Raw genomic sequence first — 66,012 nt, forward strand, 5'->3', positions numbered from 1 at the left:
GCAAGCCATGGGTTCCCTAAGCCTAAGGGCTGGGGTGCCCCTGGCCATGGGCTCCCTAAGGCTAAGGGCTGTGGCGCCCAGGACCTGGGGCTACCTAAGCCTAAGGGCTGTGGCGCATCAGGCCTGGGGCTCCCAAACCTAAGGGCTGGAGCGCCCCAGGCCTGGGGCACCCTAAGCCTAAGGGCTGGGGCGCCCCAGGCTTGGGGCTCCCAAAGCATAAGGGCTGAGGTGCCAAAGTCCTGGGGCTTCCTAAGCCTAAGGGCTGGAGCGCCCCAGGACTGGGACTCCCAAAGCCTAAGGACTGGGGCGCCACAGTCCTTGGGCTCCCAAAGCCTAAGGGCTGGGGCGTAACATGCCTGGGGCTCCCAAAGCCGTAGGGCTGAGTACCCCAGGCCTGGGGCTCCCTAAGTCTAAAGGTTGGGGCGCCCCAGCCCTGGAGCTACCAAAGCCTAAGGGCTGGGCGCCCCAGGCCTGCGGCTCCCAAATCCTAAGGGCTGGGGCGCCCTAGGCCTGGAGCTCCCTAAGCCGAAGTGCTTGGGCGTCCCAGGCCATGGCTGCCTAAGCCTAATTCTGGTGCGCCCCAGGCCTGGGGCTCCCTAAGCCTAAGGGCTGGAGCGCCTCAGGCCTTGGGCTCCCAAAGCCTAAGGGCTGGGGCACTCCAGGCCTGGGGCTCCCAAAGCCTAAGGGCTGGGGCGCCCTGGCCTGGGGCTCCCAAAACCTAAGGCTGGGACGCCCCAGGCCAAGGGCTCTCTAAGCCGAAGGGCTGGGGCTCCCCAGGTCAGAGGCTCCCAAAGCCTAAGGGCTGGGGCGCCCCAGGCCTGGGGTTCCCAAAGCCTAAGGGCTGGGGCGCCCCAGGCTTGGGACTCCCAAAGTCAAACGGCTGGGGCGCCCCAGATCTGGGGCCCCAAAAGCATAAGGGCTGGGGTGCCCCAGGCCTGGAGTTCCCAAAGCCTAAGGGCTGGGGCGCCACAGGGCTGGGGCGCCACAGGGCTGGGGCTCCTTAAGCCTAAGGGCGGGGGCGCCCCATGCCTGGGGCTACCTAAGCCGAAGTGCAGGGTCCTCCCAGGCCTGGGGCTCCATAAGCCTAAGGGCTGGGGCACCCCAGGCCTGGGGCTACCAAAGCCTAAGGGCTGGGGCGCCCCATGCCTGGGGCTCCCAAAGCCTAAGGGCTGGGGCGCCCCAGACCTGGGGCACCCTAAGCCTAAGGGCTGCGCGCCCCAGGCCTGGGGATCCCAAAGCCTAAGGGCTAGGGCGCAATAGGCCTGGCGCACCCTAAGCCGAAGTGCTGGGCCTGCCAGGCCATGGGTTCCCTAAGCCGAAGGGCTGGGTCCCCCAGGCCTGGGGCTCCCAAAGACTAAGGCTGGGACGCCCCAGGTCAGGGGCTCCCAAAGCCGAAGGGCTGGGGCGCCCCAGGCCTGGGGCTCCCAAAGCCTAAGGGCTGGGGTGTACCATGCCTGGGGCTCCCAAAGCCTAAGGGCTGGGGCGCCCCAGGCCTGGGGCTCCCCAAACCTAAGGGCTGAGGTGCCCCAAGGCTGAAGCTCCAAAAGCCTAAAGGCTGGGTCGACCCAGGCCTGGGGCTCCCTAAGCCTAAGGGCTGGGGGGCCACAGGCCTGCGGCTCCCTAAGCCTAAAGGCTGGGGCGACCCAGGCCTGGAGCTCCCAAACCTAAGGGGTGGGGCGCCCAAGGCCTGGGGCTCCCTAAGCCTAAGGGATGTGGCGCCCCAAGCCTGGGGATCCCAAAACCTAAGGGCTGGGGCTCCCAAGGCCTGGGGCTCCCAAAGCCTAAGGGCTTTGGCGCCCTAGCATGGCGGGCCCTATGCTGACGGGCGGAGGCGTCCCAGACCTGGGGCTCCCTAAGCCTAAGGGCTGGAGCGCCCCAGGCCTGGGGCTCCCAAAGCCGAAGGGCTGGGTCCCCCCAGGCCTGGGGATCCCTAAGTCTAAGGGGTGGGGCGCCCCAAGCCTGGGGCTACCAAAGCCTGGGCAGGGCGTCCCAGCCCTGCGGCTTCCAAAGCCTAAGGGCTGAGGCACCCTAGGACTGGAGCTCCCTAAGTCGAAGGGCTGGCGCGTCCCAGGACATGGGCTCCCTAAGCCTAAGGGCTGGGGCGCCCCAGGCCTGTGGCTCCCAAGACTAAGGGCTGGGGCGCCCCAGTCCTGGGGCTCCCGAAACCTAAGGGCTGGAGCGCCCAAGGCCTGGTGCTCCCAAAGCCTAAGGGCTGGGGCACCCCAGGCCAGGGGCTCCCTAAGCCTAAGGGCTGGGGCGTACCAAGCCTGGGGCTCCCAAAGCCGAAGGGCTGGGTACCCCCAGGCCTGGGGCTCCCTAAGTCTAAGGGCTGGGGCGCCCCAGGCCTGGGGCTATCAAAGCCTAAGGGCTGGGCGACCTAGGCCTGGGGCTCCCAAAGCCTAAGGGCTGGGGCGCCCTAGGCCTGGCGCGCCCTATGCCGAAGGGGTGGGGCGTCCCAGGCCAAGGGCTCCCGAAACCTAAGGGCTGGTGCGTCCCAGGCCTGGGGCTTCCTAAGCCTAAGGCTGGACAGCACCAGGACTGGGGCTCCCAAAGCCTAAGTTCTGGGGCGCCCGAAGCCTTGGGCTCCCAAAGCCTAAGGGCTGGGGCACCCTAGGCCTGGGTCTCCCAAAGCCTAAGGGCTGGGGCTCCCCGTCCTGGGCCTCCCAAAACCTAAGGCTGGGACGGCCCAGCGCAGGGGCTCCCTAAGCCGAAGGGCTGGTGAGCCCCAGGCCAGGGGCTCCCAAAACCTAAAGGCTGTGGCACCCCACGCCTGGGGCTCTCAAAGCCTAAGGGCTGGGGCGCCCCAGGCCAGCGGCTCCCTAAGCCTAAGGGCTGGGGCGTACCATGCCTGGGGCTCCCAAAGCCTAAGGGCTGGGGCGCCCCAGGCCTGAGGATCCCAAAGCCTAAGGGCTGGTGTGCCTCAGGGCTGGAGCTCAAAAAGCCTAAAGGCTGGGGCGCCTCAGGCCTGGGGCTCCCTAAGCCTATGGGCTGGAGCGCCCCAGGCCTGGGGCTCCCTAATCCTAAGGGCTGGGGCGTACCATGCCTGGGGCTCCCAAATCCGAAGGGCTGAGTCCCCCCAGGCCTGGGGCTCCTAAGTCTTAGGGCTGGGGCGTCCCAGGCCTTGGGCTCCCTAAGCCTAAGGGCTGGTGCGCCCCTCTCTGGGGCTCCCTAAGCCTAAGGGCTGGGGCGTGCCAGGCCATGCGCTCCCTAAGCCTAAGGGCTGGTGCGCCCCTCCCTGGGGCTCCCTAAGCCTAAGGGCTGGGGCGCCCCAGGCCTGCGGCTCCCAAATCCTAAGGACTGGGGTGCCCCAGGGCTGGAGCTCCCAAAGCCTAAGGGCTGGGGAGACCCAGGCCAGGGGCTCCCTAAGCCTAAGGGCTGGGGCGTACCATGCCTGGGGCTCCCTAAGTCGAAGGGCTGGGGCGTCCTAGGCCATGGGCTCCCTAAGCCTAAGGTCTGCGCGCCCCAGGCCTGGGGATCCCAAAACCTAAGGGCTAGGGCGCCATAGGCCTGGCGCGCCCTAAGCCGAAGTGCTGGGGCATCCCAGGCCATGGGTTCCCTAATCCTAAGGGCTGGGGCGCCCCAGGCCTGGGGCTCCCTCAGCCTAAGGGCAGGGACGTTCCAGGCCTGGGGTTCCCTAAGCTAAGGGCTGGGTCCCCCCAGGCCTGGGGCTCCCTAAGCCTAAAGGCTGGGGCGCCCCAAGCTTGGGGCTCCCAAAATCTAAGGCTGGGACGCCCCAGGTCAGGGGCTCCCTAAGCCGAAGTACGGGAGCGTCACAGGCCATGGGTTCCAAAAGCCTAAGGGCTGGGGCACCCCAGGCCTACTCCTAAAGCCTAAGTGATGGGCCTCCCCAGGCCTGGGGTTCCAAAGCCTAAGGCTGGGACGCCCAAGGTAAGGGGCTCCTTAAGCCGAAGGGCTGGGGCTCCCCAGGCCAGGGGCTCCCAAAGCAGAAGGGCTGGGGCGCCACAGGCCTGGGGCTCCCAAAGCCTAAGGGCTGGGGTGCACCATGCCTGGGGCTCCCAAAGCCTAAGGGCTGGGGCGCCCCAGGCCTGGGGCTCACAAAGCCTAAGGGCTGGGGTGCCCCAGGGCTGGAGCTCCAAAAGCCTAAAGGCTGGGGCGAGCCAGGTCTGGAGCTCCCTAAGCCTAAAGGCTGGGGCACCCCAGGCCTGGAGCTCCCAAAGCCTAAGGGGTGGGGCGCCCCAGATCTGGGGCTCCCTAAGCCTAAGGGCTGTGGCGCCCCAGGCCTGCGGCTCCCAAAGCCTAAGGGCTGGGGTGCCCAAGGCCTGGGGCTACCAAAGTCTAAGAGCTTGGGCGCCCAAGAATGGCGCGCCCATATCCGACGGGCGGGGGCGTCCCAGGCCTGGGGCACCCTAAGCCAAAGGGCTGGGGCGCCCCAGGCCTGGGGCTCCGTAAGCCTAAGGACTGGAGCGCCCCAGGCCTGGGGCTCCCAAAGCCTAAGGGCTGGGGCGCCCCATTCCTTGGGTTCCCAAAGCCTAAGGTCTGGGGCGCCCCAGGGCTTGGGCTCCCAAAGCCTAAGGGCTGGGTCCCCCCACGCCTCGGGCTCCCAAATTCTAAGGACTGGGGCGCCCCGGCCTGGGGCACGCAAAGCCTAAGGGCTGGGGCCCCCCAGGCCCGGGATCCCAAAGCCTAAGGGCTGGGGCGCCCCGGCCTGGGGCTCCCATAGCGTAAGGCTGGGGCGCCCCAGGGCAGGGGCTCCCTAAGCCTAAGGGCTGGGGCGCCCCAGGCCTTGGACTCCCAAAGCCTAAGAGCTGGGGCTCCCCAGGCCAGGGGCACCCTAAGCCTAAGGGCTGGGCGCCCTAGGCCTGAGGCTCCCAAAGCCTAAGGGCTGGGGCGCCCTAGGCCTGGCGCTCCCTAAGCCGAAGGGCTGGGGCGCCCCAGACCTGGGGCTCTCAAAGCCTAAGGGCTGGGGCGCCCCTGGCTTCGGACTCCCAAAGTCAAACGGCTGGGGCTCCCCAGATCTGGGGCCCCAAAAGCATAAGGGCTGGGGCGCCTCAGGCCTGGAGTTCCCAAAGCCTAAGTGCTGGGGCTCCACAGGGCTGGGGCTCCTTAAACCTAAGGGCTGGGGCGCCCCATGCCTGGGGCTACCTAAGCCTAAGGCAGGGACGCCCCAGGCCAAGGGCTCCCTAAGCCGAAGGACTGGAGCGCCCCAGACCTGGGGTTCCCAAAGCCTAAGGGCTGGGGCGCCCCAGGCTTGGGACTCCCAAAGTCAAACGGCTGGGGCGCCCCAGATCTGGGGCCCCAAAAGCATAAGGGCTGGGGCGCCCCAGGCCTGGAGTTCCCAAAGCCTAAGGGCTTGGGCGCCACAGGGCTGGGGTTCCTTAAACCTAAGGGCTGGGGTACCCCATTCCTGGGGCTACCTAAGCCTAAGGACTCGGGCTTCCCAAGCCTGGGGCTTCCTAAGCCTAAGGGCTGGGGCGCCCCGGCCTGGGGCACACGAAATCTAAGGGCTGGGACGCCCCAGGCCTGGGCCTCCCAAAGCCTAAGGGCTGGGGCACACCAGGCCTGGGGCTCCCTAAGCCTAAGGGCTGGAGCGCCCAAGGCCTGGTGCTCCCAAAACCTAAGGGCTGGGGAGCCCCAGGCCTTGGGCACCCAAAGCCTCAGGGCTCTGGCGCCCTAGGCCTGGCGGGCCCTAAGCCGAAGGGCTGGGGCGTCCCAGGCCATGGGCTCCCTAAGCCTAAGGGCTGGTGCACCCCAGGCCTGGGGCTCCCTAAGCCGAAGTGCTGGGTCCCCCCAGGCCTGGGGCTCCATAAGCCTAAGGGCTGGGGCACCCCAAGCTTGGGGCTACCAAAGCCTAAGGGCTGGGGCGCCCCAGTCCTGGGGCTCCCTAAACCTAAGGGCTGGGACACCCCAGGCATGGGTTCGCTAAGCCTAAGGGCTGTGGCGCATCAGGCCTGGGGCTCCCAAAGCCTAAGGGCAGGGGCGTCACAGCCCTTGGGCTCCCTAAGCCTAAGGCCTGGAGCGCCCCAGGCATGGGGCTCCCAAAGCCTAAGAGCTGGGGCTCCCAAGGCCTGGGGCACCATAAGCCTAAGGGCTGGGCGCCCTAGGCCTGAGGCTCCCAAAGCCTAAGGGCTTGGGCCCCCTATGCCTGGGACTCCCTAAGACGAAGGTCTGGGGCGCCCCAGGCCTGGGGCTCCCTAACCTAAGGGCTGGGGCGTACCATACCATGGGCTCCCAAATCCGAAGGGCTGGGGCATCCCAAGCCATGGGTTCCCTAAGCCTAAGGGCTGGGGCGCCCCAGTCCTGGGGCTCCCTAAACCTAAGGGCTGGAGCGCCCAAGGCCTGGTGCTCCCAAAGCCTAAGGGCTGGGGCTCCCCAGGCCTTGGGCACCCAAAGCCTAAGGGCTGGGGCGCACTAGGCCTGGCGGGCCCTAAGCCGAAGGGCTGGGGCGTCCCAGGCCATGGGCTCCCTAAGCCTAAGGGCTGGTGCGCCCCAGGCCTGGGGCTCCCTAAGCCGAAGGGCTGGGTCCCCCCAGGCCTGGGGCTCCATAAGCCTAAGGGCTGGGGCACCCCAGGACTGGGGCTACCAAAGCCTAAGGGATGGGGCGCCCCAGGCCTGGGGCTCCCTAAACCTAAGGGCTGGGACACCCCAGGCATGGGCTCTCTAAGCCTAAGGGTTGTGGCGCATCAGGCCTGGGGCTCCCAAAGCCTAAGGGCAGGGGAGTCACAGCCCTTGGGCTCCCTAAGCCTAAGGGCTGGAGCGCCCCAGGCCTGGGGCTCCCAAAGCCTAAGAGCTGAGGCTCCCAAGGCCTGGGGCACCCTAAGCCTAAGTGCTGGGCGCCCTAGGCCTGAGGCTCCCAAAGCCTAAGGGCTGGTGCGCCCCAGGCTTGGGACTCCCAAAGTAAAACGGCTTGGGCGCCCCAGATCTGGGGCCCCAAAAGCATAAGGGCTGGGGCGCCCTAGGCCTGGAGTTCCCAAAGCCTAAGGGCTTGTGCGCCACAGGGCTGGGGCTCCTTAAACCTAAGGGCTGGGGCACCCCATTCCTGGGGCTACCTAAGCCTAAGGACTCGGGTTTCCCAAGCCCGGGGCTTCCTAAGCCTAAGGGCTGGGGCGCCCCGGCCTGGGGCTCCTGAAATCTAAGGGATGGGGAGCCCCAGGCCTTGGGCACCCAAAGCCTAAGGGCTGGGGCGCCCTAGGCCTGGCGGGCCCTAAGCCGAAGGGCTGGGGCGTCCCAGGCCATGGGCTCCCTAAGCCTAAGGGCTGGTGCGCCCCAGGCCTGGGGCTCCCTAAGCCGAAGTGCTGGGTCCCCCCAGGCCAGGGGTTCCATAAGCCTAAGGGCTGGGGCACCCCAGGCTTGGGGCTACCAAAGCCTAAGGGCTGGGGCGCCCCAGGCCTGGGGCTCCCTAAACCTAAGGGCTGGGACACCCCAGGCATGGTCTCCCTAAGCCTAGGGGTTGTGGTGCATCAGGCCTGGGGCCCCCAAAGCCTAAGGGCAGGGGGGTCACAGCCCTTGGGCTACCTAAGCCTAAGGGCTGGAGCGCCCCAGGCATGGGGCTCCCAAAGCCTAAGAGCGGGGTCTCCCAAGGCCTGGGGCACCTTAAGCCTAAGGGCTTGGGCGCCCTATGCCTGACACTCCCTAAGCCGAAGGGCTAGGGCGCCCCAGGCTTGGGCTCCCAAAACCTAAGGGCTGGTGCGCCCCAGGCCTGAGGCTCCCAAAGCCTAAGGCTGGGACGCCCCATGTCAGGGGCTCCCTAAGCCGAATGGCTGGGGCGCCACAGGCCAGGGGCTCCCAAAGCCTAAGTGCTGGGGCGCCCCAGGCCTGGGGCTCCCAAAGCCTAAGGGATGGGGTGCCCCAGGCCAGGGGCTCCCTAAGCCTAAGGGCTGGGGCGTACCATGCCTGTGGCTCCCAAAGCCTAAGGACTGGGGCGCCCCAGGCCTGGGGCTCCCAAAGCCTAAAGGCTAGGGTGCCCCAGGGCTGGAGCTCCAAAAATCTAAGGGCTGGGGCGCCCCAGGCCTGGGGCTCCCTAACCTAAGGGCTGGGGTGTACCATGCCATGGGCTCCCAAACCCGAAGGGCTGGGGCATCCCAAGCCATGGGTTCCCTAAGCCTAAGGGCTGGGGCGCCCCAGTCCTGGGGCTCCCTAAACCTAAGGGCTGGAGCGCCCAAGGCCTGGTGCTCCCAAAGCCTAAGGGCTGGGGCTCCCCATGCCTTGGTCACCCAAAGCCTAAGGGCTGGGGCGCCCTATGCCTGGCGGGCCCTAAGCCGAAGGGCTGGGGCGTCCCAGGCCATGGGCTCCCTAAGCCTAAGGGCTGGTGCGCCCAAGGCCTGGGGCTCCCTAAGCCGAAGTGCTGGGTCCCCCCAGGCCTGGGCTCCATAAGCCTAAGGGCTGGGGCACCCCAGGCCTGGGGCTAACAAAACCTAAGGGCTGGGTCGCCCCAGGCCTGGGGCTCCCTAAACCTAAGGGCTGGGACACCCCAGGCATGGGCTCTCTAAGCCTAAGGGCTGTGGCGCATCAGGCCTGGGGCTCCCAAAGCCTAAGGGCAGGGGCGTGCCAGCCCTTGGGCTCCCTAAGCCTAAGGGCTGGAGTGCCCCAGGCCTGGGGCTCCCAAAGCCTAAGAGCTGGGGCTCCCAAGGCCTGGGGCACCCTAAGCCTAAGTGCTGGGCGCCCTAGGCCTGAGGCTCCCAAAACCTAAGGGCTGGTGCGCCCCAGGCCTGGGGCTCCCAAAGCCTAAGGCTGGGACGCCATATGTCAGGGGCTCCCTAAGCCGAAGGGCTGGGGGGCCCCAGGCCAGGGGCTCCCAAAGCCTAAGTGCTGCGGCGCCCCAGGCCTGGGGCTCCTAAAGCCTAAGGGCTGGGGCGCCCCAGGCCAGGGGCTCCCTAAGCCTAAGGGCTGGGGCGTACCATGCCTGGGGCTCCCAAAGCCTAAGGGCTGGGGCGCGCCACGCCTGGGGCTCCCAAAGCCTAAGGTCTAGGGTGCCCCAGGGCTGGGGCTCCAAAAACCTAAGAGCTGGGGCGCTCCAGGCCTGGGGCTCCCTAACCTAAGGGCTGGGGCGTACCATGCCTTGGGCTCCCAAATCCGAAGGGCTGGGGCGTCCCAAGCCATGGGTTCCCTAAGCCTAAGGGCTGGGGCGCCCCAGGCCATGGGCTACCTAAGCCTAAGGGCTGGGGCGTCGCAGCCCTTGGGCTCCCTAACCCTAAGGGCTGGTGCGCCCCAGGCCTGGGGTTCCCAAAGCCTAAGGGCTGGGGCGCCCCAACCTGGGGCCCCCAAAGTCTAAGGGCTGGAGCGCCCCAGGCCTGGGGCACCCTAAGACTAAGGGCTGGGGCGCCCCAGGCTTGAGGCTCCAAAGCCTAAGGGCTGGGGCGTCCTTGGCCTGGCGCGCCCTAAGCCGAAGGGCTGTGGTGTCCCAGGCCATGGGCTCCCTAATCCTAAGGGCTGGGGCACCCCAGGCCTGGGGCTACCAAAGCCTAAGGGCTGGGGCGTCCCAGGCCATGGGCTCCCTGAGCCTAAGGGCTGGGGCACCCCAGGACTGGGGCTCCCTAAGCCTAATGGCTGGAGCGCCCCAGGCCTGGGGCTCCCAAAGCCTAAAGGCTGGGGCGCCCCAGACCTGGGGCACCCTAAGCCTAAGGGCTGCGCGCCCCAGGACTGTGGATCCCAAAGCCTAAGGGCTAGGGCGCAATAGGCCTGGCGCGCCCTAAGCCGAAGTGCTTGGCCTGCCAGGCCATGGGTTCCCTAAGCCGAAGGGCTGGGTCCCCCAGGCCTGGGGCTCCCAAGGACTAAGGCTGGGACGCCCCAGGTCAGGGGCTCCCAAAGCCGAAGGGCTGGGGCGCCCCAGGCCTAGGGCTCCCAAAGCTTAAGGGCTGGGGTGTACCATGCCTGGGGCTCCCAAAGCCTAAGGGCTGGGGCGTCCCAGGCCTGGGGCTCCCAAAGCCTAAGGGCTAGGGTGCCCCAGGGCTGGAGCTCCAAAAACCTAAGGGCTGGGGCGCCCCAGGCCTGGGTCTCCCTAACCTAAGGGCTGGGGCGTACCATGCCTTGGGCTCCCAAATCCGAAGGGCTGCGGAGTCCCAAGCCATGGGTTCCCTAAGCCTAAGGGCTGGGGCGCCCCAGGCCATGGGATACCTAACCCTAAGGGCTGGTGCGCCCCAGGCGTGGCGCTCCCAAAGCCTAAGGGCTGGGGCGCCCCAGGCCTGGGGCTCCCAAAGCCTAAGGGCTGGAGCGCCCCAGGCCTGGGGCACCCTAAGACTAAGGGCTGGGGTGCCCCAGGCTTGGGGCTCCAAAGCCTAAGGGCTGGGGCGTCCTAGGCCTGGCGCGCCCTAAGCTGAAAGGCTGGGGCGTCCCAGGCCATGGGCTCCCTAAGCCTAAAGCTTGGAGCACCCCAGGTCTGGGGCTACCAAAGCCTAAGGGCTGGGGCGTCCCAGGACATGGGCTCCCTGAGCCTAAGGGCTGGGGCACCCCAGGCCTGGGGCTCCCAAAGCCTAAGGGTGGGGCACCCCAGGCCTGGGGCTCCCTAAGCCTAATGGCTGGAGCGCCCCAAGCCTGGGGCTCCCAAAACCTAAAGGCTGGGGCGCCCCAGACCTGGGGCACCCTAAGCCTAAGGGCTGCGCGCCCCAGGCCTGGGGATCCCAAAGCCTAAGGGCTAGGGCGCAATAGGCCTGGCGCACCCTAAGCCGAAGTGCTGGGCCTGCCAGGCCATGGGTTCCCTAAGCCGAAGGGCTGGGTCCCCCAGGCCTGGGGCTCCCAAAGACTAAGGCTGGGACGCCCCAGGTCAGGGGCTCCCAAAGCCGAAGGGCTGGGGCGCCCCAGGCCTGGGGCTCCCAAAGCCTAAGGGCTGGGGTGTACCATGCCTGGGGCTCCCAAAGCCTAAGGGCTGGGGCGCCCCAGGCCTGGAGCTCCCCAAACCTAAGGGCTGAGGTGCCCCAAGGCTGAAGCTCCAAAAGCCTAAAGGCTGGGTCGACCCAGGCCTGGGGCTCCCTAAGCCTAAGGGCTGGGGGGCCACAGGCCTGCAGCTCCCTAAGCCTAAAGGCTGGGGCGACCCAGGCCTGTCGCTCCCAAACCTAAGGGCAGGGGCGCCCCAGGCTTGGGATTCCCAAAGTCAAACGGCTGGGGTGCCCCAGATCTGGGGCCCCAAAAGCATAAGGGCTGGGTCGCCCCAAGCCTGGAGTTCCCAAAGCCTAAGGGCTTGGGCGCCACAGGGCTATGGCTCCTTAAACCTAAGGGCTGGGGCACCCCATTCCTGGGGCTACCTAAGCCTAAGGACTCGGGCTTCCCAAGCCTGGGGCTTCCTAAGCCTAAGGGCTGGGGCGCCCCGGCCTGGGGCTCCCGAAATCTAAGGGCTGGGACGCCCCAGGCCTGGGCCTCCCAAAGCCTAAGGGCTGGGGCACACCAGGCCTGGGGCTCCCTAAGCCTAAGGGCTGGAGCGCCCAAGGCCTGGTGCTCCCACAGACTAAGGGCTGGGGAGCACCAGGCCTTGGGCACCCATAGCCTAATGGCTGGGGCGCCCTAGACCTGGCGGGCCCTAAGCCGAAGGGCTGGGGCGTCCCAGGCCATGGGCTCCCCAAGCCTAAGGGCTGGTGCGCCCCAGGCCTGGGGCTCCCTAAGCCCAAGTGCTGGGTCCCCCCAGGCCTGGGGCTCCATAAGCCTAAGGGTTGGGGCACCCCAGGATTGGGGCTAACAAAGCCTAAGGGCTGGGGCGCCCCAGGCCTGGGGCTCCCTAAACCTAAGGGCTGGGACACCCCAGGCATGGGCTCGCTAAGCCTAAGGGCTGTGGCGCATCAGGCCTGGGGCTCCCAAAGCCTAAGGGCAGGGGCGTCACAGCCCTTGGGCTCCCTAAGCCTAAGGGCTGGAGCGCCCCAGGCATGGGGCTCCCAAAGCCTAAGAGCTGGGGATCCCAAAGCCTGGGGCACCCTAAGCCTAAGGGCTGGGCGCCCTAGGCCTGAGGCTCCCAAAGCCTAAGGCCTGGGCGCCGTATGCCTGGCACTCCCTAAGCCGAAGGGCTGTGGCGCCCCAGGCTTGGGCTACCAAAACCTAAGGGCTGGTGCGCCCCAGGTCTGGGGCTCCCAAAGCATAAGGCTGGGACGCCCCATGTCAGGGGCTCCCTAAGCCGAATGGCTGGGGCGCCCCAGGCTAGGGGCTCCCAAAGCCTAAGTGCTGGGGCGCCCCAGGCCTGGGGCTCCCAAAGCCTAAGGGCTGGGGTGCCCCAGGCCAGGGGCTCCCTAAGCCTAAGGGCTGGGGTGTTACATGCCTGGGGCTCCCAAAGCCTAAGGACTGGGGCGCCCCAGGCCTGGGGCTCCCAAAGCCTAAGGGCTAGGGTGCCCCAGGGCTGGAGCTCCAAAAATCTAAGGGCTGGGGCGCCCCAGGCCTGGGGCTCCCTAACCTAAGGGCTGGGGCGTACCATGCCATGGGCTCCCAAATCCGAAGGGCTGGGGCATCCCAAGCCATGGGTTCCCTAAGCCTAAGGGCTGGGGCGCCCCAGTCCTGGGGCTCCCTAAACCTAAGGGCTGGAGCGCCCAAGGCCTGGTGCTCCCAAAGCCTAAGGGCTGGGGCTCCCCAGGCCTTGGGCACCGAAAGCCTAAGGGCTGGGGCGCCCTAGGCCTGGCGGGCCCTAAGCCGAAGGGCTGGGGCGTCCCAGGCCATGGGCTCCCTAAGCCTAAGGGCTGGTGCGCCCCAGGCCTGGGGCTCCCTAAGCCGAAGTGCTGGGTCCCCCCAGGCCTGGGGCACCATAAGCCTAAGGGCTGGGGCACCCCAGGCCTGGGGCTACCAAAGCCTAAGGGCTGGGTCGCCCCAGGCCTGGGGCTCCCTAAACCTAAGGGCTGGGACACCCCAGGCATGGGCTCTCTAAGCCTAAGGGCTGTGGCGCATCAGGCCTGGGGCTCCCAAAGCCTAAGGGCAGGGGAGTCACAGCCCTTGGGCTCCCTAAGCCTAAGGGCTGGAATGCCCCAGGCCTGGGGCTCCCAAAGCCTAAGACTGGGGCTCCCAAGGCCTGGGGCACCCTAAGCCTAAGTGCTGGGCGCCCTAGGCCTGAGGCTCCCAAAACCTAAGGGCTAGTGCGCCCCAGGCCTGGGGCTCCCAAAGCCTAAGGCTGGGACGCCCCATGTCAGGGGCTCCCTAAGCCGAAGGGCTGGGGCACCCCAGGCCAGGGGCTCCCAAAGCCTAAGTGCTGCGGCTCCCCAGGCCTGGGCTCCTAAAGCCTAAGGGCTGGGGCGCCCCAGGCCAGGGGCTCCCTAAGCCTAAGGGCTGGGGCGTACCATGCCTGGGGCTCCCAAAGCCTAAGGGTTGGGGCGCCCCACGCCTGGGGCTCCCAAAGCCTAAGGTCTAGGATGCCCCAGGGCTGGAGCTCCAAAAACCTAAGAGCTGGTGCGCCCCAGGCCTGGGGCTCCCTAACCTAAGGGCTGGGGCGTACCATGCCTTGGGCTCCCAAATCCGAAGGGCTGGGGCGTCCCAAGCCATGGGTTCCCTAAGCCTAAGGGCTGGGGCGCCCCAGGCCATGGGCTACCTAAGCCTAAGGGCTGGGGCGCATAAGGCCTGGGGCTCCCAAAGCCTAAGTGCAGGGGCGTCGCAGCCCTTGGGCTCCCTAATCCTAAGGGCTGGTGCGCCCCAGGCCTGTTGTTCCCAAAGCCTAAGGGCTGGGGCGCCCCAACCTGGGGCCCCCAAAGCCTAAGGGCTGGAGCGCCCCAGGCCTGGGGCACCATAAGACTAAGGGCTGGGGCTCACCAGGCTTGGGGCTCCAAAGCCTAAGGGCTGGGGCGTCCAAGGCCTGGCGCGCCCTAAGCCGAAGGGCTGGGGCGTCCCAGGTCATGGGATCCCTAAGCCTAAGGGCTGGGGCACCCCAGGCCTGGGGCTACCAAAGCCTAAGGGCTGGGGCGTCCCAGGCCATGGGCTCCCTGAGCCTAAGGGCTGGGGCACCCCAGGCCTGGGGCTCCCAAAGCCTAATGGCTGGAGCGCCCCAGGCCTGGGGCTCCCAAAGCCTAAAGGCTGGGGCGCCCCAGACCTGGGGCACCCTAAGCCTAAGGGCTGCGCGCCCCAGGCCTGGGGATCCCAAAGCCTACGGGCTAGGGCGCAATAGGCCTGGCGCGCCCTAAGCCGAAGTGCTGGGCCTGCCAGGCCATGGGTTCCCTAATTCGAAGGGCTGGGTCCCCCAGGCCTGGGGCTCCCAAAGACTAAGGCTGGGACGCCCCAGGTCCGGGGCTCCCAAAGCCGAAGGGCTGGGGCGCCCCAGGCCTGTGGCTCCCAAAGCCTAAGGGCTGGGGTGTACCATGCCTGGGGCTCCCAAATCCTAAGGGCTGGGGCGCCCTAGGCCTGGGGCTCCCCAAACCTAAGGGCTGAGGTGCCCCAAGGCTGGAGCTCCAAAAGCCTAAAGGCTGGGTCGACCCAGGCCTGGGGCTCCCTAAGCCTAAGGGCTGGGGGGCCACAGGCCTGCAGCTCCCTAAGCCTAAAGGCTGGGGCGACCCAGGCCTGGAGCTCCCAAAGCCTAAGGGGTGGGGCGCCCCAGGCCTGGGGCTCCCTAAGCCTAAGGGCTGGGGCGCCCCAGGCTTGGGGATCCCTAAACCTAAGGGCTGGGGCTCCCAAGGCCTGGGGCTTCCAAAGCCTAAGGGCTTTGGCGCCCTAGCATGGCGCGCCCTAAGCTGACGGGCGGCGTCGTCCCAGACCTGGGGCTCCCTAAGCCTAAGGGCTGGAGCGCCCCAGGCCTGGGGCTCCCAAAGCCTAAGGGCTGGGGCGTACCATTCCTGGGGCTCCCAAAGCCAAAGGGCTGGGTCCCCCCAGGCCTGGGGATCCCTAAGTCTAAGGGGTGGGGCGCCCCAAGCCTGGGGCTACCAAAGCCTGGGCAGGGCGCCCCAGCCCTGCGGCTCCCAAAGCCTAAGGGCTGAGGCGCCCTAGGCCTGGAGCTCCCTAAGCCGAAGGGCTGGCGCGTCCCAGGCCATGGGCTCCCTAAACCTAATTCTGGTGCGCCACAGGCCTGTGGCTCCCTAATCCTAAGGCCTGGAGCGCCTCTGGCCTTGGGCTCCCAAAGCCTAAGGGCTGGGGCGCCCCAGGCCTGGGGCTCCCAAAGCCTGAGGGCTGGGGCGTCCTGGCCTAGGGCTCCCAAAGCACAAGGCTGGGACGCCCAACGCCAGGGGCTCCCTAAGCCGAAGATCTGGGTCCCCCCAGGCCTCGGGCTCCCAAAATCTAAGGACTAGGGCGCCCCGGCCTGTGGCTCCCAAGACTAAGGGCTGGGGCGCCCCAGTCCCGGGGCTCCCGAAACCTAAGGGCTGGGGCGCCCCATGCCTTGGGCACCCAAAGCCTAAGGGCTGGGGCTCAATAGTCCTGGCGCGCCCTAAGCCGAAGGGCTGGGGCGTCTCAGGCCATGGGCTCCCTAAGCCTAAGGGCTGGTGCGCTCCAGGCCTGGGGCTCCCTAAGCCGAAGTGTTGGGTCCCCTCAGGCCTGCGGCTCCATAAGCCTAAGGGATGGGGCACCCCAGGCCTGGGGCTCCCTAAAACTAAGGGCTGGGACACCCCAGGCATGGGCTCGCTAAGCCTAAGGGCTGTGGCGCATCAGGCCTGGGGCTCCCAAAGCCTAAGAGCTGGGGCTCCCCAGGCCTGGCGCACCCTAAGCCTAAGGGCTGGGCGCCCTAGGCCTGAGGCTCCCAAAGCTTAAGAGCTGGGGCTCCCCAGGCCTGGGGCACCCTATGCCTAAGGGCTGGGCGCCCTAGGCCTGAGGCTCCCAAAGCCTAAGGGCTGGGTCGCCCTAGGCCTGGCGCTCCCTAAGCCGAAGGGCTGGGGCGCCCCAAGCTTGGGCTCCCAAAGCCTAAAGGCTGGTGCGCCCCAGGCCTGGGGCTCCCAAAGCCTAAGGGCTGGGGCGCCCCAGGCCAGGGGCTCCCTAAGCCTAAGGGCTGGGGCGTACCATGCCTGGGGCTACCAAAGCCTAAGGGCTGGGGCGCCCCAGGCCTGGGGCTCCCAAAGACTAAGGGCTAGGGTGCCCCAGGGCTGGAGGTCCAAAAGCCTAAGGGCGGGGGCGCCCCAGGCCTGGGGCTCCCTAACCTAAGGGCTGGGGCGTACCATGCCTGGGGCTCCCAAAGCCGAAGGGCTGGGGCGTAGCAAGCCATGGATTCCCTAAGCCTAAGGGCTGTGGCGCCCAGGGCCTGGGGCTACCTAAGCCTAAGGGCTGTGGCGCATCAGGCCTGGGGCTCCCAAACCTAAGGGCTGGAGCGCCCCAGGCCTGGGGCACCCTAAGCCTAAGGGCTGGGGCACCCCAGGCTTGGGGCTCCCAAAGCCTGAGGGCTGAGGTGCCAAAGTTCTGGGGCTTCCTAAGCCTAAGGGCTGGAGCGCCCCAGGCCTGGGACTCCCAAAGCCTAAGGGCTGGGGCGCCACAGTCCTTGGGCTCCCAAAGCCTAAGGGCTGAGGCGTACCATGCCTGGGGCTCCCAAAGCCGAAAGGCTGGGTCCCCCAGGCCTGGGGCTCCGTAAGTCTAAAGGCTGGGGCGCCCCAGCCCTGGAGCTACCAAAGCCTAAGGGCTGGGCGCCCCAGGCCTGCGGCTCCCAAAGACTAAGAGCTGGGGTGCCCTAGGCCTGGAGCTCCCTAAGCCGAAGTGCTTGGGCGTCCCAGGCCATGGGCTCCCTAAGCCTAATTCTGGTGCGCCCCAGGCCTGGGGCTCCCAAAGCCTAAGGGCTGGAGCGCCTCAGGCCTTAGGCTCCCAAAGCCTAAGGGCTGGGGCGCTCCAGGCCTGGGGCTCCCAAAGCCTAAGGGCTGGGGCGCCCTGGCCTGGGGCTCCCAAAACCTAAGGCTGGACGCCCCAGGCCAAGGGCTCTCTAAGCCGAAGGGCTGGGGCTCCCCAGGCCAGAGGCTCCCAAAGCCTAAGGGCTGGGGGGACCCAGGCCTGGGGTTCCCAAAGCCTAAGGGCTGGGGCGCCCCAGGCTTGGGACTCCCAAAGTCAAACGGCTGGGGCTCCCCAGATCTGGGGCCCCAAAAGCATAAGGGCTGGGGTGCTGCAGGCCTGGAGTTCCCAAAGCCTAAGGGCTGGGGCGCCACAGGGCTGGGGCTCCTTGAACCTAAGGGCTGGGGCGCCCCAGGACAGGGGCTCCCTAAACCTAAGGGCTGGGACACCCCAGGCATGGGCTCGCTAAGCCTAAGGGCTGTGGCGCATCAGGCCTGGGGCTCCCAAAGCCTAAGGGCAGGGGCGTCACAGCCCTTGGGCTCCCTAAGCCTAAGGGCTGGAGCGCCCCAGGCCTGGGGCTCCCAAAGCCTAAGAGCTTGGGCTCCCAATCCTAAGGGCTGGTGCGCCCCAGGCCAAGGGCTCTCTAAGCCAAAGGGCTGGGGCTCCCCAGGCCTGGGGCTCCCAAAACCTAAGGGATGGGGCGCCCCAGGCCAGGGGCTCCCTAAGCCTAAGGGCTGGGGCGTACCATTCCTAGGGCTCCCAAAGCCTAAGGGCTGGGGCGCCCCAGGCCTGGGTCTCCCAAAGCCTAAGGGCTAGGGTGCCCCAGGGCTGGAGCTCCAAAAACCTAAGGGCTGGGGCGCCCCAGGCCTGGGGCTCCCTAACCTAAGGGCCGGGGCGTACCATGCCTTGGGCTCCCAAATCCGAAGGGCTGGGGCGTCCCAAGCCATGGGTTCCCTAAGCCTAAGGGCTGGGGCGCCCCAGGCCATGGGCTACCTACGCCTAAGGGCTGGGGCGCATAAGGCCTGGGTCTCCCAAAGCCTAAGTGCAGGGGCGTCGCAGCCCTTGGGCTCCCTAAGCCTAAGGGCTGGGGCGCCCCAGGCCAGGGGCTCCCTAAGCCTAAGGGCTGGGGCGTACCATGCCTGGGGCTCCCAAAGCCTAAGGACTTGGGCGCCCCAGCCCTTGGGCTCCCAAAGCCTAAGGGCTAGGGTGCCCCAGGGCTGGAGCTCCAAAACCCTAAGGGCTGGGGCGCCCCAGGCCAGGGGCTCCCTAACCTAAGGGCTGGGTCGTACCATGCCTTAGGCTCCCAAATCCGAATGGCTGGGGCGTCCCAAGCCATGGGTTCCCGAAGCCTAAGGGCTGGGGCGCCCCAGTCCATGGGCTACCAAAGCCTAAGAGCTGGGGCGCATAAGGCCTGGGGCTCCCAAAGCCTAAGTGCAGGGGCGTCGCAGCCCTTGGGCTCCCTAAGCCTAAGTGCTGGTGCGCCCCAGGTCTGGGGCTCCCAAAGCCTAAGGGCTTGGGCGCCCCAGGCCTGGTCTCCCAAAGCCTAAGGGCTGGAGCGCCCCACGCCTAGGGCACCCTAAGACTAAGGGCTGGGGCGCCCCAGTCTTGGGGCTCCCAAAGCCTAAAGGCTGGGGCGCCCTAGGCCTGGCGCGCCCTAAGTTGAAGGGGTGGGGCATCCCAGGCCATGGGCTCCCTAAGCCTAAGGGCTGGGGCACCCCAGGCCTGGGGCTACCAAAGCCTAAGGGCTGGGGCGTCCCAGGCCATGGGCTCCCTAAGCTTAAGGGCTGGGGCACCCCAGGTCTGGGGCTCCCAAAACCTAAGGGTGGGGCACCCCAGGCCTGGGGCTCCCTAAGCCTAATGGCTGGAGCGCCCCAGGCCGGGGGCTCCCAAAGCATAAGGGCTGGTGCGCCCCAGACCTGGGGCACCCTAAGCCTAAGGGCTGCGCGCCCCAGGCCTGGGGATCCCTAAGCCTAAGGGCTAGGGCGCCATAGGCCTGGAGCGCCCTAAGCCCAAATGCTGGGCCTGCCAGGCCATGGTTTCCCTAAGCCTAAGTGCTGGGGCGCCCCAGGCCTGGGGCTCCCTAAGCCTAAGGGCAGGGACGCTCCAGGCCTGGGGTTCCCTAAGACGAAGGGCTGGGTCCCCCCAGGCCTGGGGCTCCCAATTCTAAACCTAAGGGCTGGGGTGCCCCAAGGCTGGAGCTCCAAAAGCCTAAAGGCTGGGGCAACCCAGGCCTGGGGCTCCCTAAGCCTAAGGGCTGGGGGGCCACAGGCCTGGAGCTCCCTAAGCCTAAAGGCAGGGGCGCCCCAGGCCTGGAGCTCCCAAAGCCTAAGGGGTGGGGCGCCCCAGGCCTGGGGCTCCCTAAGCCTAAGGGCTGTGGCGCCCCAGCTCTGGGGATCCCAAAACCTACGGGCTGGGGCTCCCAAAGCCTGGGGCTCCCTAAGTCTAAGGGGTGGGGCGCCCCAAGCCTGGGGCTACCAAAGCCTGGGCTGGGCGCCCCAGCGCTGCGGCTCCCAAAACCTAAGGGCTGAGGCGCCCTAGGCCTGGAGCTCCCTATGCTGAAGGGCTGGCGCGTCCCAGGCCATGGGCTCCCTAAACCTAATTCTGGTGCGCCCCAGGCCTGGGGCCCCCAAAGCCTAAGGGCTGGGGCGCCCTGGCCTAGGGCTCCCAAAGCATAAGGCTGGGACGCCCCACGCCAGGGGCTCCCTAAGCCGAAGGGCTGGGTCCCCCCAGGCCTCGGGCTCCCAAAATCTAAGCACTAGGTTGCCCCGGCCTGTGGCTCACAAAGCCTAACTGTTGGGGCGCTCCAGGCCCGGGATCCCAAAGCCTAAGGGCTGAGGCGACCCGGCCTGCGGCTCCCATAGCCTAAGGCTTGGGCGCCCCAGGGCAGGGGCTCCCTACGCCTAAGGGCTGGGGCGCCCCAGGCCAGGGCCTCCCAAAGCCTAAGGGCGGGCGCGCCCCAGGCCTGGGCCTCCAAAAGCCTAAGGGCTGGGGCGCCCCAGGCCTGGGGCTCCCTAAGCCTAAGGGCTGGAGCGCCCAAGGCCTGGTGCTCCCAAAGCCTAAGGGCTGGGGCGCCCCATGCCTTGGGCACCCAAAGCCTAAGGGCTGGGGTGCCCTAGGCCTGGCGCGCCCTAAGCCGAAGGGCTGGGGTGTCCAAGGCCATGGGCTCCCTAACCCTAAGGGCTGGTGCGCCCCAGGCCTGGGGCTCCCTAAGCCGAAGTGTTGGGTCCCCTCAGGCCTGCGGCTCCATAAGCCTAAGGGATGGGGCACCCCAGGCCTGGGGCTCCCTAAACCAAGGACTGGGACACCCCAGGCATGGGCTCGCTAAGACTAAGGGCTGTTGCGCATCAGGCCTGGGGCTCCCAAAGCCTAAGAGCTGGAGCTCCCCAGGCCTGGGGCACCCTAAGCCTAAGGGCTGGGCGCCCTAGGCCTGAGACTCCCAAAGCTAAGAGCTGGGCCGCCCCAGGCCTGGGGCACCCTAAGCCTAAGGGCTGGGCGCCCTAGGCTTGAGGCTCCCAAAGCCTAACGGCTGGGGCGCTCTAGGCCTGGCGCTCCCTAAGCCGAAGTGTTGGGCCGCCCCAAGCTTGGGCTCCCAAAGCCTAAGGGTTGGTGCGCCCCAGGCCTGGGGCTCCCAAAGCCTAAAGCTGGGACGCCCCATGCCAGGGCCTCCCTAAGCCGAAGGGCTGGGGCGCCCTAGGCCAGTGGCTCCCAAAGCCTAAGGGCTGGGGCGCCCCAGGCCAGGGGCTCCCTAAACCTAAGGGCTGGGGCGTACCAAGCCTGGGGCTAACAAAGCCTAAGGGCTGGGGCGCCCCAGGCCTGGGGCTCCCTAAGACTAAGGGCTGGGGCGCCCCAGGCCATGGGCCCCCTAAGGCTAAGGGCTGTGGTGCCCAGTGCCTGGAGCTATCTAAGCCTAAGGGCTGGGGCGCATCAGGCCTGGGGCTCCCAAAGCCTAAGGGCTGTAGCGCCCCAGGCCTGGGGCACCCTAAGCCTAAGGGCTGGGGCGCCCCAGGCTTGGGGCTCCCAAAGCCTAAGGGCTGAGGTGCCAAAGTCCTGGGGCTTCCTAAGCCTACGGGCTGGAGCGACCCATGCCTGGGGCTCCCAAAGCCTAAGGGCTGGGGCGCCCATGTCCTTGGGCTCCCAAAGCTTAAGGGCTGGGGCGTACCATGCCTGGGGCTCCCAAAGCCGAAGGGCTGGGTCCCCCCAGGCCTGGGGCTCCCTAAGTCTAAGGGCTGGGGCACCCCAGGCCTGGAGCTACCAAAGCCTAAATGCTGGGCGCCCCAGGACTGCGGATCCCAAAGCCTAAGTGCTGGGGCGCCCTAGGCCTGGAGCTCCCTAAGCCGAAGTGCTGGGGCGTCCAATGCCATGGGCTCCCTAAGCCTAATTCTGGTGCGCCCCAGGCCTGGGGCTCCCTAAAGGGCTGGAGCGCCCCAGGCCTTGGACTCCCAAAGCCTAAGGGCTGGGGCGCCCCAGGCCTGGGGCTCAAAAGCCTAAGAGCTGGGGCACCCTGGCCTGGGGCTCCCAAAGCCTAAGGCTGGGACGCCCCAGGCCAAGGGCTCTCTAAGCTGAAGGGCTGGGACGCCCCAGGCCAGAGGCTCCCAAACCTAAGGGCTGGGGCGCCGCAAGCCTGGGGTTCCTAAAGCCTAAGGGCTGGGGCGCCCCAGGCTTGGGACTCCCAAATTCAAATGGCTGGGGCTCCCCAGATCTGGGGCCCCAAAAGCATAAGGGCTGGGGTGCCCCAGGCCTGGAGTTCCCAAAGCCTTAGAGCTGGGGCGCCACAGGGCTGGGGCTCCTTAAACCTAAGGGCTGGGGCGCCCCATGCCTGGGGCTACCAAAGCCTAAGGCTGGGACGCTCCAGGCCAAGGGCTCCCTAAGCCGAAGGTCTGGGGCACCCCAGGGCTGGGGCTCCCAAACCCTAAGGGCTGGGTCACCCCAGGCCTCGGGCTCCCAAAGCCTAAGGGCTGGGGCGCCCCGGCCTGGGGCTCCCATAGCCTAAGACTGGGGTGCCCCAGGGCAGGGGCCCCCTAAGCCTAAGGGCTGGGGCGCCCAGTCCTGGGGCTCCCTAAACCTAAGGGCTGGAGCGCCCAAGGCCTGGTGCTCCCAAAGCCTAAGGGCTGGGGAGCCCCAGGCCTTGGGCACCCAAAGCCTAAGGGCTGGGGCGCCCTAGGCCTGGCGCGCCCTAAGCCGAATGGCTGGGGCGTCCCAGGCCATGGGCTCCCTAAGCCTAAGGGCTGGTGCGCTTCAGGCCTAGGGCTCCCTAAGCCGAAGTGCTGGGTCCCCTCAGGCCTGGGGCTCCATAAGCCTAAGGGCTGGGGAACCCCAGGCCTGGGGCTACCGAAGCCTAATGGCTGGGGTGGCCCAGACCTGGGGCTCCCTAAACCTAAGGGCTGGGACATCCCAGGCATGGGCTCGGTAAGCCTAAGGGCTGTGGCGCATCAGGCCTGGTGCTCCCAAAGCCTAAGGGCAGGGGCGTCACAGCCCTTGGGCTACCTAAGCCTAAGGGCTGGAGCGCCCCAGGCCTTGTGCTCCCAAAGCCTAAGAGCTGGGGCTCCCAAGGCCTGGGGCACCCTAAGCCTAAGGGCTGGGCGCCCTAGGCCTGAGGCTTCCAAAGCCTAAGGGCTGGGGCGCCCTAGTCCTGGCACTCCCTAAGCCGAAGGGCTGGGGCGCCCCAGGCTTGGGCTCCAAAAGCCTAAGGGCTGGTGCGCCCCAGGCCTGGGGCTCCCAAAACCGAAGGCTGGGACGCCCCATGTCAGGGTCTCCCTAAGCCGAAGGGCTGGGGCGCCCCAGGCCAGGGGCTCCCAAAGCCTAAGTGCTGGGGCGCCCCAGGCCTGGGGCTCCCAAAGCCTAAGGGCTGGGGCGCCCCAGGCCAGGGGCTCCCTAAGCCTAAGGGCTGGGGCGTACCATGCCTGGGGCTCCCAAAGCCTAAGGGCTGGGGCACCCCAGGCCTGGGGCTCCCAAAGCATAAGGGTTAGGGTGCCCCAGGGCTGGAGCTCCAAAAACCTAAGGGCTGGGGCGCCCCAGGCCTGGGGATCCCAAAGCCTAAGGGCTAGGGCGCCTCAGGCCTGGCGCGCCCTAAGCCGAAGTGCTGGGGCGTGCCAGGCGATGGGTTCCCTAAGCCTATGGGCTGGGGCGCCCCATTCCTGGGGCTCCCTAAGCCTAAGGGCAAGGACGCTCCAGGCCTGGGGTTCCCTAAGCCGAAGGGCTGGGTCCCTCCAGGCCTGGGGCTCCCAAAGACTTAGGCTGGGACGCCCCAGGTCAGGGGCTCCCAAAGCCGAAGGGCTGGGGCGCCCCAGGCCTGGGGCTCCCAAAGCCTAAGGGCTGGGGTGTACCATGCCTGGGGCTCACAAAGCCGAAGGGCTGGGTCCCCCCAGGCCTAGGGCTCCCTAAGTCTAAGGGCTGGGGTGCCCCAGGCCTGGAGCTACCAAAGCCTAAGGGCTGGGCGCCCCAGGCCTGCCGCTCCCAAAGCCTAAGGGCTGGGGCGCCCTAGGCCTGGAGCTCCCTAAGCCGAAGTGCTGGGGCGTCCCATGCCATGGGCTCCCTAAGCCTAATTCTGGTGCGCCCCAGACCTGGGGCTCCCTAAAGGGCTGGAGCGCCCCAGGCCTTGGGCTCCCAATGCCTAAGGGCTGGGGCGCCCCAGGCCTGGGGCTCAAAAGCCTAAGGGCTGGGGCGCCCTGGCCTGGGGCTCCCAAAGCCTAAGGCTGGGAGGCCCCAGGCCAAGGGATCTCTAAGCCGAAGGCCTGGGACGCCCCAGGCCAGAGGCTCCCAAACCTAAGGGCTGGGGCGCCGCAAGCCTGGGGTTCCCAAAGCCTAAGGGCTGGGGCGCCCCAGGCTTGGGACTCCCAAATTCAAACGGCTGAGGCTCCCCAGATCTGGGGCCCCAAAAGCATAAGGGCTGGGGTGCCCCAGGCCTGGAGTTCCCAAAGCCTAAGAGCTGGGGCGCCACAGGGCTGGGGCTCCTTAAACCTAAGGGCTGGGGCGCCCCATGCCTGGGGCTACCTAAGCATAAGGCTGGGACGCCCCAGGCCAAGGGCTCCCTAAGCCGAAGGTCTGGGGCACCCCAGGGCTGGGGCTCCCAAAGCCTAAGGGCCGGGTACCCCCAGGCCTCGGGCTCCCAAAGCCTAAGGGCTGGGGTGCCCCGGCCTGGGGCTTCCATAGCCTAAGACTGGGGCGCCCCAGGGCAGGGGCCCCCTAAGCCTAAGGGCTGGTGCGCCCCAGTCCTGGGGCTCCCTAAACCTAAGGGCTGGAGCGCCCAAGGCCTGGTACTCCCAAAGCCTAAGGGCTGGGGCGCCCCAGGCCTTGGGCACCCAAAGCCTAAGGGCTGGGGCGCCCTAGGCCTGGCGCGCCCTAAGCCGAATGGCTGGGGCGTCCCAGGCCATGGGCTCCCTAAGCCGAAGTGCTGGGCCCCCTCAGGCCTGGGGCTCCATAAGCCTAAGGGCTGGGGAACCCCAGGCCTGGCGCTACCGAAGCCTAAGGGCTGGGGTGCCCCAGACCTGGGGCTCCCTATACCTAAGGGCTGGGACATCCCAGGCATGGGCTCGCTAAGCCTAAGGGCTGTGGCGCATCAGGCCTGGGGCTCCCAAAGCCTAAGGGCAGGGGCGTCACAGCCCTTGGGCTACCTAAGCCTAAGGGCTGGAGCGCCCCAGGCCTTGGGCTCCCAAAGCCTAAGAGCTGGGGCTCCCAAGGCCTGGGGCACCCTAAGCCTAAGGGCTGGGCGCCCTAGGCCTGAGGATTCCAAAGCCTAAGGGCTGGGGCGCCCTAGTCCTGGCATTCCCTAAGCCGAAGGGCTGGGGCGCCCCAGGCCATGGGCTCCCAAAGCCTAAGTGCTGTGGCGCCCCAGGCCTGGGGCTCCCAAAGCCTAATGGCTGGGGCGCCCCAGGCCAGGGGCTCCCTAAGCCTAAGGGCTAGGGCGCCTTAGGCCTGGCACGCCCTAAGCCGAAGTGCTGGGGCGTGCCAGGCAATGGGTTCCCTAAGCCTATGGGCTGGGGCGCCCCATGCCTGGGGCTCCCTAAGCCTAAGGGCAAGGACGCTCCAGGCCTGGGGTTCCCTAAGCCGAAGGGCTGGGTCCCCCCAGGCCTGGGGCTCCCAAAGGCTTAGGCTGGGACGCCCCAGGTCAGGGGCTCCCAAAGCCGAAGGGCTGGGGCGCCCCAGGCCTGGGGCTCCCAAAGCCTAAGGGCTAGGGTGTACCATGCCTGGGGCTCACAAAGCCTAAGGGCTGGGGCACCCCAGGCCTGGGGCTCCCCAAACCTAAGGGCTGGGGTGCCCCAGGGCTGGAGCTCCAAAAGCCTAAAGGCTGGGGCGACCCAGGCCTGGGGCTCCCTAAGCCTAAGGGCTGGGGGGCCAGAGGCCTGGAGCTCCCTAAGCTTAAAGGCTGGGGCGCCCCAGGCCTGGAGCTCCCAAAGCCTAAAGGGTGGGGCGCCCCAGGCCTGGGGCTCCCTAAGCCTAAGGGCTTGGGCGCCGTAGCATGGCGCGCCCTAAGCCGAAGGGCGGGGGCGTTCCAGGCCTGGGGCTCCAAAAGCCTAAGGGTTGGGGCGCCCCAGGCCTTGGGCTCCCAAAGCCTAAGGGCTGAGGCGTACCATGCCTGGGGCTCCCAAAGCCGAAGGGCTGGGTCCCCCCAGGCCTGGGGCTCCCTAAGTATAAGGGGTGGTGCGCCCCAAGCCTTGGGCTAACAAAGCCTGGGATGGGCGCCCCAGGCCTGCGGCTCCGAAAGTCTAAGGGCTGAGGCGCCCTAGGCCTGGAGCTCCCTAAGCCGAAGGGCTGGGGCGTCCCAGGCCATGGGCTCCCTAAACCTAATTCTGGTGCGCCCCAGGACTGGTGCTCCCTAAGCCTAAGGTCTGGGGCGCCCTGGCCTAGGACTCCCAAAGCATAAGGCTGGGACGCCCCACGCCAGGGGCTTCCTAAGCCGAAGGGCTGGGGCGCCCCAGGCCAGGGGCTCCCTAAGCCTAAGGGCTGGCGCGCTCCAGGCTTGGGGTTCCCAAAGCCTAAGGGCTGGGGCGCCCCAGGCTTGGGACACCCAAAGTCAAAAGGCTGCGGCACCCCAAGCCTGGGGCCCCCAAAGCCTAAGGGCTGGGGCGCCCCAGGCCTGGAGTTCCCAAAGCCTAAGGGCTGGGGCACCACAGGCCTGGGGCTCCCTAAACCTAAAGGCTGAGGCGCCCCATGCCTTGGGCTTCCTAAGCCTAAGGGCAGGGGCGCCACAGGCCTGGGGCTCCCTAAGCCTAAGGGCTGGGGCGCCCCAGGTCTGGGGCTCCCAAGCCTAAGGGCTGAGGCGCCCCAGTCCTGGGGCTCCCTAAACCTAAGGGCTGGAGCGCCCAAGGCCAGGTGCTCCCAAAGCCTAAGGGCTGGGGCTCCCCAGGCCTTGGGCACCCAAAGCCTAAGGGCTGGGGCGCCCTAGGCCTGGCGCGCCCTAAGCCGATGGGCTGGGGCATCCCAGGCCATGGGCTTCCTACGCCTAAGGGCTGGTGCGCCCAGGCCTGGGGCTCCCTAAACCTAAGGGATGGGACACCCCAGGCATGGGCTCGCTAAGCCTAAGGGCTGTGGCGCATCAGGCCTGGGGCTCCCAAAGCCTAAGGGCAGCGGCGTCACAGCGCTTGGGCTCCCTAAGACTAAGGGCTGGTGCGGCCCAGGCCTGGGGCTCCCAAAGCCTAAGGCTGGGATGTCCCATGTCAGGGGCTCCCTAGGCCGAAGGGCTGGAGCGCCCCAGACCAGGGGCTCCCAACGCCTAAGTGCTGGGGCGCCCCAGGCCTGGGGCTCCCAAAGCCTAAAGGCTGGGGGGTACCATGCCTGGGGCACCCAAAGCCTAAGGGCTGGAGCGCCCCAGGCCTGGGGCTCCCAAAGCCTACGGGCTAGGGTGCCCCAGGGCTGGAGCTCCAAAATCCTAAGGGCTGGGGCGCCCCAGGCCTGGGGCTCCATAACCTAAGGGCTGGGACGTACCATGCCTGGGGCTCCCAAAGCCGAAGGGCTGGGGCGTCCCAAGCCATGGGTTCCCTAAGCCTAAGGGCTGGGGCGCCCCAGGCCATGGGCTCCCTAAGCCTAAGGGCTGGGGCATCCCTGACCATGGGCTCCATAAGCCTAAGGACTGGGGCGCATCAGGCCTGGGGCTCCCTAAGCCTAATGGCTGGAGCGCCCCAGGCCTGGGGCTCCCAAAACCTAAGGGCTGGGGCGCCCCAGACCTGGGGAACCCTAAGCCTAAGGGCTGCGCTTCCCAGGCCTGGGGATCCCAAAGCCTAAGGGCTAGGGCGCCATAGGCCTGGCGTGCCCTAAGCCGAAGTGCTGGGGCGTGCTAGGCCATGGGTTCCCTAAGCCTAAATGCTGGTGCGCCCCAGGCCTGGGGCTCCCAAAACCTAAGGCTGGGACGCCCCATGTCAGGGTCTCCCTAAGCCGAAGGGCTGGGGCGCCCCAGGCCAGGGGCTCCCAAAGCCTAAGGGCTGGGGCGCCCCAGGCCAGGGGCTCCCTAAGCCTAAGGGCTGGGGCGTACCATGCCTGGGGCTCCCAAAGCCTAAGGGCCGGGGCACCCCAGGCCTGGGGCTCCCAAAGCATAAGGGCTAGGGAGCCCCAGGGCTGGAGCTCCAAAAACCTAAGGGCTGGGGCGCCCCAGGCCTGGGGATCCCAAAGCCTAAGGGCTAGGGCGCCTCAGGCCTGGCGCGCCCTAAGCCGAAGTGCTGGGGCGTGCCAGGCGATGGGTTCCCTAAGCCTATGTGCTGGGGCGGCCCATGCCTGGGGCTCCCTAAGCCTAAGGGCAAGGACGCTCCAGGCCTGGGGTTCCCTAAGCCGAAGGGCTGGGTCCCCCCAGGCCTGGGGCTCCCAAAGACTTAGGCTGGGACGCCCCAGGTCAGGGGCTCCCAAAGCCGAAGGGCTGGGGCGCCCCAGGCCTGGGGCTCCCAAAGCCTAAGGGCTGGGGTGTACCATGCCTGGGGCTCACAAAGCCGAAGGGCTGGGTCCCCCCAGGCCTGGGGCTCCCTAATTCTAAGGGCTGGGGCGCCCCAGGCTTGGAGCTACCAAAGCCTAAGGGCTGGGCGCCCCAGGCCTGCGGCTCCCAAAGCCTAAGGGCTGGGGCGCCCTAGGCCTGGAGCTCCCTAAGCCGAAGTGCTGGGGCGTCCCATGCCATGGGCTCCCTAAGCCTAATTCTGGTGCGCCCCAGACCTGGGGCTCCCTAAATGGCTGGAGCGCCCCAGGCCTTGGGCTCCCAAAGCCTAAGGGCTGGGGCGCCCCAGGCCTGGGGCTCAAAAGCCTAAGGGCTAGGGCGCCCTGGCCTGGGGCTCCCAAAGCCTAAGGCTGGGAGGCCCCAGGCTTGGGACTCCCAAATTCAAACGGCTGGGGCTCCCCAGATCTGGGGCCCCAAAAGCATAAGGGCTGGGGTGCCCCAGGCCTGGAGTTCCCAAAGCCTAAGAGCTGGGGCGCCACAGGGCTGGGGCTCCTTAAACCAAAGGGCTGGGGCGCCCCATGCCTGGGGCTACCTAAGCCTAAAGCTGGGACGCCCCAGGCCAAGGGCTCCCTAAGCCGAAGGTCTGGGGCACCCCAGGGCTGGGGCTCCCAAAGCCTAAGGGCTGGGTCCCCCCAGGCCTCGGGCTCCCAAAGCCTAAGGGCTGGGGCGCCCCGGCCTGGGGCTTCCATAGCCTAAGACTGGGGTGCCCCAGGGCAGGGGCCCCCTAAGCCTAAGGGCTGGGGCGCCCCAGTCCTGGGGCTCCCAAAACCTAAGGGCTGGAGCGCCCAAGGCCTGGTGCTCCCAAAGCCTAAGGGCTGGGGCGCCCCAGGCCTTGGGCACCCAAAGCCTAAGGGCTGGGGCGCCCTAGGCCTGGCGCGCCCTAAGCCGAATGGCTGGGGCGTCCCAGGCCATGGGCTCCCTAAGCCGAAGTGCTGGGCCTCCTCAGGCCTGGGGCTCCATAAGCCTAAGGGCTGGGGAACCACAGGCCTGGCGCTACCGAAGCCTAAGGGCTGGGGTGCCCCAGACCTGGGGCTCCCTAAACCTAAGGGCTGGGACATCCCAGGCATGGGCTCGCTAAGCCTAAGGGCTAGGGTGCATCAGGCCTGGGTCTCCCAAAGCCTAAGGGCAGGGGCGTCACAGCCCTTGGGCTACCTAAGCCTAAGGCCTGGAGCGCCCCAGGCCTTGGGCTCCCAAAGCCTAAGAGCTGGGGCTCCCAAGGCCTGGGGCACCCTAAGCCTAAGGGCTGGGCGCCCTAGGCGTGAGGATTCCAAAGCCTAAGGGCTGTGGCGCCCTAGCCTGGCACTCCCTAAGCCGAAAGGCTGGGGCTCCCCAGGCTTGGGCTCCAAAAGCCTAAGGGCTGGTGCGCCCCAGGCCTGGGGCTCCCAAAACCTAAGGCTGGGACGCCCCATGTCAGGGTCTCCCTAAGCCGAAGGGCTGGGGCACCCCAGGCCAGGGGCTCCCAAAGCCTAAGTGCTGGGCGCCCCAGGCCTGGGGCTCCCAAAGCCTAAGGGCTGGGGCGCCCCAGGCCAGGGGCTCCCTAAGCCTAAGGGCTGGGGCGTACCATGCCTGGGGCTCCCAAAGCCTAAGGGCTGGGGCACCCCAGGCCTGGGGCTCCCAAAGCATAAGGGCTAGGGTGCCCCAGGGCTGGAGCTCCAAAAACCTAAGGGCTGGGGCGCCCCAGGCCTGGGGATCCCAAAGCCTAAGGGCTAGGGCGCCTTAGTCCTGGCGCGCCCAAAGCCTAAGGGCTAGGGCGCCTTAGTCCTGGCGCGCCCTAAGCCGAAGTGCTGGGGCGTGCCAGGCGATGGGTTCCCTAAGCCTATGGGCTGGGGCGCCCCATGCCTGGGGCTCCCTAATCCTAAGGGCAAGGACGCTCCAGGCCTGGGGCTCCCCAAACCTAAGGGCTGTGGAGCCCCAGGGCTGGAGCTCCAAAAGCCTAAAGGCAGGGGCGACCCAGGTCTGGGGCTCCCTAAGCCTAAGTGCTGGGGGGCCAGAGGCCTGGAGCTCCCTAAGCTTAAAGGCTGGGGCGTCCCAGGCCTGGACCTCCCAAAGCCTAAAGGGTGGGGGGCGCCCCAGGCCTGGGGCTCCCTAAGCTTAAGGGCTCTGGCGCGCCAGGCCTGGGGATCCCAAAACCTAGGGGCTGGGGCGCCCAAGGCCTGGGGCTCCCAAAGCCTAAGGGCTTGGGCGCCGTAGCATGGCGCGCCCTAAGCCGAAGGGCGGGGGCGTCCCAGGCCTGGGGCTCCCAAACCCTAAGGGTTGGGGCGCCCCAGGCCTTGGGCTCCCAAAGCCTAAGGGCTGGGGCGTACCATGCCTGGGGCTCCCAAAGCCGAAGGGCTGGGTCCCCCCAGGCCTGGGGCTCCCAGAGTCTAAGGGGTGGGGCGCCCCAAGCCTTGGGCTAACAAAGCCTGGGATGGGCGCCCCAGGCCTGCGGCTCCCAAAGTCTAAGGGCTGAGGCGCCCTAGGCCTGGAGCTCCCTAAGCCGAGGGGCTGGGGCGTCCCAGGCCATGGGCTCCCTAAACCTAATTCTGGTGCGCCCCAGGACTGTTGCTCCCTAAGCCTAAGGTCTGGGGCGCCCTGGCCTAGGACTCCCAAAGCATAAGGCTGGGACGCCCCACGCCAGGGGCTTCCTAAGCCGAAGGGCTGGGGCGCCCCAGGCCAGGGGCTCCCTAAGCTTAAGGGCTGGCGCACCCCAGGCTTGGGGTTACCAAAGCCTAAGGGCTGGGGCGCCCCAGGCTTGGGACACCCAAAGTCAAAAGGCTGCGGCACCCCAAGCCTAGGGCCCCCAAAGCCTAAGGGCTGGGGCGCCCCAGGCCTGGAGTTCCCAAATCCTAAGGGCTGGGGCACCACAGGCCTGGGGCTCCCTAAAGCTAAAGACTGAGGCGCCCCATGCCTGGGGCTTCCTAAGCCTAAGGGCAGGGGCGCCCCAGGCCTGGGGCTCCCTAAGCCTAAGGGCTGGGGCGCCCCAAGTCTGGGGCTCCCAAGCCTAAGGGCTGGGGCGCCCCAAGTCTGGGGCTCCCAAGCCTAAGGGCTGAGGCGCCCCAGTCCTGGGGCTCCCTAAACCTAAGGGCTGGAGCGCCCAAGGCCTGGTGCTCCCAAAGCCTAAGGGCTGGGGCGCCCTAGGCCTGGCGCGCCCTAAGCCGATGGGCTGGGGCGTCCCAGGCCATGGGCTTCCTACGCCTACGGGCTCGTGCGCCCAGGCCTGGGGCTCCCTAAACCTACGGGATGGGACACCCCAGGCATGGGCTCGCTAAGCCTAAGGGCTGTGGCGCATCAGGCCTGGGGCTCCCAAAGCCTAAGGGCAGGGGCTTCACAGCGCTTGGGCTCCCTAAGACTAAGGGCTGGAGCGGCCCAGGCCTGGGGCTCCCAAAGCCTAAGAGCTGGGGCTCCCAAGGCCTGGCGCTCCCAAAGCCTAAGGCTGGGATGTCCCATGTCAGGGGCTCCCTAAGCCGAAGGGCTGGAGCGCCCCAGGCCAGGGGCTCCCAACGGCTAAGTGCTGGGGCGCCCCAGGCCTGGGGCTCCCAAGCCTAAAGGCTGGGGCGTACCATGCCTGGGGCACCCAAAGCCTAAGGGCTGGGGCGCCCCAGGCCTGGGGCTCCCAAAGCCTACGGGCTAGGGTACCCCAGGGCTGGAGCTCCAAAAGCCTAAGGGCTGGGTCGCCCCAGGCCTGGGGCTCCCTAACCGAAGGGCTGGGACGTACCATGCCTGGGGCTCCCAAAGCCGAAGGGCTGGGGCGTCCCAAGCCATGGGTTCCCTAAGCCTAAGGGCTGGGGCGCCCCAGGCCATGGGCTCCCTAAGCCTAAGGGCTGGGGCATCCCTGACCATGGGCTCCATAAGCCTAAGGGCTGGGGCGCCTCAGGCCTGGGGCTCCCTAAGCCTAATGGCTGGAGCGCCCCAGGCCTGGGGCTCCCAAAACCTAAGGGCTGGGGCGCCCCAGACCTGGGGAACCCTAAGCCTAAGGGCTGCGCGCCCCAGGCCTGGGGATCCCAAAGCCTAAGGGCTAGGGCGCCATAGGCCTGGCGTGCCCTAAGCCGAAGTGCTGGGGCGTGCTAGGCCATGGGTTCCCTAAGCCTAAGGGCAAGGACGCTCCAGGCCTGGGGTTCCCTAAGCCGAAGGGCTGGGTCCCCCCAGGCCTGGGGCTCCCTAAGCCTAAGGGCTGGGGCGCTCCAGGCCTTGGGCTCCCAAGACTAAGTCTATGACGCCCCAGGTCAGGGTCTCCCTAAGCCGAAGGGCTGGGCCGCCCCAGACCAGGGGCTCCCAAAGCCGAAGGGCTGGGGCGCCCCAGGCCTGGGGCTCCCAAATCCTAAGCGCTGGGGTGTACCATGACTGGGGCCCCCAAAGCCTAAGGGCTGGGGCGCCCCAGGCCTGGGACTCCCCAAGCCTAAGGGCTGGGGTGCCCCAGGGATGGATCTCCAAAAGCCTAAAGGCTGGGGCGACCCCGGCCTGGGGCTCCCTAAGCCTAAGGGCTGGGGGGCCACAGGCCTGGAGCTCCCTAAGCCTAAAGGCTGGGGCGCCCCAGGCCTGGGGCTCCCAAAGCTAAGGGCTGGGGCGCTCCAGGCCTTGGGCTACCAAACCTAAGGGCTGGGGCGTACCATGCCTGGGGCTCCCAAAGCCGAAGGGCTGGGTCCACCCAGGCCTGGGGCTCCCTAAGTATAAGGGGTGGGGCGCCCCAAGCCTGGGACTACCAAAGCCTGGGCTGTGCGCCCCAGGCCTGCGGTTCCCAAAGCCTAAGGGCTGAGGCACCCTAGGCCTGGAGCTCCCTAAGCCGAAGGGCTGGGGCGTCCCAGGCCATGGGTTCCCTAAACCTAATTCTGGTGCGCCCCAGGCCTGGGGCTCCATAAGCCTAAGGCCTGGAGCGCCCCAGGCGTTGGGCACCCAAAGCCTAAGGGCTGCGGCGCCCCAGGCCTGGGGCTCCCAAAGCCTAAGGGCTGGGGCGCCCTGGCCTGGGGCTCCCAAAGCCTAATGCTGGGACACTCCACGCCAGGGGCTCCCTAAGCCGAAGGGCTGGGCGCCCCAGTCCAGGGGCTCCCAGAGCCTAAGGGCTGGGGCGCCCCAGGCTTGGGGTTCCCAAAGCCTAAGGGCTGGGGCGACCCAGGCTTGGGACTCCCAACGTCAAAAGGCTGGGCCACCCCTGGCCTGGGGCTCCCAAAAAATAAGGCTGGGACGCTCCAGGTCAGGGGCTCCCTAGGCCGAAGGGCAGGGCCGCCCCAGGCCAGGGGTTCCCAAAGCCGAAGGGCTGGGGCGCCCCAGGCCAGGGGCTCCCAAATCCTAAGGGCTGGGGGTACCATGCCTGGGGCTCCCAAAACCTAATGGCTGGGGCGCCCCAGGCTTGGGGCTCCCCAAGCCTAAGGGCTGGGGTGCCCCAGGGATGGAGATCCAAAAGCCGAAAGGCTGGAGCGACCCAGGCCTGGAGCTCCCTAAGCCTAAGGGCTGGGGGGCCACAGGCCTGGAGCTCCCTAAGCCTAAAGGCTGGGGCGCCCCAAGCCTGGGGCTCCCTAAACCTAAGGGCTTGGGCGCCCTAGCATGGCGCGGCCTAGGCCAACGGGCGGGGGTGTCCCAGGCCTGGGGCTCCCTAAGCCTAAGGGCTGGAGCGCCCCAGGCCTGGGGCTCCCAAAGCCTACGGGCTGGGGCGCTCCAGGCCTTGGGCTACCAAACCTAAGGGCTGGCTCATACCATGCCTGGGGCTCCCAAAGCCGAAGGGCTGGGTCCCCCCAGGCCTGGGGCTCCCTAAGTCTAAGGGGTGGGACGCCCCAAGCCTGGGACTACCAAAGCCTGGTCTGGGCGCCCCAGGCCTGTGGCTCCCAAAGCCTAAGGGCTGAGGCACCCTAGGCCTGGAGCTCCCTAAGCCGAAGGGCTGGGGCGTCCCAGGCCATGGGCTCCCTAAACTTAATTCTGGTGTGCCCCAGGCCTGGGGATCCCTAACCTAAGGGCTGGAGCGCCCCAGGCCTTTGGCACCCAAAGCCTAAGGGCTGGGGCGCCCCAGGCCTGGGGCTCCCAAAGCCTAAGGGCTGGGGCGCCCTGGACTGGGGCTCCCAAAGCCTAAGGCTGGGACGCCCCACGCCAGGGGCTCCCTAAGCCGAAGGGCTGGGGCGCCCCAGGCCAGGGGCTCCCAAAGCCTAAGGGCGGGGGCGCCCAGGCTTGGGACTCCCAACGTCAAAAGGCTGGGGAGCCTGAGGCCTGGGGCCCCGAAAGCTTAAGGGATGGGGCGCCCAGGCCTGGAGTTCCCAAAGCCTAAGGGCTGGGGCGCCACAGGCCTGGGGCTCCCTAAACCTATGGGCTGGGACGCCCCATGCCTGGGGCAACCTAAGCCTAAGGACTCGGGCGTCCCAAGCCTGGGGCTTCCTAAGCCTAAGGGCTCGGGCGCCCCGGCCTGGGGCTCCCAAAATCTAAGGGCTGGGGTGCCCCAGCCTGGGGCTCCCTAATCCGAAGGGCTGGGGCGCCCTAGGCCTGGGACCCACAAACCCCAAGGGCTGTGGTGGCAAAGTCTTGGGGCTTCCTAAGCCTAAGGGCTGGGGCGCCTCAGGCCTGGCGCTTCCAAAGCCTAAGTTCTGGGGCGCCCCAGGTCTGGGGCTCCCAAAGCCTAAGGGCTGGGTCCCCCCAGGCCTCGGGCTCCCAAAGTCTAAGGGCAGGGGCGCCCCAGGCCTTGGGCACCCAAAGCCTAAGGGCTGGGGTGCCCCAGGCCTGGCGCGCCCTAAGCCTAAGGGCTGGGGCGCCCTAGGCCTGGCGCGCCCTAAGCAAAATTGCTGGGACTCCCCAGGCATGGGCTCGCTAAGCCTAAGGGCTGGGGCGCATCAGGCCTGGGGCTCCCAAAGCCTAAGGGCAGGGGCGTCACAGCCCTTGGACTCCCTAAGCCTAAGGGCTGGAGCGCTCTAGGCCTGGGGCTCCCAAAGCCTAAGAGCTGGGTCTCCCCTGGCCTGGGGCACCCTAAGCCGAAGGGCTGGGGCGTCCCAGGACATGGGCTCCCTAAGCCTAAGGGCTGGTGCGCCCTAGGCCTGGGGCTCCCTACCCTAAGGGCTGGAGCGCCCCAGTCCTGGGGATCCCAAAGCCTAAGGGCTGGGGCGCCGCAGGCCTTGGACTCCCAAAGCCTAAGGGCTGGGGCGCCCCAGGGCAGGGGCTCCCTAAGCCTAAGGGCTGGGGTGTACCATGCCTGGGCCTCCCAAACCCGAATGGCTGGGTCCCCCCAGGCCTTCGGCTCCCTAAGTCTAAGGGCTGGGGCGCCCAGGCCATGGGCTCCCCTAGCCTAAGGGCTGGTGCGCCCCAGCCCTGGGGCTCCCTAAGCCTAAGGGCTGGAGCGCCCCAGGCCTGGGGCATCCAAAGCCTAAAGGTTGGGCGCCCCAGGCCTTGGGCTCCCAAAGCCTAAGGGCTGGGGCGCCCCAGTCCAGGGGCTACCTAAGCCTAAGGGCTGTGGCGTACCATGCCTGGGGCTCCCAAAGACTAAGGGCTGGGGAGCCCCAGGCCTGGGGCTCCCAAAGCCTAAGGGCTGGGGCGCTCCAGGCCTTGGGCTACCAAACCTAAGGGCTGGGGCGTACCATGCCTGGGGCTCCCAAAGCCGAAGGGCTGGGTCCACCCAGGCCTGGGGCTCCCTAAGTATAAGGGGTGGGGCGCCCCAAGCCTGGGACTACCAAAGCCTGGGCTGTGCGGCCCAGGCCTGCGGTTCCCAAAGCCTAAGGGCTGAGGCACCCTAGGCCTGGAGCTCCCTAAGCCGAAGGGCTGGGGCGTCCCAGGCCATGGGTTCCCTAAACCTAATTCTGGTGCGCCCCAGGCCTGGGGTTCCATAAGCCTAAGGCCTGGAGCGCCCCAGGCGTTGGGCACCCAAAGCCTAAGGGCTGCGGCGCCCCAGGTCTGGGGCTCCCAAAGCCTAAGGGCTGGGGCGACCTGGCCTGGGGCTCCCAAAGCCTAATGCTGGGACGCTCCACGCCAGGGGCTCCCTAAGCCGAAGGGCTGGGCGCCCCAGTCCAGGGGCTCCCAGAGCCTAAGGGCTGGGGCGCCCCAGGCTTGGGGTTCCCAAAGCCTAAGGGCTGGGGCGCCCCAGGCTTGGGACTCCCAACGTCAAAAGGCTGGGCCACCCCTGGCCTGGGGCTCCCAAAGAATAAGGCTGGGACGCCCCAGGTCAGGGGCTCCCTAAGCCGAAGGGCAGGGCCGCCCCAGGCCAGGGGTTCCCAAAGCCGAAGGGCTGGGGCGCCCCAGGCCAGGGGCTCCCAAATCCTAAGGGCTGGGGGTACCATGCCTGGGGCTCCCAAAACCTAATGGCTGGGGCGCCCCAGGCTTGGGGCTCCCCAAGCCTAAGGGCTGGGGTGCCCCAGGGATGGAGATCCAAAAGCCGAAAGGCTGGGGCGACCCAGGCCTGGAGCTCCCTAAGCCTAAGGGCTGGGGGGCCACAGGCCTGGAGCTCCCTAAGCCTAAAGGCTGGGGCGCCCCAAGCCTGGGGTTCCCTAAACCTAAGGGCTTGGGCGCCCTAGCATGGCGCGGCCTAAGCCGACGGGCGGGGGTGTCCCAGGCCTGGGGCTCCCTAAGCCTAAGGGCTGGAGCGCCCCAGGCCTGGGGCTCCCAAAGCCTACGGGCTGGGGCGCTCCAGGCCTTGGGCTACCAAACCTAAGGGCTGGCTCATACCATGCCTGGGGCTCCCAAAGCCGAAGGGCTGGGTCCCCCCAGGCCTGGGGCTCCCTAAGTCTAAGGGGTGGGACGCCCCAAGCCTGGGACTACCAAAGCCTGGTCTGGGCGCCCCAGGCCTGTGGCTCCCAAAGCCTAAGGGCTGAGGCACCCTAGGCCTGGAGCTCCCTAAGCCGAAGGGCTGGGGCGTCCCAGGCCATGGGCTCCCTAAACTTAATTCTGGTGTGACCCAGGCCTGGGGATCCCTAACCTAAGGGCTGGAGCACCCCAGGCCTTTGGCACCCAAAGCCTAAGGGCTGGGGCGCCCCAGGCCTGGGGCTCCCAAAGCCTAAGGGCTGGGGCGCCCTGGACTGGGGCTCCCAAAGCCTAAGGCTGGGACGCCCCACGCCAGGGGCTCCCTAAGCCGAAGGGCTGGGGCGCCCCAGGCCAGGGGCTCCCAAAGCCTAAGGGCGGGGGCGCCCCAGGCTTGGGGTTCCCAAAGCCTAAGGGCTGGGGCGCCCAGGCTTGGGACTCCCAACGTCAAAAGGCTGGGGAGCCTGAGGCCTGGGGCCCCGAAAGCTTAAGGGATGGGGCGCCCCAGGCCTGGAGTTCCCAAAGCCTAAGGACTGGGGCGCCACAGGCCTGGGGCTCCCTAAACCTAAGGGCTGGGACGCCCCATGCCTGGGGCAACCTAAGCCTAAGGACTCGGGCGTCCCAAGCCTGGGGCTTCCTAAGCCTAAGGGCTCGGGCGCCCCGGCCTGGGGCTCCCAAAATCTAAGGGCTGGGGTGCCCCAGCCTGGGGCTCCCTAATCCGAAGGGCTGGGGCGCCCTAGGCCTGGGACCCACAAACCCCAAGGGCTGTGGTGGCAAAGTCTTGGGGCTTCCTAAGCCTAAGGGCTGGGGCGTCTCAGGCCTAGCGCTTCCAAAGCCTAAGGTCTGGGGCGCCCCAGGTCTGGGGCTCCCAAAGACTAAGGGCTGGGTCCCCCCAGGCCTCGGGCTCCCAAAGTCTAAGGGCAGGGGCGCCCCAGGCCTTGGGCACCCAAAGCCTAAGGGCTGGGGTGCCCCAGGCCTGGCGCGCCCTAAGCCTAAGGGCTGGGGCGCCCTAGGCCTGGCGCGCCCTAAGCAAAATTGCTGGGACTCCCCAGGCATGGGCTCGCTAAGCCTAAGGGCTGGGGCGCATCAGGCCTGGGGCTCCCAAAGCCTAAGGGCAGGGGCGTCACAGCCCTTGGACTCCTAAGCCTAAGGGCTGGAGCGCTCTAGGCCTGGGGCTCCCAAAGCCTAAGAGCTGGGTCTCCCCTGGCCTGGGGCACCCTAAGCCGAAGGGCTGGGGCGTCCCAGGCCATGGGCTCCCTAAGCCTAAGGGCTGGTGCGCCCTAGGCCTGGGGCTTCCTACCCTAAGGGCTGGAGCGCCCCAGTCCTGGGGATCCCAAAGCCTAAGGGCTGGGGCGCCGCAGGCCTTGGACTCCCAAAGCCTAAGGGCTGGGGCGCCCCAGGGCAGGGGCTCCCTAAGCCTAAGGGCTGGGGTGTACCATGCCTGGGCCTCCCAAACCCGAATGGCTGGGTCCCCCCAGGCCTTGGGCTCCCTAAGTCTAAGGGCTGGGGCGCCCAGGCCATGGGCTCCCCTAGCCTAAGGGCTGGTGCGCCCCAGCCCTGGGGCTCCCTAAGCCTAAGGGCTGGAGCGCCCCAGGCCTGGGGCATCCAAAGCCTAAAGGTTGGGCGCCCCAGGCCTTGGGTTCCCAAAGCCGAAGGGCTGGGGCGCCCCAGGCCAGGGGCTCCCAAATCCTAAGGGCTGGGGGTACCATGCCTGGGGCTCCCAAAACCTAATGGCTGGGGCGCCCCAGGCTTGGGGCTCCCCAAGCCTAAGGGCTGGGGTGCCCCAGGGATGGAGATCCAAAAGCCGAAAGGCTGGGGCGACCCAGGCCTGGAGCTCCCTAAGCCTAAGGGCTGGGGGGCCACAGGCCTGGAGCTCCATAAGCCTAAAGGCTGGGGCGCCCCAAGCCTGGGGCTCCCTAAACCTAAGGGCTTGGGCGCCCTAGCATGGCGCGGCCTAAGCCGACGGGCGGGGTTGTCCCAGGCCTGGGGCTCCCTAAGCCTAAGGGCTGGAGCGCCCCAGGCCTGGGGCTCCCAAAGCCTACGGGCTGGGGCGCTCCAGGCCTTGGGCTACCAAACCTAAGGGCTGGCTCATACCATGCCTGGGGCTCCCAAAGCCGAAGGGCTGGGTCCCCCCAGGCCTGGGGTTCCCTAAGTCTAAGGGGTGGGACGCCCCAAGCCTGGGACTACCAAAGCCTGGTCTGGGCGCCCCAGGCCTGTGGCTCCCAAAGCCTAAGGGCTGAGGCACCCTAGGCCTGGAGCTCCCTAAGCCGAAGGGCTGGGGCGTCCCAGGCCATGGGCTCCCTAAACTTAATTCTGGTGTGCCCCAGGCCTGGGGATCCCTAACCTAAGGGCTGGAGCACCCCAGGCCTTTGGCACCCAAAGCCTAAGGGCTGGGGCGCCCCAGGCCTGGGGCTCCCAAAGCCTAAGGGCTGGGGCGCCCTGGACTGGGGCTCCCAAAGCCTAAGGCTGGGACGCCCCACGCCAGGGGCTCCCTAAGCCGAAGGGCTGGGGCGCCCCAGGCCAGGGGCTCCCAAAGCCTAAGGGCGGGGGCGCCCCAGGCTTGGGGTTCCCAAAGCCTAAGGGCTGGGGCGCCCAGGCTTGGGACTCCCAACGTCAAAAGGCTGGGGAGCCTGAGGCCTGGGGCCCCGAAAGCTTAAGGGATGGGGCGCCCCAGGCCTGGAGTTCCCAAAGCCTAAGGACTGGGGCGCCACAGGCCTGGGGCTCCCTAAACCTAAGGGCTGGGACGCCCCATGCCTGGGGCAACCTAAGCCTAAGGACTCGGGCGTCCCAAGCCTGGGGCTTCCTAAGCCTAAGGGCTCGGGCGCCCCGGCCTGGGGCTCCCAAAATCTAAGGGCTGGGGTGCCCCAGCCTGGGGCTCCCTAATCCGAAGGGCTGGGGCGCCCTAGGCCTGGGACCCACAAACCCCAAGGGCTGTGGTGGCAAAGTCTTGGGGCTTCTTAAGCCTAAGGGCTGGGGCGTCTCAGGCCTGGCGCTTCCAAAGCCTAAGGTCTGGGGCGCCCCAGGTCTGGGGCTCCCAAAGCCTAAGGGCTGGGTCCCCCCAGGCCTCGGGCTCCCAAAGTCTAAGGGCAGGGGCGCCCCAGGCCTTGGGCACCCAAAGCCTAAGGGCTGGGGTGCCCCAGGCCTGGCGCGCCCTAAGCCTAAGGGCTGGGGCGCCCTAGGCCTGGCGCGCCCTAAGCAAAATTGCTGGGACTCCCCAGGCATGGGCTCGCTAAGCCTAAGGGCTGGGGCGCATCAGGCCTGGGGCTCCCAAAGCCTAAGGGCAGGGGCGTCACAGCCCTTGGACTCCCTAAGCCTAAGGGCTGGAGCGCTCTAGGCCTGGGGCTCCCAAAGCCTAAGAGCTGGGTCTCCCCTGGCCTGGGGCACCCTAAGCCGAAGGGCTGGGGCGTCCCAGGCCATGGGCTCCCTAAGCCTAAGGGCTGGTGCGCCCTAGGCCTGGGGCTCCCTACCCTAAGGGCTGGAGCGCCCCAGTCCTGGGGATCCCAAAGCCTAAGGGCTGGGGCGCCGCAGGCCTTGGACTCCCAAAGCCTAAGGGCTGGGGCGCCCCAGGGCAGGGGCTCCCTAAGCCTAAGGGCTGGGGTGTACCATGCCTGGGCCTCCCAAACCCGAATGGCTGGGTCCCCCCAGGCCTTGGGCTCCCTAAGTCTAAGGGCTGGGGCGCCCAGGCCATGGGCTCCCCTAGCCTAAGGGCTGGTGCGCCCCAGCCCTGGGGCTCCCTAAGCCTAAGGGCTGGAGCGCCCCAGGCCTGGGGCATCCAAAGCCTAAAGGTTGGGCGCCCCAGGCCTTGGGCTCCCAAAGCCTAAGGGCTGGGGTGCCCCAGGCCTGGGGCTCCCAAAGCCTAAGGGCTGGGGTGCCCCAGTCCAGGGGCTACCTAAGCCTAAGGGCTGTGGCGTACCATGCCTGGGGCTCCCAAAGACTAAGGGCTGGGGAGCCCCAGGCCTGGGGCTCCCAAAGACTAAGGGCTGGGGTGCCCCAGGGCTGGAGCTCCAAAAGCCTAAGGGCTGGGGCGCCCCAGGCCTGGGGCTCCCTAACCTAAGGGCTGGGGCGTACCATGCCTGGGGCTCCCAAAGCCTAAGGGCTGGGACGCCCCAGGCATTGGCACCCTAAGCCTAAGTTCTCGGGCGCCCCAGTCTTGGGGCTCCCAAAGCCTAAGGGCTGGGGCGCCCCAGACCTGGGGCACCCTAAGCCTAAGGGCTGCGCGCCCCAGGCCTGGGGATCCCAAAGCCTAAAGGCTAGGGCGCCCTAGGCCTGGCGCGCCCGATGCCGAAGTGCTGGGGCCTACCAGGCCATGGGCTCCCTAAGCATAAGTGCTGGGGCGCCCCAGGCCTGGGGCTCCCTAAGCCTAAGGGCTGTGACGCCCCAGTCCTGGGGTTCCCTGAGGCGAAGGGCTGGGTCCCCCCAGGCCTGGGGCTCCCTAAGTCTAAGGGCTGGGGCGCCCCAGGCCTGGGGCTACCAAAGCCTAAGGGCTGGCCAGCCCAGTCCTGGGGCACCCAAAGCCTAAGGGCTGGGGCGCCCTAGGACTGACGCGCCCTTAGCCAGTGGGCTGGGGCGTCCCAGACAATGGGCTCCCTAAGCCTAAGGGCTGGTGCGTCCCAGGCCTGGGGCTCCCAATGCCTAAGGCTGGGACGCCCCACGCCAGGGGCTGCCTAAGCCGAAGCGCTGGGGCACCCCAGGCCAGAAGCTCCCAAAGCCTAAGGGCTGGGGTGCCCGAGGCCTGGGGCTCCCAAAGCCTAAGGGCTAGGGCGTACCATGCCTGGGGCTCCCAAGGCCTAAGGGCTGGGGCGCCCCAGGCCTGGGGCTCCCAAAACCCAAGGGTTGGGGTGCCCCAGGGCTGGAGCTCCAAAAGCTTAAAGGCTGAGGTGACCCAGGACTGGGGCTCCCTAAGCCTAAGGGCTGGGGGGCCACAGGCCTGGGGCTCCCAAGCCTAAAGGCTGTAGAGCCCCAGGCCTGGAGCTCCCAAAGCCTAAGGGGTGGGGCGCCCCATGCCTGGGCCTCCCTAAACCTAAGAGATGGGGCGCTCCAAGCCAGGGATCCCTAAGCCTAAGGGCTGGGGAACCCCAAGCTTGGGGCTACCTAAGCCGAAGGACTGGGACCACCTAGGCCTGGGGCGCCCAAAGCCTAAGGGCTGTGGCGCCCCAGGCCTGGGGCACCCAAAGCCTAATGGCTGGAGCGCCCCAGGCCTGGGGCTCCCAAAGCCTAAGGGCTGGGGCGCCCCACACCTGGGGCACCCTAAGCCTAAGGGCTGTGCGCCCCAGGCCTGGGGATCCCAAAGCCTAAGGGCTAGGGCGTGCCAGGCGATGGGTTCCCAAAGCCTATGGGCTTTGGCGCCCCATACCTGGGGCTCACTAAGCCTAAGGGCAGGGACGCTCCAGGCCTGGGGTTCCCTAAGCCGAAGGGCTGGGTCCCCCCAGGACTGGGGCTCCCAAAGACTTAGGCTGGGACGCCCCAGGTCAGCGGCTCCCAAAGCCGAAGGGCTGGGGCGCCCCAGGCCTGGGGCTCCCTAAACCTAAGGGCTGGGGGGCTTCAGGCCTGGGGCTCCCTAAGCCGAAGGGCTGGGGAGTGACAAGCCTTGGGCTCCCAGAGCCTAAGGGCTGGGGCGCCCCAGGCATGGGGCTCCCTAAGCCTTAGGGCTGGAGCGCCCCAAGCCTAGGGCTCCCAAAGCCTAAGGGCTGCGGTACCCCAGGCCTGGGGCTCCCTAAGCCTTAGGGCTGGAGCGCCCCAGGCCTGGGGCTCCCAAAGCCTAAGGGCTGGGTCACCCCAGGCCTTGGGCTCCCAAAACCTAAGGGCTGGGGAGCCCTAGGCCTGACACACCCTTGCCGAAGGGCTGGGGCGTCCCAGGCCATGGGCTCCCTAAGCCTAATGGCTGGAGCGCCCCAGGCCTGGGGCTCCCAAAGCCTAAGGGCTGGGGCGCCCCACACCTGGGGCACCCTAAGCCTAAGGGCTGTGCGCCCCAGGCCTGGGGATCCCAAAGCCTAAGGGCTAGGGCGTGCCAGGCGATGGGTTCCCAAAGCCTATGGGCTTTGGCGCCCCATACCTGGGGCTCACTAAGCCTAAGGGCAGGGACGCTCCAGGCCTGGGGTTCCCTAAGCCGAAGGGCTGGGTCCCCCCAGGACTGGGGCTCCCAAAGACTTAGGCTGGGACGCCCCAGGTCAGCGGCTCCCAAAGCCGAAGGGCTGGGGCGCCCCAGGCCTGGGGCTCCCTAACCCTAAGGGCTGGGGGGCTTCAGGCCCGGGGCTCCCTAAGCCGAGGGCTGGGGAGTCGCAAACCTTGGGCTCCCAGAGCCTAAGGGCTGGGGCGCCCCAGGCCTGGGGCTCCCTAAGCCTTAGGGCGGGGGAACCCGAGGCCTGACACGCCCTTGCCGAAGGGCTGGGGCGTCACGGGCCATGGGCTCCCTAAGCCTAAGGGTCGGGGCGCCCCAGACCTGGGGCTCCCAAAGCCTAAGGGTGGGGCACCCCAGGCCTGGGGCTCCCTAAGCCTAATGGCTGGAGCGCCCCAGGCCTGGGGCTCCCAAAGCCTAAGGGCTGGGGCACCCCAGACCTGGGGCACCCTAAGCCTAAGGGCTGCGCGCCCCAGGCCTGGAGATCCCAAAGCCTAAGGGCTAGGGCGCCATAGGCCTGGCGCGCCCTAAGCCGAAGTGCTGGGGCGTGCCAGGCGATGGGTTCCCTAAGCCGAAGGGCTGGGTCCCCCCAGGCCTGGGGCTCCCAAAAACTTAGGCTGGGACGCCCCAGGTCAGGGGCCCCCAAAGCCGAAGGGCTGGGGCGCCCCAGGCCTGGGGCTCCCAAAGTCTAATGGCTGGGGCGCCCCAGCCTGGGGCTCCCTAATCCGAAGGGCTGGGGCGCCCTAGGCCTGGGGCCCCCAAACTCCAAGGGCTGTGGTGCCAAAGTCCTGGGGCTCCCTAAGCCTAAGGGCTGTGGCGCCCCTGGCCAGAAGCTCCCAAAGCCGAAGGGCTGGGGTGCCCCAGGCCTGGGGCTCCCAATGCCTAAGGGCTGGGGCGTACCATGCCTGGGGCTCCCAAAGCCTAAGGCCTGGGTCGCCCCAGGGCTGGAGCTCCAAAGGCCTAAAGGCTGGGGTGACCCAGGCCTGGAGCTCCCAAAGCCTAAGAGCTGGGTCTCCCCTGGCCTGGGGCACCCTAAGCCGAAGGGCTGGGGCGTCCCAGGCCATGGGCTCCCTAAGCCTAAGGGCTGGTGCGCCCTAGGCCTGGGGCTCCCTACCCTAAGGGCTGGAGCGCCCCAGTCCTGGGGATCCCAAAGCCTAAGGGCTGGGGCGCCGCAGGCCTTGGACTCCCAAAGCCTAAGGGCTGGGGCGCCCCAGGGCAGGGGCTCCCTAAGCCTAAGGGCTGGGGTGTACCATGCCTGGGCCTCCCAAACCCGAATGGCTGGGTCCCCCCAGGCCTTGGGCTCCCTAAGTCTAAGGGCTGGGGCGCCCAGGCCATGGGCTCCCCTAGCCTAAGGGCTGGTGCGCCCCAGCCCTGGGGCTCCCTAAGCCTAAGGGCTGGAGCGCCCCAGGCCTGGGGCATCCAAAGCCTAAAGGTTGGGCGCCCCAGGCCTTGGGCTCCCAAAGCCTAAGGGCTGGGGTGCCCCAGGCCTGGGGCTCCCAAAGCCTAAGGGCTGGGGCGCCCCAGTCCAGGGGCTCCCTAAGCCTAAGGGCTGTGGCGTACCATGCCTGGGGCTCCCAAAGACTAAGGCCTGGGGAGCCCCAGGCCTGGGGCTCCCAAAGACTAAGGGCTGGGGTGCCCCAGGGCTGGAGCTCCAAAAGCCTAAGGGCTGGGGCGCCCCAGGCCTGGGGCTCCCTAACCTAAGGGCTGGGGCGTACCATGCCTGGGGCTCCCAAAGCCTAAGGGCTGGGACGCCCCAGGCCTTGGCACCCTAAGCCTAAGTTCTCGGGCGCCCCAGTCTTGGGGCTCCCAAAGCCTAAGGGCTGGGGCGCCCCAGACCTGGGGCACCCTAAGCCTAAGGGCTGCGCGCCCCAGGCCTGGGGATCCCAAAGCCTAAAGGCTAGGGCGCCCTAGGCCTGGCGCGCCCGATGCCGAAGTGCTGGGGCCTACCAGGCCATGGGCTCCCTAAGCATAAGTGCTGGGGCGCCCCAGGCCTGGGGCTCCCTAAGCCTAAGGGCTGTGACGCCCCAGTCCTGGGGTTCCCTGAGGCGAAGGGCTGGGTCCCCCCAGGCCTGGGGCTCCCTAAGTCTAAGGGCTGGGGCGCCCCAGGCCTGGGGCTACCAAAGCCTAAGGGCTGGCCAGCCCAGTCCTGGGGCACCCAAAGCCTAAGGGCTGGGGCGCCCTAGGACTGACGCGCCCTTAGCCAGTGGGCTGGGGCGTCCCAGACAATGGGCTCCCTAAGCCTAAGGGCTGGTGCGTCCCAGGCCTGGGGCTCCCAATGCCTAAGGCTGGGACGCCCCACGCCAGGGGCTGCCTAAGCCGAAGGGCTGGGGCACCCCAGGCCAGAAGCTCCCAAAGCCTAAGGGCTGGGGTGCCCGAGGCCTGGGGCTCCCAAAGCCTAAGGGCTAGGGCGTACCATGCCTGGGGCTCCCAAAGCCTAAGGGCTGGGGCGCCCCAGGCCTGGGGCTCCCAAAACCCAAGGGTTGGGGTGCCCCAGGGCTGGAGCTCCAAAAGCTTAAAGGCTGAGGCGACCCAGGACTGGGGCTCCCTAAGCCTAAGGGCTGGGGGGCCACAGGCCTGGGGCTCCCAAGCCTAAAGGCTGTAGAGCCCCAGGCCTGGAGCTCCCAAAGCCTAAGGGGTGGGGCGCCCCATGCCTGGGCCTCCCTAAACCTAAGAGATGGGGCGCTCCAAGCCAGGGATCCCTAAGCCTAAGGGCTGGGGAACCCCAAGCTTGGGGCTACCTAAGCCGAAGGACTGGGACCCCCTAGGCCTGGGGCGCCCAAAGCCTAAGGGCTGTGGCGCCCCAGGCCTGGGGCACCCAAAGCCTAAGGGCTGTGGCGCCCCAGGCCTGGGGCTCCCTAACCCTAAGGGCTGGGGGGCTTCAGGCCTGGGGCTCCCTAAGCCGAAGGGCTGGGGAGTCGCAAGCCTTGGGCTCCCAGAGCCTAAGGGCTGGGGCGCCCCAGGCCTGGGGCTCCCTAAACCTAAGGGCTGGGGGGCTTCAGGCCTGGGGCTCCCTAAGCCGAAGGGCTGGGGAGTCGCAAGCCTTGGGCTCCCAGAGCCTAAGGGCTGGGGCGCCCCAGGCATGGGGCTCCCTAAGCCTTAGGGCTGGAGCGCCCCAAGCCTAGGGCTCCCAAAGCCTAAGGGCTGCGGTACCCCAGGCCTGGGGCTCCCTAAGCCTTAGGGCTGGAGCGCCCCAGGCCTGGGGCTCCCAAAGCCTAAGGGCTGGGGCACCCCAGGCCTTGGGCTCCCAAAACCTAAGGGCTGGGGAGCCCTAGGCCTGACACACCCTTGCCGAAGGGCTGGGGCGTCCCAGGCCATGGGCTCCCTAAGCCTAATGGCTGGAGCGCCCCAGGCCTGGGGCTCCCAAAGCCTAAGGGCTGGGGCGCGCCACACCTGGGGCACCCTAAGCCTAAGGGCTGTGCGCCCCAGGCCTGGGGATCCCAAAGCCTAAGGGCTAGGGCGTGCAGGCGATGGGTTCCCAAAGCCTATGGGCTTTGGCGCCCCATACCTGGGGCTCACTAAGCCTAAGGGCAGGGACGCTCCAGGCCTGGGGTTCCCTAAGCCGAAGGGCTGGGTCCCCCCAGGACTGGGGCACCCAAAGACTTAGGCTGGGACGCCCCAGGTCAGCGGCTCCCAAAGCCGAAGGGCTGGGGCGCCCCAGGCCTGGGGCTCCCTAAACCTAAGGGCTGGGGGGCTTCAGGCCTGGGGCTCCCTAAGCCGAAGGGCTGGGGAGTCGCAAGCCTTGGGCTCCCAGAGCCTAAGGGCTGGGGCGCCCCAGGCATGGGGCTCCCTAAGCCTTAGGGCTGGAGCGCCCCAAGCCTAGGGCTCCCAAAGCCTAAGGGCTGCGGTACCCCAGGCCTGGGGCTCCCTAAGCCTTAGGGCTGGAGCGCCCCAGGCCTGGGGCTCCCAAAGCCTAAGGGCTGGGGCACCCCAGGCCTTGGGCTCCCAAAACCTAAGGGCTGGGGAGCCCTAGGCCTGACACACCCTTGCCGAAGGGCTGGGGCGTCCCAGGCCATGGGCTCCCTAAGCCTAATGGCTGGAGCGCCCCAGGCCTGGGGCTCCCAAAGCCTAAGGGCTGGGGCGCCCCACACCTGGGGCACCCTAAGCCTAAGGGCTGTGCGCCCCAGGCCTGGGGATCCCAAAGCCTAAGGGCTAGGGCGTGCCAGGCGATGGGTTCCCAAAGCCTATGGGCTTTGGCGCCCCATACCTGGGGCTCACTAAGCCTAAGGGCAGGGACGCTCCAGGCCTGGGTTTCCCTAAGCCGAAGGGCTGGGTCCCCCCAGGACTGGGGCTCCCAAAGACTTAGGCTGGGACGCCCCAGGTCAGCGGCTCCCAAAGCCGAAGGGCTGGGGCGCCCCAGGCCTGGGGCTCCCTAAACCTAAGGGCTGGGGGGCTTCAGGCCTGGGGCTCCCTAAGCCGAAGGGCTGGGGAGTCGCAAGCCTTGGGCTCCCAGAGCCTAAGGGCTGGGGCGCCCCAGGCATGGGGCTCCCTAAGCCTTAGGGCTGGAGCGCCCCAAGCCTAGGGCTCCCAAATCCTAAGGGCTGCGGTACCCCAGGCCTGGGGCTCCCTAAGCCTTAGGGCTGGAGCGCCCCAGGCCTGGGGCTCCCAAAGCCTAAGGGCTGGGGCACCCCAGGCCTTGGGCTCCCAAAACCTAAGGGCTGGGGAGCCCTAGGCCTGACACACCCTTGCCGAAGGGCTGGGGCGTCCCAGGCCATGGGCTCCCTAAGCCTAATGGCTGGAGCGCCCCAGGCCTGGGGCTCCCAAAGCCTAAGGGCTGGGGCGCCCCACACCTGGGGCACCCTAAGCCTAAGGGCTGTGCGCCCCAGGCCTGGGGATCCCAAAGCCTAAGGGCTAGGGCGTGCCAGGCGATGGGTTCCCAAAGCCTATGGGCTTTGGCGCCCCATACCTGGGGCTCACTAAGCCTAAGGGCAGGGACGCTCCAGGCCTGGGGTTCCCTAAGCCGAAGGGCTGGGTCCCCCCAGGACTGGGGCTCCCAAAGACTTAGGCTGGGACGCCCCAGGTCAGCGGCTCCCAAAGCCGAAGGGCTGGGGCGCCCCAGGCCTGGGGCTCCCTAACCCTAAGGGCTGGGGGGCTTCAGGCCCGGGGCTCCCTAAGCCGAGGGCTGGGGAGTCGCAAACCTTGGGCTCCCAGAGCCTAAGGGCTGGGGCGCCCCAGGCCTGGGGCTCCCTAAGCCTTAGGGCTGGGGAACCCGAGGCCTGACACGCCCTTGCCGAAGGGCTGGGGCATCACAGGCCATGGGCTCCCTAAGCCTAAGGGTCGGGGCGCCCCAGACCTGGGGCTCCCAAAGCCTAAGGGTGGGGCACCCCAGGCCTGGGGCTCCCTAAGCCTAATGGCTGGAGCGCCCCAGGCCTGGGGCTCCCAAAGCCTAAGGGCTGGGGCACCCCAGACCTGGGGCACCCTAAGCCTAAGGGCTGCGCGCCCCAGGCCTGGAGATCCCAAAGCCTAAGGGCTAGGGCGCCATAGGCCTGGCGCGCCCTAAGCCGAAGTGCTGGGGCGTGCCAGGCGATGGGTTCCCTAAGCCGAAGGGCTGGGTCCCCCCAGGCCTGGGGCTCCCAAAAACTTAGGCTGGGACGCCCCAGGTCAGGGGCCCCCAAAGCCGAAGGGCTGGGGCGCCCCAGGCCTGGGGCTCCCAAAGTCTAATGGCTGGGGCGCCCCAGCCTGGGGCTCCCTAATCCGAAGGGCTGGGGCGCCCTAGGCCTGGGGCCCCCAAACTCCAAGGGCTGTGGTGCCAAAGTCCTGGGGCTCCCTAAGCCTAAGGGCTGTGGCGCCCCTGGCCAGAAGCTCCCAAAGCCGAAGGGCTGGGGTGCCCCAGGCCTGGGGCTCCCAATGCCTAAGGGCTGGGGCGTACCATGCCTGGGGCTCCCAAAGCCTAAGGCCTGGGTCGCCCCAGGGCTGGAGCTCCAAAGGCCTAAAGGCTGGGGTGACCCAGGCCTGGGGTTCCCTAAGCCTAAGTGCTGGGGGGCCACAGGCCTCGGGCTCCCAAGCCTAAAGGCTGGGGCGCCCCAGGCCTGGAGCTCCCAAAGCATAAGGGGCTGGGGGCCCCAGGCCTGGGGCTCCGTAAGCCGAATGGCTGGGAACCCTTGGCCTGGGGCGCCCATAGTCTAAGTGCTGTGGCGCCCCAGACCTGGGCCTCCCAAAGACTAAAGACTGGGGGGCTTCAGGCCTGGGGCTCCCAAAGCCTAAGGGCAGGGGCGTTGCAGCCCTTGGGCTCCATAAGCCTAAGGGCTGGGGCGCCCCAGGTCTGGGGCTCCCAAAGCCTAAGGGCTGGAGCGCTCCAGGCTTGGGGCTCCCTAAGCCTAAGGGATGGAGCGCCCCAAGCCTGGGGCTCCCAAACCTAAGGGCTGGGGCTCCCCAGTCCATGTGCTCCCTAAGCCAAGGGCTGGTGCGTCCCAGGCCTGGGGCTCCCTAAGCCTAATGGCTGGAGCGCCCCAGGTCTGGGGCTCCCAAAGCCTAAGGGCCGGGGCGCCCAAAGCTTTGGGCTCCCAAAACCTAAGGGCTAGGGCGGCCTAGGCCTGGCGCGCCCTAAACCAAAGTGCTGGGGCGTCCCAGGCCTGGGGCTCCCTAAGCCGACGGGCGGAGGCCTCCCAGGCCTGGGACTCCCTATGCGTAAGGGCTGTGGCGCCCCAGGCCTGGAGTTCCTAAAGCCTAAGGGGTGGGGCGCCTCAGGCCTGGGGCTCCCTAAGCCTAAGGGCTGGGGCGCCCCAGGCCAGGGATCCCTAAGGCTAAGGGCTGGAGCGCCCCAGGCCTGGGGCTCCCTAAGCCGAAGGGCTGGGACCCCCTAGGCCTGGGGCGCCCAAAGCCCGAGGGCTGTGGCGCCCCAGGCCTGGGGCTCCCTAAGCCTAAGGACTGGGAGGCTTCAGGCCTGGGGCTCCCTAAGCCGAAGGGCTGGGGAGTCACAAGCGTTGGGCTCCCTAAGCCTAAGGGCTGGGGCATCCCAGGCCTGGGGCTCCCTAGTCCTTAGGGCTGTAGCGCCCCATGCCTGGGGCTCCCAAAGCCTAAGGGCTGGGGCATCCCAGGCCTTGGGCTCCCTAAGCCAAAAGGCTGGGGCGCCCCATGCCTGGGGCTCCCTAAGCCTAAGGGCTGGGACGCCCCAGCCCTGGGGCTCCTAAGCCGAAGGGCTGTGTCCCCCCTGGCCTGGGGCTCCCTAAGCCTAAGGGCTGGGGCGCCCCAGGCCTGGGACTACCAAAGCCTTAGGGCTGTGGCGCCCCAGGCCTGGGGCTCACTAAGCCGAAGGGCTGGGGCGTCCCAGGCCATGGGCTCCCTAAGCCTTAGGGCAGGGACGCCCCAGGCTTGGGGCACCCTAAGCCCAAGGGATGGGGCGTCCCAAGACATGATCTCCCTAATCCTAAGGGCTGTGGCGCCCCAGGCCTGGGGCTCCCTAAGCCTAAGGGCTGGGGCGCATCAGGACTGGGGCTCCCAAAGCCTAAGGACAGGGGCGTCGCAGCCCTTTTGCTCCCTAAGCCTAAGAGCTGGGGCGCCCCAGGTCTGGGGCTCCCAAAGCCTAAGGGCTGGAGCGCCCCAGGTCTAGGGCACCCAAAGCCTAAGGGCTGGGGCGCCCCAGGCCTGGGGCACGCTAAGTCTAAGGGTTGGGGCGCCCCAGGTCTAGGGATTCTAAAGCATAAGGGCTGGGGCCGCCTAGGCCTAGCATGCCCTAAGCCAAAGGGCTGGGGCGTCCCAGGCCATGGGCTCCCTAAGCCTAATGGCTGGTGCGCCCCAGGCCTGGGACTCCCTAAGCCTAAGGGATGGGGCACTCCAAGCTGGGGCTCCCTAAGCATAAGGGCTGGGGCGCCCCAGACCTGGGGCTCACAAAGCCTAAGGGCTGGGGAGCCCCAGGCCGGGGCTACCAAAGCCTAAGGGCTGGGGCGTCCCAGGCCATGGGCTCCCTAATCCTAAGGCCTGGGGTGCCCCAATCCTGGGGCTCCCTAAGCCTAAGGGCTGGGACTCCCCAGGCCTGGGGATCCCTAAGCCGAAATGCTGGGGTCCCCTAGGCCTTGGGCTCCCTAAGCCGAAGGGCTGGGACCCCCTAGGCCTGGGGCGCGCAAAGCCTAAGGGCTGTGGCTCCCCAGGCCTGGGGCTCCCTAAGCCTAAGGACTGGGGGGCTTCAGACCTGGGGCTCCCTAAGCCGAAGGGCTGGGGAGTCGCATGACTTGGGCTCCCTAAGCCTAAGGGCTGGGGCGCCCCAGGCCTGGGGCTCCCTAGGCCTTAGGGCTGGAGATCCCCAGGCCTGGGGCTCCCAAAGCCTATGGTCTGGGGCACACCAGGCCTGGGACTCCCAAAGCCGAAGGGCTGGGGCGTCCCAGGCCATGGGCTCCCTAAGCCAAAAGGCTGGGGCGCCCCATGCCTGGGGCTCCCTAAGCCTAAGGGCTGGGAGGCCCCAGCCCTGGGGCTCCCTAAGCCGAAGGGCTGTGTCCCCCCTGGCCTGGGGCTCCCTAAGCCTAAGGGCTGGGGCGCCCCAGGTCTGGGACTGCCAAAGCCTAAGGGCTGGGGTACCCCAGGCCTGGGACTCCCAAGGCCGAAGGGCTGGTGTGCCCCAGCCCTGGGGCGCTCATAGCCTAAGGGCTGTGGCGCCCCAGGCCTGGGGCTCCCTAAGCCGAAGGGCTGGGGCGCCCCAGGCCTGGGGCTCCCTAAGCCGAAGGGCTGGGGAGTCCCAGGCCATGGGCTCCCTAAGCCTAAAGGCTGGGACGCCCCAGGCTTGGCGCTCCCTAAGCCAAATGGCTGTGGCGTCCCAGGCCATGGTCTCCCTAAGCCTAAGGGCTCTGCCGCCCCTGCCCTGGGGCTCCATTAGCCTAAGGGCTGGGGCGCATCAGGCCTGGGGCTCCCAAAGCTAAGGACAGGGGCGTCGCAGCTTTTGGGCTCCCAAAGCCTAAGGGCTGGGGCGCCCCAGGTCTGGGGCTCCCAAAGCCTAAGGCTGAGGCGCCCCCGGCCTGGGGCTCTCTAAGACTAAGGGCTGGGGCGCCCAAGGTCTAGGGCTCCCAAAGCCTAAGGGCTGTGGCGTCCTAGGCCTAGCGCGCCCTAAGCTAAAGGGCTGGGGCGTCCCAGGCCATCTCCCCAATCCTAAGGACTGTGGCGCCCCAGGCCTGGGGCTCCCGAAGCCGAAGGGCTGGGGCGCCCCAGGCCAGGGGCTCACTAAGCCTAAGATCTGGGGGGCTTCAGGCCTGGGGCTCCCTAAGCCGAAGGGCTGGGGAGTAACTAGCTCTGGGCTCCCTAATCCTAAGGGCTAGGGCGCCCCAGGCCTGGGGCTCCCTAAGCCTTAGGGCTGGAGCACCCCAGGCCTGGGGCTCCCACAGCCTAAGGGCTGGGGCGCCCTAGGCCTGGCGCCCTCTAGCTGAAGGGCTGGGGCGTCCCAGGCCATGGGCTCCCTAATGCTAAGGGCTGGGGCACCCCAGGCGGTGGGCTCCCAAAGGCTAAGGGCTGGGGCGCCCTAGGCCTGGCGCACCCTCGCCGAAGGGCTGGGCCGTCCCAGGCCATGGGCTCCCTAAGCCTAAGGGCTGGGGTGCCCCATGCCTGGGGCTCCCTAAGCCTAAGGACTGGGACGCCCCAGGCCTGGGGCTCCCAAATCCTAAGGGCTGGGGAGCCCCAGGGCTTGGGCTTCCAAAGCCTAAGGGCTGGGGCGCCCCAGGCCAGGGACTCCCTAAGCCTAAGGGTTGGGGCGCACCAGGCCTGGGGCACCCAAAGCCTAAGGACTGGGGCGCCCCAGGCCTTGGGCTCCCAAAGCCTAAGGGCTGGGGCGCCCCAGGCCTGGGGCTCCCAAAGCCTAAGGGCTGGGGCGCCCCAGGCCTGGGGCTCCCTAAGCCTAAGGGCTGGGGCGCATCAGGCCTGGGGCTCCCAAAGCTAAGGACAGGGGCGTCGCAGCCCTTGGGCTCCCTAAGCCTAAGGGCTGGGGCTTTCTAAGCCAAAAGGCTGGAGCGCCCCAGTTCTAGGGCTCCCAAAGCCTATGGGCTGTGGCGCTCCAGGACTGGGGCACCCTAAGCCTAAGGGCTGGGGCGCCCCAGGTTTAGGGCTCCCAAAGCATAAGGGCTGTGGCGCCCTAGGCGTAGCGCGCCTTAAGCCAAAGGCCTGGGGCGTACGAGGCCATGGTCTCCCTAAGCCTAAGGGCTGTGGCGCCCCAGGCCTGGGGCTCCGTAAGCCTAAGGGCAGGGGCGCATCAGGCCTGGGCCTCCCATAGCCTAAGGACAGGCGCGTCGCAGCCCTTGGGCGCCCTAAGCCTAAGGGCTGGGGCGCCCAAGGTTTGGGGCTCCCAAAGACTAAGGGCGGGGGCGCCCCAGGCCTGGGGCACCCTAAGCCTAAGGGTTGGGGCGTCGCAGCCCTTGGGCTCCCTAAGCCTAAGGGCTGGAGCGCCAGAGGTCTAGGGCTCCCAAAGCCTAAGGGCTGGGGCGCCCCAGGCCTGGGGCACCCTAAGACTAAGGGCTGGGGCGCCCCAGCCTGGGGATCCCAAAGCCTAAGGGCTGTGGCGCCCAAGGCCTTGCGCGCCCTAAGCCGAAGGGCTGGGGCGTCCCAGGCCATGGGCTCCCTAAGCCTAAGGGCTGGTGAGCCCCAGGCTTGGGGCTCCCTAAGCCTAAGGGCTGGGACGCCCCAGGCCTGGGGCTCCCAAAGCCGAAGGGCTGGGTCCCCCCAGGCCTGGGGCTCCCTAAATCTAAGGGCTGGGGCGCCCCAGGCCTGGAGCTACCAAAGACTAAGGGCTGGGCGCCCCAGGCCTGCGGCTCCCAAAGCCTAAGGGCTGGGGCGCCCTAGTCCCGGAGCTCCCTAAGCCGAAGTGCTGGGGCGTCCCAGGCCATGGGCTCCCTAAACCTAATTCTGGTGCGCCACAGGCCTTGGGCTCCCAAAGCCTAAGGGCTTGGGCACGCCAGGCCTGGGGCTCCCAAAGCCTAAGGGCTGTGGCGCCCTGGCCTGGGGCCCCCAAAGCCTAAGGCTGGGACGCCCCAGGCCTAGGGCTCTCTAAGTCGAAGGGCTGGGACGCCCCAGGCCAGGGGCTCCCAAAGCCTAAGGCCTGGAGCGCCCAAGGCCTGGGGTTCCCAAAGCATAAAGGCTGGGACGCCCCAGGCTTGGGACTCCCAAAGTCAAACGGCTGGGGCTCCCCAGATCAGGGGCCCTAAAAGAATAAGGGCTGGGGTGCCCCAGGTTTGGAGTTCCCAAAGCCTAAGGGCTGGGGCGCTACAGGGCTGGGGCTCCTTAAACCTAAGGGCTGGGACGCCCCATGCCTGGGGCTACCTAAGCCTAAGGCTGGGACGCCCCAGGCCAAGGGCTCCCTCAGCCGAAGGGCTGGGGCGCCCCAGGCCAGGGGCTCGCAAGGCCTAAGGGCTGGGGCGCCCCCGGCCTGGGGTCCCCAAAGCTTAAGGGCTGGGGCGCCCTAGGTTTGGGATTCCCAGAGTCAAACGGCTGGGGCGCCCTAGATCTGGGGCCCCAAAAGCATAAGGGCTGGGGCGCCCCAGGCCTGGAGTTCCCAAAGCCTAAGGGCTGGGGCGCCACAGGGTTGGGGCTCCTTAAACCTAAGGGCTGGGTCGCCCCATTCCTGGGGCTACCTAAGCCTAAGGACTCGGGCGTCCCAAGCCTGGGGCTGCCTAAGCCTATGGGCTGGGGCGCCCCGGCCTGGGGCTCCCAAAGTCTAAGGGCTGGGGCGCTCCAGGCCTGGGGCTCCCTAATCCGAAGGGCTGGGGCGCCCTAGGCCTGGGGCCCCCAAACTCTAAGGGCTGAGGTGCCAAAGTCCTGGGGCTTCCTAAGCCTAAGTGCTGGGGCGCCCCTGGCCTGGGGCTTCCACAGCCTAAGCGCTGGGACCCCCCCAGGCCTCGGGCTCCCAAAGCCTAAGATCTGGGGCGCCTCAGGGCTGGGCCTCCCAAAGCTTAAGGGCTGGGTCCCCCCAGGCCTCGGACTCCCAAAGCCTAAGGGCTGGGGCGCCCCCGGCCTGGGGTCCCCAAAGCTTAAGGGCTGGGGCGCCCTAGGTTTGGGATTCCCAGAGTCAAACGGCTGGGGCGCCCCAGATCTGGGGCCCCAAAAGCATAAGGGCTGGGGCGCCCCAGGCCTGGAGTTCCCAAAGCCTAAGGGCTGGGGCGCCACAGGGCAGGGGCTCCTTAAACCTAAGGGCTGGGTCGCCCCATTCCTGGGGCTACCTAAGCCTAAGGACTCGGGCGTCCCAAGCCTGGGGCTGCCTAAGACTATGGGCTGGGGCGCCCCGGCCTGGGGCTCCCAAAGTCTAAGGGCTGGGGCGCTCCAGGCCTGGGGCTCCCTAATCCGAAGGGCTGGGGCGCCCTAGGCCTGGGGCCCCCAAACCCTAAGGGCTGAGGTGCCAAAGTCCTGGGGCTTCCTAAGCCTAAGGGCTGGGGCGCCCCTGGCCTGGGGCTTCCACAGCCTAAGCGCTGGGACCCCCCCAGGCCTCGGGCTCCCAAAGCCTAAGATCTGGGGCGCCTCAGGGCTGTGCCTCCCAAAGCTTAAGGGCTGTGTCCCCCCAGGCCTCGGACTCCCAAAGCCTAAGGGCTGGGGCGCCCTGGCCTGGGGCTCCCATAGCCTAAGGCTGGGGCGCCCCTGGGCAGGGGCTCCCTAAGACTAAGGGCTGGGGCGCCCCAGGCCTGGGACTCCCAAGCCTAAGAGCTGGGATGTCCCAGTCCTGGGGTTCCCTAAACCTAAGGGCTGGAGCGCCCAAGGCCTGTTGCTCCCAAACCCTAACGGCAGGGGCGCCCCAGGCCATGGTCTCCCTAAGCCTAAGGGCTGGGGCGCCCCAGGATTGGGGTTCCCAAAGCCTAAGTGCTGGGGTGCCCCAGGCTTGGGACTCCCAAAGTCAAAAGCCTGGGGCGCCCCAGGCCTGGGGCCCCCAAAGTCTAAGGGCTGGGCAGCCACAAGCCTGGGGCTCCCTAAGCCTAAAGACTCGGGCGTCCCAAGCCTTGGCCTTCCTAAGTCTAAGGGCAGGGGCACCCCAGGCCTGGGGCTCCCAAGCCTAAGGGCTGGGGCGCCCCAGTCCTGGGGCTCCCTAAACCTAAGGGCTGGAGCGCCCAAGGCCTGGTGCTCCCAAGCCTAAGGGCTGGGTCGCCCCAGGCCTTGGGCACGCAAAGCCTAAGGGCTGGGGCGCCCTAGGCCTGGCGCGCCCTAAGCCGATGGGCTGGGGCGTGCCAGGCCATGGTCTCTCTACGCCTAAGGGCTGGTGCGCCCCAGGCCTGGGGCTCCCTAAACCTAAGGGATGGGACACCCCAGGCATGGGCTCGCTAAGCCTAAGGCCTGTGGCGCATCAGGCCTGGGGCTCCCAAAGCCTAAGGGCTAGGGCACCATAGGCCTGGCGCGCCATAAGCCGAAGTGCTGGGGCGTACCAGGCCATGGGTTCCCTAAGCCTAAGGGCTGGGGCGCCCCAGACCTGGGGCTCCCTAAGCCTAAGGGTAGGGACGCTCCAGGCCTGGGGTTCCCTAAGCCGAAGGGCTGGGTCCCCCCAGCCTGGGGCTACCAAAGACTAAGGCTGGGACGCCACAGGTCAGGGGCTGCCAAAGCCGAAGGGCTGGGGCGCCGCAGGGCTGGGGCTCCCAAAGCCTAATGGCTGGGGTGTACCATGCCTGGGTCCCATAAAGCCTAAGGACTGGGGCGCCCCAGGCCTGTGGCTCCCCAAACCTAAGGGCTGGGGTGCCCCAGGGATGGAGCTCCAAAAGCCTAAAGGCTGGGGCGACCCAGGCCTGGGGCTCCCTAAGCCTAAGGGCTGGGGGGCCACAGGCCTGCAGGTCCCTAAGCCTAAAGGATGGGGCGCCCCAGGCCTGGAGCTCGCAAAGCCTATGGGGTGGGGCGCCCCAGGCCTGGGGCTCCCTAAACCTAAGGGCTGTGGCGCCACAGGCCTGCGGATCCCAAAACCTAAGGGCTGGGGCGCCCAAGGCCTGGGGCTCCCAAAGCCTAAGGGCTGGAGCGCCCCAGGCCTTGGGCTCCCAAAGCCTAAGGGCTGGGGCGTAACATGCCTGGGGCTCCCAAAGCCGAAGGGCTGGGTCCCCCCAGGCCTGGGGCTCCCTAAGTCTAAGGGGTGGCGCGCCCCAAGCCTTGGGCTAACAAAGCCTGGGCTGGGCTCCCCAGGCCTGCGGCTCCCAAAGCCTAAGGGCTGAGGCGCCCTAGGCCTGGAGCTCCCAAAGCCGAAGGGCTGGGGCGTCCCAGGCCATGGTCTCCCTACGACTAAGGGCTGGTGCGCCCCAGGCTTGGGGCTCCTTAAGCCTAAGGGCTGGAGCGCCCCAGGCCTTGGGCTCCCAAAGCCTAAGGGCTGGGGCGCCCCAGGCCTGGGGCTCCAAAGCCTAAGGGCTGGGGCGCCCTGGCCTAGGGCTCCCAAAGCCTAAGGCTGGAACGCCCCACGCCAGGGGCTCCCTAAGCCGAAGGGCTGGGGCGCCCCAGGCCTGGGGCTCCCTAAGCCTAAGGGCTGGGGGGCCACAGGCCTGCAGGTCCCTAAGCCTAAAGGCTGGGGCGCCCCAGGCCTGGAGCTCCCAAAGCCTAAGGGGTGGGGCGCCCCAGGCCTGGGGCTCCCTAAACCTAAGGGCTGTGGCGCCCCAGGCCTGCGGATCCCAAAACCTAAGGGCTGGGGCGCCCAAGGCCTGGGGCTCCCAAAGCCTAAGGGCTTGGGCGCCCTAGCATGGCGCGCCCTAAGCCGACGGGCGGGGGTGTCCCAGGCCTGGGGCTCCCTAAGCCTAAGGGCTGGAGCGCCCCAAGCCTTGGGCTCCCAAAGCCTAAGGGCTGGGGCGTAACATGCCTGGGGCTCCCAAGGCCGAAGGGCTGGGTCCCCCCAGGCCTGGGGCTCCCTAAGTCTAAAGGGTGGGGCGCCCCAAGCCTTGGGCTAACAAAGCCTGGGCTGGGCGCCCCAGGCCTGCGGCTCCCAAAGCCTAAGGTATGAGGCGCCCTAGGCCTGGAGCTCCCAAAGCCTAAGGGCTGGGGCGTCCCAGGCCATGGTCTCCCTACGCCTAAGGGCTGGTGCGCCCCAGGCCTGGGGCTCCTTAAGCCTAAGGGCTGGAGCGCCCCAGGCCTTGGGCTCCCAAAGCCTAAGGGCTGGGGCGCCCCAGGCCTGGGGCTCCAAAGACTAAGGGCTGGGGCGCCCTGGCCTAGGGCTCCCAAAGCCTAAGGCTGGGACGCCCCACGCCAGGGGCTCCCTAAGTCGAAGGGCTGGGGCGCCCCAGGCCAGGGGCTCCCTAAGCCTAAGGGCTGGGACGCCCCAGGCTTGGGGTTCCCAAAGCCTAAGGGCTGGGGCGCCCCAGGCTTGGGACTCCCAAAGCCTAAGGGCTGGTGCGCCCCAGGCTTGGGGCTCCCAAAGCCTAAGGCTGGGACGCCACATGTCAGGGGCTCCCTAAGCCTAAGGGCTGGGGCGTACCATGCCTGGGGCTCCCAAAGCCCAAGGGCTGGGGCGCCCCAGGCCTGGGGCTCCCAAAGCGTAAGGGCTAGGGTGCCCAGGGCTGGAGCTCCAAAAGCCTACGGGCTGGGGCGACCCAGACCTGGGGCTCCCTAACCTAAGGGCTGGAGCGTACCATGCCTGGGGCTCCCAAAGCCGAAGGGCTGGGGCGTCCCAAGCCATGGGTTCCCTAAGCCTAAGTGCTGGGGCGCCCCAGGACTGGGGCTCCCAAAACCTAAGGGCTGTGGCGTCCCTGGCCATGGGCTCCCTAAGCCTAAGGGCTGGGGCGCCTCAGGCCTGGGGCTCCCAAAGCCTAAGGGTGGGTTGCCCCAGGCCTGGGCTCCCTGAGCCTAATGGCTGGAGCGCCCCAGGCCTGGGGCTCCCAAAACCTAAGGGCTGGGGCGCCCCAGACCTTGGGCACCCTAAGCCTAAGGGCTGTGCGCCCCAGGCCTGGGGATCCCAAAGCCTAAGGGCTGGAGCGCCCAAGGCCTGGGGTTCCCAAAGCCTATGGGCTGGGGAGCCCCAGGCTTGGAGTCCCCAAAGCCTAAGGGCTGGGGTGCCACAGGGCTGGGGCTCCTTAAACCTAAGGACGGGGGCGACACATGCCTGGGGCTACCTAAGCCTAAGGCTGGGACGCCCCAGGCCAAGGGCTCCCTAAGCCGAAGGGCTGGGGCGCCCCAGGCCAGGGGCTCCCAAGGCCTAAGGGCTGGGGCGCCCCAGGCCTGGGGTCCCTAAAGCTTAAGGGCTGGGGCACCCAGGTTTGGGATTCCCAAAGTCAAACGGCTGGGGCGCCCCAGATCTGGGGCCCCAAAAGCATAAGGGCTGGGGCGCCCCAGGCCTGGAGTTCCCAAAGCCTAAGGGCTGGGGCGCCACAGGGCTGGGGCTCCTTAAACCTAAGGGATGGGGCGCCTCATTCCAGGGGCTACCTAAGCCTAAGGACTCGAGCGTCCCAAGCCTGGGGCTTCCTAAGCCTAAGGGCTGGGGCGCCCCGGCCTGGGGCTCCCAAAGCCTAAGGGCTGGGGCGCCCCAGGTTTGGGGCTCCCTAATCTGAAGGGCTGGGGCGCCCTAGGCCTGGGGCCCCCAAACCCTAAGGGCTGAGGTGCCAAAGTCCTGGGGCTTCCTAAGCCTAAAGGCTGGGGCGCCCCAGGCCTGGGGCTTCCACAGCCTAAGCGCTGGGACCCCCCAGGCCTCGGGCTCCCAAAGCCTAAGGTCTGGGGCGCCCCAGGGATGGGGCTCCCAAAGCCTAAGGGCTGGGTCCCCCCAGGCCTGGAGCTCCCAAAGCCTAAAGGCTGGGTCCCCCCAGGCCTGGGGCTCCCTAAGCCTCAGAGTTTTGTCCTCCCAGGCCTGGGGCTGTCTAAGTCTAAGGGCTGGGGCGCCCCAAGCCTGGGGCTAACAAAGCCTAATAGCTGGGGCGCACCAAGCCTGGGGCTCCCAAAGACTAAGGGCTGGGGCTTCGCAGCCCTTGGGCTCCCTAAGCCTAACGGCTGGGGCGCCCCAGGCCTGGGTCTCCCAAAGCCTAAGAGTAGGGGAGCCCCTGGCCTGGGCCTCCTTAAGCCTAAGGGATGGAGCGCCCCAGGCCTGGGGCTCCCAAAGCCTAAGGGTTGGGGTTCCCCAGGCCTGGGGCTCCCTAAGCCGAAGGGATGGGGCGCCTCAGGTCTGGGGCTTCCAAAGCCTAAGGGCTGGGCCGCCCTAGGCCTGGCGCGCCCTAAGCCGAAGGGCTGGGGCATCCCAGGCCATGGGCACCCTAAGCCTAAGGGCTGGGCCGCCCCAGGCCTGGGGCTCCCTAAGCCTAAGGGCTGGGACGCCACAGGCCTGGGGCTCCCTAAGCCGAAGACTGGGTCCCCCCTGGCCTGGGGCTCCTTAAGCCTAAGGGCTGGGGCCCCCTAGGCCTGGTGCGCCCAAAGCCTAAGAGCTGGGGCGCACCAAGCCTGGGTCTCCCAAAGCGGAAGGGCTGTGGCGCCCCAGGCCATGGGCTCCCTAAGCCTAAGGGCTGGGGCGTCCCAGGCCTTGGGCTCCCTAAGCCGAAGGCCTAGGGCTCCCTAAGCCGAAGGGCTGGGGCCCCCTAGGCCTGGTGCGCCCAAAGCCTAAGGGCTGTGGAGCCCCAGGCCTGAGGCTCCCTAAGCCTAAGGGCTGGGGCGCATCAGGCCTGGGGCTCCCAAAGCCTAAGGGCTGGGGCTTCGCAGCCCTTGGGCTCCCTAAGCCTAAGGGCCTGGGCGCCCCAGGCCTGGGGCTCCCAAAGCCTAAGGGTTGGGGCGCCCCAGGCCTCGGCCTCCCTAAGCCTAAAGGCTGGAGCGCCCCAGGCCTGGGGCTCCCAAAGCCTAAGGGCTGGGTCCCCCCAGGCCTGGAGCTCCCAAAGCCTAAGGGCTGGGTCCCCCCAGGCCTGGGGCTCCCTAAGCCTCAGGGTTTTGTCCTCCCAGGCCTGGGGCTGTCTAAGTCTAAGGGCTGGGGCGCCCCAAGCCTGGGGCTAACAAAGCCTAATAGCTGGGGCGCACCAAGCCTGGGGCTCCCAAAGACTAAGGGCTGGGGCTTCGCAGCCCTTGGGCTCCCTAAGCCTAACGGCTGGGGCGCCCCAGGCCTGGGTCTCCCAAAGCCTAAGAGTAGGGGAGCCCCTGGCCTGGGCCTCCTTAAGCCTAAGGGATGGAGCGCCCCAGGCCTGGGGCTCCCAAAGCCTAAGGGCTGGGGCGCCCCAGGCCTGGGGCTCCCTAAGCCGAAGGGATGGGGCGCCTCAGGTCTGGGGCTTCCAAAGCCTAAGGGCTGGGCCGCCCTAGGCCTCGCGCGCCCTAAGCCGAAGGGCTGGGGCATCCCAGGCCATGGGCACCCTAAGCCTAAGGGCTGGGCCGCCCCAGCCCCGGGGCTCCCTAATCCTAAGGGCTGGGACGCCACAGGCCTGGGGCTCCCTAAGCCGAAGACCGGGTCCCCCCTGGCCTGGGGCTCCTTAAGCCTAAGGGCTGGGGCCCCCTAGGCCTGGTGCGCCCAAAGCCTAAGAGCTGGGGCGCACCAAGCCTGGGTCTCCCAAAGCGGAAGGGCTGTGGCGCCCCAGGCCATGGGCTCCCTAAGCCTAAGGGCTGGGGCGTCCCAGGCCTTGGGCTCCCTAAGCCGAAGGCCTAGGGCTCCCTAAGCCGAAGGGCTGGGGCCCCCTAGGCCTGGTGCGCCCAAAGCCTAAGGGCTGTGGAGCCCCAGGCCTGAGGCTCCCTAAGCCTAAGGGCTGGGGCGCATCAGGCCTGGGGCTACCAAAGCCTAAGGGCTGGGGCTTCGCAGCCCTTGGGCTCCCTAAGCCTAAGGGCCTATGCGCCCCAGGCCTGGGGCTCCCAAAGCCTAAGGGTTGGGGCGCCCCAGGCCTGGGCCTCCCTAAGCCTAAAGGCTGGAGCGCCCCAGGCCTGGGGCTCCCAAAGCCTAAGGGCTGGGGCGCCCCAGGCCTTCGGCTCCCAAAGCGTAAGGGCAGGGGCACCCCAGGCCTGGGGCTCCCAAAGCCTAAGGCTGGGGTGCCCTAGGCTTGGCGCACCCTAGGCCGAAGGGCTGGGGCGCCCCAGGCCTGGGGCTCCCAAAGCCTAAGGGCTGGGGCGCCCCAGCCCGGTGGCTCCCAAAACCTAAGGGCTGCGGCGCCCCAGGCCTGGGGCTCCCAAAGCCTAAGGGCTGGGCCGCCTAAGTCCTGGGGCTCCCAAAGCCTAAGGGCTGGCGTGTGCCAGGCCTGGGGCACCCAAAGCCAAAGGGCTGGGGCGCCTCAGGCCTGGGGCTCCCAATACCTAAGGGCTAGGGCGCCCCAGGCCTGGGGCTCCCAAAGCCTAAGGGTTGGGGCAACCCAGGCCTGGGCCTCCCTAAGCCTAAAGGCTGCAGCGCCCCAGGCCTGGGGCTCCCAAAGCTTAAGGGCTGGGGCGCCCAAGACCTTCGGCTCCCAAAGCCGAAGGGCTGGCGTGCCCCAGGCCTGGGGCTCCCAAAACCTAAGGGCTGGGGCTCCTCAGGCCTGAGGCACCCTAAGCCTAATGGGTGGGATGCCCCAGGCCAGGGACCCAAAACCTAAGGGCTGGTGCGCCCCAGGCCTGGGGCTCCCTAAGCCGAAGCGCTGTGACCCAATAGGCCTGGGGTGCCCAAAGCCTAAGGGCTGTGGCGCCCCAGGCCTGGGGCTCCCTAAGCCTAAGGGCTGGGACTTTTCAGGCCTGGGGCTCCCAAAGCCTAAGGGCTGGGGCGTCGCAAGCCTTGGGTTCCCTAAGCCTAAGGGCTGGGGCGCCCCAGACCTGGGGCTCCCTAAGCCTAAGGGCTGGAGTGACCCAGGCCTCAGGCTCCCAAAACCTAAGGGCTGGGGCGAATCAGGCCTGGGGCTCCTAAAGCCTAATGGCTAGGGCTTCGCAGCCCTTGAGCTCCCAAAACTTAAGGCTGGGGCGCCCCAGGCCTGGGGCTTCCAAAGACTAAGAGTAGGGGCGCCCCAGGCCTGGGCCTCCATAATCCTAAGGGCTGGAGCGCCCCAGGCCTGGGGCTCCCTAAGCCTAAGGGCTGGGGCGCCCCAGGCCTGGGGCTACCAAAGCCTAATAGCTGGGGCGCACCAAGCCTGGGGCTCCCAAAGCCTAAGGTCTGGGGCGCCCCAGGCCATGCGCTCCCTAAGCCTAAGGGCTGGGGCGCCCCAGGCCTGGGGCTCCCTAAGCCTAAGGGCTTGGACTCCCCAGGCCTGGGGCTCCCTAAGCCGAAGGGCTGGGGCCCCATAGGCCTGGGGCTCCCAAAGCCTAAGGGCTGTGGCGCGCCAGGCCTGGGCCTCCCTAAGCCTAAGGGCTGGGGCTTTTCAGGCCTGGGGCTCCCAAAGCCTAAAGGCTGGGGCTTCGCAAGCCTTGGGTTCCCTAAGCCTAAGGGCTGGGGCGCCCCAGACCTGGGGCTCCCTAAGCCTAAGGGCTGGAGTGACCCAGGCCTCAGGCTCCCAAAACCTAAGGGCTGGGGCGCATCAGGCCTGGGGCTCCTAAAGCCTAAGGGCTAGGGCTTCGCAGCCCTTGAGCTCCCAAAACCTAAGGCTGGGGCGCCCCAGGCCTGGGGCTTCCAAAGCCTAAGAGTAGGGGCGCCCCGGGCCTGGGCCTCCATAATCCTAAGGGCTGGAGCGCCCCAGGCCTGGGGCTCCCTAAGCCTAACGGCTGGGGCGCCCCAGGCCTGGGGCTACCAAAGCCTAATAGCTGGGGCGCACCAAGCCTGGGGCTCCAAAAGCCTAAGGTCTGGGGCGCCCCAGCCCATGAGCTCCCTAAGCCTAAGGGCTTGAACTCCCCAGGCCTGGGGCTCCCTAAGCCGAAGGGCTGGGGCTTCGCAGCCCTTGGGCTCCCTAAGCCTAAGGGCTGGGGCGCCCCAGGCCTGGGGTTCCAAAAGCCTAAGAGTAGAGGCGCCCCAGGCCTGGGCCTCCCTAAGCCTAAAGGCTGGATTGCCCCAGGCCTGGGGCTTCCTATGCCTAAGGGCTGGGGCGCCCCAGGCCGGGGGCCCCCAAAGACTAAGGGCTGTGGCGCCCTAGGCCTGGCGTGCCCTAAATCGAAGGCCTGGGGCATCCCAGGCCATGGGCACCCTAAGCCTAAGGGCTGGGGTGCCCCAGGCCTGGGGTTCCATGAGTCTAAGGGCTGGGACGCCCCAGGCCTGGGGCTCCCTAAGCGGAAGGGCTGGGTCCCCCAGGCCTGGGGCTCCCAAAGCCCAAGTGCTGGGGTGCCCCAGGCCTTGGGCTCCCTAAGCCTAAGTGCTGGGGCGCCCCAGGCCTGGGGCTACCAACGCCTAATGGCTGGGGCGCACCAAGCCTGGGCTCCCAAAGCCTAAGGGCTGGGGCGCCCCAGGCCATGGGCTCCCTAAGCCTAAGGGCTGGGGCGCCCCAGGCCTGGGGCTCCCTAAGCCGAAGGGCTGGGGCCCCCTATGCCTGGGGCTCCCAAAGACTAAGGGCTGTGGCGCCTCTGGCTGGAGCTCCCTAAGCCTAAGTGCTGGGGCGCATCAGTCCTGGGGCTCCCAAAGCCTAAGGGTAGGGGTGCACCAGGCCTGGGCCTCCCTAAGCCTAAGGGCTGGAGCGCCCCAGGCCTGGGGCTCCCAAAGCCTAAGTGCTGGGGCGCTCCAGGCTGGGGCTCCCTAAGCCCATGGGCTGGGGCTCTTCAGGCCTGGGGCTCCCAAAGCCGAAGGGCTGGTGCGCCCCAGACTGGGGCTCCCTAAGCCTAAGGGCTGGAGTGAACCAGGCCTGGGGCTCCCAAAGCCTAAGGGCTGGGGCGCCCCAGACCTTGGGCTCCCTAAGCCTAAGGGCTGGAGTGATCCAGGCCTGCGGCTCCCGAAGCCTAAGGGCTGGGGTGCCCCAGGCCTGGGGCTCCCTAAGCCTAAGGGCTGGGTCCTCCCAGGCCTGGGGCTCCCTAAGCCTAAGGGCTGGGGCGCCCCAGGACTGGGGCTACCAAAGCCTAAGGGTAGGGGCTCCCCAGTCCTGGGCCTCCCTAAGCTTAAGGGCTGATGCGCCCCAGGCCTCGGGCTCCCAAAGCCTAAAGGCTGGGGCGCCCCAGGCCTGGGGCTCTCTAAGCCTAAGGTCTGGGGCGCCCCAGGCCTGGGGCCCCCAAAGCCTAAGGGCTGTGGCACTTAGGCCTGGCGCGCCCTAAACCGAATGGGTGGGGGGTCCCAGACCATGGGCACCCTAAGCCTAAGGGCTGGGGTGCCCCAGGCCTGGGGCTCTCTAAGCCAAAGGGCTGGGACGCCCCAGGCCTGGGGCTCCCTAAGCCGAAGGGCTGGGTCCTCTCAGGCCTGGGGCTCCCTAAGCCTAAGGGCTGGGACGCCGCAGGCCTGGGGCTCCCTAAGCCGAAGGCTAGGGTCCTCCCAAGCCTGGGGCTACCAAAGCCTAATAGCTGGGGCGCACCAAGCCTGGGGCTCCCAAAGCCTAAGGGCTGGGGCTCCCCAGGCCACGGGCTCCCTAAGCCTAAGGGCTGGGGCGCCCCAGGCCTGGGGCTCCCTAAGCCTAAGGGCTGGGACGCCCCAGACCAGGGGCTCCCTAAGCCGAAAGGCTGGGGCACCCTAGGCCTGGGGCTCCCAAAGCCTAAGGGCTGTGGCGCCCCAGGCCTGGAGCTCCTAAGCCTAAGGGCTGGGGCGCATCAGGCCCGGGGCTCCCAAAGTCTAAGTGCTGGGGCTTCGCAGCCCTTGGGCTCCCTAAGCCTAAGGGCTGGGGCGCCCCAGGCCTGGGGCTCCTAAAGCGTAGGGGTGGGGGCACCCCGGGCCTGGGCCTCCCTAAGCCTAACCGCTGGGGCGCCCCAGGCCTGGTGCTCCCTAAGCCTAATGGCTGGGACGCCCCAGGCCTGGGCCTCCTTAAGCCTAAGGGCTGGAGCGCCCCAAGCCTGGGGCTCCCAAAGCCTAAGGGATGGGGCGCCCTAGGCCTGGCGCGCCCTAAGCAGAAGGGCTGGGGCGTCCCAGGCCATGGGCACCCTAAGCCTAAGGGCTGGGGCGCCCCAGGCCTGGGACTCCCTAAGCCAAAGGGCTGGTGCACCCCAGGCCTGGGGCTCCCTAAGCCGAAGTGCTGTGACCCCCTAGGCCTGGGGCGCCAAAAGCCTAAGGGCTGTGGCGCCCCATGCCTGGGGCTCCCTAAGCCTAAGGGCTGGGGCTTTTCAGGACTGGGTCTCCCAAAGCCTAAGGGCTGGGGCGTCGCAAGCCTTGGTCTCCCTAAGCCTAAGGGCTGGGGCGCCCCAGGCCTGGGCCTCCCAAAGCCTAAGGGCTGGGGCGCCCCAGACCTTGGGCTCCAACCGCCTAAGGGCTGGAGTGATCCAGGACTGCCGTTCCCGAAGCCTAAGGGCTGGGGTGCCCCTGGCCTGGGGCTCCCTAAGCCTAAGGGCAGGGTCCTCCCAGGCCTGGGGCTCCCTAAGCCTAAGGGCTGTGGTGCCCCAGGCCTGGAGCTCCCTAAGCCTATAGGCTGGGGCTTCGCAGCCCTTGGGCTCCATAAGCCTAAGGGCTGGGGCGCCCCAGCCCTGGGGTTCCCAAAGCCTAAGAGTAGAGGCGCCCCAGACCTAGGCCTCCCTAAGCCTAAGGGCGGGATCGCCCCAGGCCTGGGGCTTCCTATGACTAAGGGCTGGGGCGCCCCAGGCCTGGGGCCCCCAAAGCCTAAGGGCTGTGGCGCCCTAGGCCTGGCGCGCCCTAAATCGAAGGCCTGGGGCATCCCAGGCCATGGACACCCTAAGCCTAAGGGCTGGGGCGCCCCAGGCCTGGGGCTCCATGAGTCTAAGGGCTGGGATGCCCCAGGCCTGGGGCTCCCTAAGCGGAAGGGCTGGGTCCCCCAGGCCTGGGTATCCCACAGCCTAAGTGCTGGGGTGCCCCAGGCCTTGGGCTCCCTAAGCCTAACTGCTGGGGCGCCCCAGCCTTGGGCTACCAAAGCCTAATAGCTGGGGCACACCAAGCCTCCGGCTCCCAAAGCCTAAGGTCTGGGGCACCCCA

Source organism: Tenrec ecaudatus, chromosome 11 (genome assembly GCF_050624435.1).
Source record: "Tenrec ecaudatus isolate mTenEca1 chromosome 11, mTenEca1.hap1, whole genome shotgun sequence".
Taxonomy (NCBI): Eukaryota; Metazoa; Chordata; class Mammalia; order Afrosoricida; family Tenrecidae; genus Tenrec; species Tenrec ecaudatus.